This window comes from Quercus robur, chromosome 8 (assembly GCF_932294415.1).
Source record: "Quercus robur chromosome 8, dhQueRobu3.1, whole genome shotgun sequence".
Classification (NCBI taxonomy): domain Eukaryota; kingdom Viridiplantae; phylum Streptophyta; class Magnoliopsida; order Fagales; family Fagaceae; genus Quercus; species Quercus robur.
Genome location: NC_065541.1, coordinates 2145666 through 2217754, shown reverse-complemented (window position 1 = coordinate 2217754; position 72089 = coordinate 2145666). Strand labels below are relative to the sequence as shown.

General features: G+C 33.2%; 3 protein-coding genes and 2 long non-coding RNA genes across 5 annotated transcripts; 4 read left to right on the top strand and 1 right to left on the bottom strand.

Moving 5' to 3' along the window:
- Window positions 1–17282: 17282 nt before the first annotated feature.
- Window positions 17283–17965, top strand: LOC126694045 (heavy metal-associated isoprenylated plant protein 47-like). Its single transcript, XM_050390069.1, has 3 exons — window positions 17283–17288; window positions 17462–17540; window positions 17634–17965. Exons 1-3 carry the CDS (start codon window positions 17283–17285, stop codon window positions 17963–17965), a joined length of 417 nt encoding a protein of 138 aa, XP_050246026.1.
- Window positions 17966–41431: 23466 nt separating this feature from the next.
- On the top strand, window positions 41432–42928 carry LOC126697923 (heavy metal-associated isoprenylated plant protein 47-like). Its single transcript, XM_050395062.1, has 3 exons — window positions 41432–41593; window positions 41753–41831; window positions 41921–42928. The coding sequence occupies exons 1-3, from the start codon at window positions 41588–41590 to the stop codon at window positions 42241–42243; spliced, it is 408 nt and encodes a 135-aa protein (XP_050251019.1). The 5' UTR covers window positions 41432–41587; the 3' UTR covers window positions 42244–42928.
- Window positions 42929–47273: 4345 nt separating this feature from the next.
- Window positions 47274–62074, top strand: LOC126694165 (uncharacterized). The gene is made up of 2 exons (XR_007645618.1): window positions 47274–47587; window positions 61384–62074. It is a non-coding gene; the product is annotated as an uncharacterized LOC126694165 (long non-coding RNA).
- On the bottom strand, window positions 47517–61755 carry LOC126694166 (uncharacterized). Its single transcript, XR_007645619.1, has 3 exons — window positions 61679–61755; window positions 61460–61513; window positions 47517–47663 (listed from the first exon to the last, which is right to left on the bottom strand). It is a non-coding gene; the product is annotated as an uncharacterized LOC126694166 (long non-coding RNA).
- Window positions 62075–69788: 7714 nt separating the features above from the next.
- LOC126694163 (heavy metal-associated isoprenylated plant protein 47-like) lies at window positions 69789–70581 on the top strand. The gene is made up of 3 exons (XM_050390244.1): window positions 69789–69864; window positions 69997–70075; window positions 70175–70581. Exons 1-3 carry the CDS (start codon window positions 69859–69861, stop codon window positions 70504–70506), a joined length of 417 nt encoding a protein of 138 aa, XP_050246201.1. The 5' UTR covers window positions 69789–69858; the 3' UTR covers window positions 70507–70581.
- The last annotated feature ends 1508 nt before the right edge of the window (window positions 70582–72089 follow it).

The window sequence follows — 72089 nt, the reverse complement described above, 5'->3', positions numbered from 1 at the left end:
GTAGCGGGTTTTAGCAAGCGCATTGGGATCACTAGTAGTTTTGCTGCTGAGATGTGGGGGCTGCGTGAGGGGCTTAAACTGTGCTGCAACTTAAACATCCGCAGTCTTGAAGTTGAGATGGATGCCAAGGCCATTGTTGATGTCCTTCAGAATACAGGTTATGTTAATAATGTTATTTCTCCTATTTTAGATGATTGTAGGCATCTAATTTCTCTTTTCCAAAACGTCCGTATTAAGCATTGTTTCCGGCAAGCTAACCAATGTGCAGATGGCTTAGCTAGGATGAGTTTTAGTTTAATTGCTGATTTTCTTATTTTTGATAGTGCGCCTATGGACATTTTAGATGTTTTTGAGGGAGATCTCAGTGGGAGGTCTTTCATCAGGTCTTGTACTGAACCTTGCTTTGGTTTTTAGTTTTGTAATGTTATCGTCTTTCATCAAAAAAAAAAAAAAAGTTTTATGTTCAAACGCCCCATTATCATCAAACAGTTACTACTTACTAGCAGGTACAATTTTATCAGAACTTTGTCCATCCCTATTCTCATGTCCCATATTTATGCAAATTTAAAATTTTAAAAAATAATAATAAAAAATAAAGGACCAATCTTTGCTATGTTAAGATGCAGAGAGGACATGCAAAAGACGTGACTGCTCAAATGAGAATTTAGGGTGAAATGCAATTTGCACCCTCTAAGTTTGATTAAAATTCGTTTTAATATTCTAACTTTCTTTTTGTTTAATTGAGTCCTCTAAATTTCAAATTTATTCAATTTAGGTCTTTTGTCAAAAATTTTCCATTAAAAATTTATTTTTTTTTCACACAAAAAAAGTCTATAAAAATAATAAAAATATTTTATTGATTTTTTATGTGACAATTTGTTTTCAGTTTTTTTTTTTTTTCATTAATTTATTGCATACTTAATGACAAATTTTTAACAAAATTAGAGGAAATTCCTGAATTGAATAAATTTGAAACTTAGAGGATTCAATTGAACGAAAATAAAGTTTTTTTTGGTAAATTGGATAATATTAAAAACGACTAAGCAACAAAGACAAGGCGGGAGCTAGTCACCGCAGAGTTATTAAATACAATAAACTCCCTAGCCACAGCTGGGGTTTCAACAAAAACTACAAAATCTTGATGATCCTGAGTTCTTCCAAGGGAAGCAAAGGCGTCCTCATACTTATTGGCTACCCTAAAAACATGCTAGATTTGATAATTAGGGACTCTAAGCAGTAGAGGCCTGCAATCATCCACTAGAGGAAAAACATAAGGATGAGTATTATAAGAGTTACTCAGGAAGGACACCTCCACCAAAGCAGTTCAATTATAACATGAGGCGGGCCAAGAGAGACCACCAAACTAAGCCCATCTTTCAGGGCCCACAATTCGGCCATAACACTAATGGTTTTTTTTATGTTACGAGCACAGCCACTGATTCAATCTCTCTCAGAAGGTATAACTTGCATTTTAGTCTAGAATTTATGTATTATGACCCTAATCTTGGTTTTTATGGTTTGTGATTTCCTTATTTCTTTATTCAATTTGGTGGTGTCGAATTTATTGGCAAAGATCGGATACGGTTGTTGGTGGATCTCTACTATATGCAAGATCATGATGGTCCTTGAAACAAAGATAGGATTTTTTTTTTTAAATTTAAAATTTTCTTTGTTCAATTATGTATCTTTGAAATGATGGTAACTACGTCGAATTCTGTGTGTCACAGAAACTCCAACAATGTTATTGGTGTGATTCAGTTATTGAATGATGGTGTTTTGAATGATACTTTTTTTTTTTTTTTTTTTCTAAGTTTTGTTTGAGAATTAGTGTTTGTTTGAGAGAATAAGGAATTGGTATCACTTAGAATTTTTATCGAATTAAAAAAGATACCCACCAAACCAAGTCATTAACCCTCAAAGAAATTTTTTCACGTTGTGGAAATAGCGACTCGATTTTCCTTATGGACTCGAATGACAGACAGCCCAGGGATGGAACTAGGTGGCAGCCCAAGGGAGCCCGGGCCCCCTTGTCTTAAGGAAAAAAAAATAATATATACAGGTACTTTTTTACAATTTTATAATTGGCCACTCTTTCAAAAATTTTGGGCCTCTTCCCCTACAATTTTACATTAATTTCATTGTAATAGCATTTGTATCAGTTGTAAAATAGCATAAGGTCCTAAATTTGTCCTATCAATCTCAAAGTACACCTACATCAATCTATGTATCATTGTACAAAAATACATTTATGATATAGTAACTATGTGAATTTACACAATTACTGTAACACAAATGTATTTTTGTAAATTTACACAATTACTATAACATAAATGTATTTTTGTACAATGACACATAGACAGATGTGGGTGTATTTTGGAGTTAATTGGACAAATTTACACAATTACTGTAGCTATGCAAATGAATGTTTTAGAAATTAATTAGATTGAGAACCATGGTTTTTGGTTGAGGAAGAGAGAGATGATTTGAGATAATAATAACAAATTGATAAGGAAATAGAATTTTGATAAAATGTAGTATAAAATAAATAATCTGATGTGAGGTATTTTGAAAAGTGAGTATATAAAACTAGACTTCGCGCTTGCAATAATTTTTTTTTTTTAATTTGTTTTTTTTTTGTTTTATTAAATAAAATAAAATAAAAATCATCGCGCACCCTTAGTGCAATGGTCACTCCACAAGTATAAGTACTTGTAGAGTATGGGGGGCAAGGGTTAGGATTCAAGTCTCTAGGAAGGAGCTCCACACACATATACACTTAGATTAGGCTAGCATAGAAATTCTATCTTATATATATAAGTGATATATAAATAATCGCTTGTATTTTCTTTTTTAAAAGAAAGAGATAAGGTAATATGGAATAATGTTTAAAAATGAGATAGAAATAGTATCCTAACTCGTAAGTTTTAGGTTGAAAAAAAAAAAAAAAAAAAAAAAGCCTAAAACTTAGGAACAATAAATTACTTTTTTAACCAGTTTGTGTTTTTTAATTTAAAATTATTTATCTAAAAGATGAGGGTATTTTAGAGAGTTTAAGAAATTGTGTAAAAGTATTTTAGTATGCAAAGTGTTAAAACTCAAATAAGGAATCTTATTATTAATAGTATAGATAAAGAAAATTAGGTTATTATGCTAAATAGACATAAATTTTTGCATGAACTGCTATAAATGCTCTAATGTAGTAAGAAACAATAGTGTTTTACGTCTTTATCTTCATTAGTAGATGATTGCTTTATAATGTTTTACGAAACAATGATTTTGTGTATTTGTCTTTGTTGATAATTTGTCAATACTAAATAGATGCTTATTTAAAATTTTATAACTTTTTTTTTCTTACTCATACAGCCATACTCCAACCCTCCTAACTTGAAATCCTAGGCCTGTCCCTAAGACAACCCTAAAGATAATGACATATGTCAATTTTGCTATGCCTCCATCTGTGACTCCTATAATTTCCCACATTTAACATTTTCTTCAATTCCCTACACAAATTTTGTATTCACGCATTACTATGATGAGGATCTACTACTGAGGAAGTTTTAAGAAAACTAAAATGGGATAATTGTACTCATCTTTTTTGAGATTTTGAGAAATGATACTTCACTCTAAACTTGAAGGGAAAAAACATTTTTCCCTCTCAACATCCGATTAGCCAAACTTTGTTCAATTAATTTTAAAAACGTTGTTTACTAACTTGCCTTTTACTTCAGGGTAAATTTCCAAAATTATCTTATGTCATGAGGGCATATTTCCAAAATTATCTTATTTCATAATTAAAATTCATTGTTTTAAATTTTTAATTTAAGTGTACTTTAAAATATTAACAATGAATTTTGCTTATTATTATTATTATTATTTTTTCAACGGATTATGAAGAAATTTGCCATTATAGGTGTTTTGGTACTTAATAAATTTTTCATTTTTATTCTAAATTTATGAATTATTTTTTATTAACTATGGTCAAACTCTTGTAATTTGGGAGGAGACTATTAATTTCTTCAAACATCAATGGAGGAGACTATTTTTTCCCTTCAAATTTGGGGTGAAGTATCATTCTCTCAAACCTTAAAAGAGAGGAGTGTAATTACCCCCAATTAAAAATTGGCCTTGATTCTTATACAATATTTAAGGGGAAAATCTTCATTGGTTTTTTGTTTAACTAGAAAGGGAGCACAAGAAGCAGCACAACTCCTCTCTCAAATAGCGGTTAAATTCTATTAACTTATCATGAGGTTTGGTTTAATGCTAAATAGGTTCAAAATGTTTCAAAACCAACCAATTTAGTCCCTAAACTTAACTTAGACCCTAAGAGAAAGAAGAGAAAAATAACTAGCAAGTCTAACAATGTTTAGGAACTAAGTTGGATTTAGGAACCAAATTGGTCAATTTTGAAATGTCTTGGACTTGGTTGATATTAGCCCAAAACTTAATGAAATGTCTTGGATCTAGTCAATTAATGAAATTTACCCAAAACTTAAATTATACATAATTTAATAAAAAGAGAAGTTAAATATATCGACATCACTACAAAAAAGAAAAAGAAAAAAAAAAGAGCACAAATACATAAAGTTTTATAATTTTCTTCTACTAACAAAATGAAAAGGCAAATAAGGACTAATGAGATAGAGTGAGGATTGAGAATACTAAGAACACTATAAGAGTAATAAAGTGAGAGGATTTAAAATGATGAGAGAGATCTAGAGAGAGAAAGAGAGAGAGAGAGAGAGAGAGAGAGAGAGAGAGAGAGAGAGAGCAATGGATGATACCTACTACGATTGAGAGCCCGGCTGCCAAGGAGACCTCACAACCATAGTATCTCTCTTAGTACTGTTTTTTAGGAAAAATGAAATTATTAATTATTTTTATGGAATGGGTTGAACAAATTACAAATTTGAATAATCAGGGGTTTTAATTTTTTGTTTCGAATGGGTTTTTCGTTAAATATTTTGTTCATTTGTTGTTGGTCGACTAAATATTGTTGTTGTTTGGGCTATTTTTTTCTGTTATTTAGACTAATTTTTATTGTAATTGTTTGAACTTTTAATTTATTTTATTTTTGTTAGGAGTTAAGGATTATTTAGGGAGCCAAGAGATGTCGTAATTATGTATATAACTTTTTTTTTTTAACTATAATTTTTCTTTTTTTTGCAAGTCTTGCATATAGAGCCGCCACTGTGTTTATAGTCGGTCTCTCTTGATAACTATAGCTTTAAGATAAAGCTCATTTTTTCTAATCTCTCTCATATGTTTGTGTTTTTCTATTTAGAGTTTATATTGGAAGCGATGAAGGAAAATATCAGTCGCAAAGAAGAGGAGGTGAGAAGAGAAATGCAACAAATTGAAAAAAAGAGAAAAGGTCTGCAAATGTTGTCACTAAGCGGTAAAACGATTGGTCAATACTTAAGATTTTGTGTTTTAATTACAACGGAAAATCTTTCAAAAAAGAAAGAAAACAGGTTCTCACTTTCCATTACAAAAAGATGAAGAGGAGACAAGACTCTCTCTCTTTGAATTCTCCTTTTTCTTTAGTTTGATGATGGAAATAATGGTGTAGTTTTTCTTGCCACTACTTACACTCTAGTACAAATCTTTCTTTTTCAAAATACAACAAAAATAGCACATAAAAATTGACAAAAAGTGCAATTGTATTAATTCCAAATTTGCGTGCTTGGTTAAAAAGGACGTCTAGTAAACAACATGATGATTAAATAAAGATCGATTTGAGTAGAATGGCATAAACAACAAAAATAGCACATAAAAATTGACCAAAATGTGCAATTGTAAGTAAAAGTTAATGACATTAATGTAAAATTTCAAGATCTATTACGACCTTTTAAGACATAAATGTTTGGTAAAAGGCCATCATTGTTACAGATTCATATGGAATTTGAATTGTGGAACCATAATTGCAATTTAGAATATTGACATTGAAACAAACAAAAAGTGAATTTTCTCTTTAGTATCATGTCTATTCTTTTTGAGACCACAAATACTTTAATTTCTTTATTTCACCAACATGAATCTTGGCATCAAAACTCAAAATGAAAAACAAAGGTAATCACCATAAATTCATCTAATCTATCTCTATATATGTGTGTGTGTGAGGAGTGGATAGAGTTTATTTTACTGAAATTGAAAACTGAAAACACTGTAGCAAAATAATTTTTAAATGTGTGAATAGTATTGTGGGGCCTATTTTTAATGAAAAAGTTGATAAAAAATGTAATTTGTGGGATCCGTGAACAGTACATGAGTGCACTGTTCACTGCTGACTTAGTCAAAAGATACGGCTGAAGCCAATAAAAAGAAAAAAAAAAAGAAAAAACGCACAAAGCCCAAAAAATGCAACGCAAAACGTGAGATCCAAACTGCCCCTAAGTTGTTAGCGATGACCACATATACTTGCATATATGCCACTATATCACTCACCAAGTCACAATCACCCTTACCTACTCTCAGGGGCGGAGCCAGGGGGGGGCGAGAGGGGGCAACTGCCCCCCCTGACTCCTCTAAAAAATGCCTTGGTACCTGCTATACTAAGTGTATTTAAGTAGTTTGCTCTCTGTCAGTGAAAAAAATGGAAAAAGCACTCCTACCATTATGAAACAGCCCTGACACCTGAAAGAAAGAAAAGAAAAAAAATGCTCCTCAATTCTCTCCTGCCATCACACTTTCACCTATTTTACTATTCTTAAGCAGTATTTATTTCAAGTAGTCTTGATCTTGTCCCATCCATTCTACTATTTACAGTACTTTTCTTTCCTATTCTAATTTTTCTTTTCTTTTCTTATTATAATTATAATACTATACACATAACATTTTTCACAATAAATTTTACAATTATGAAAATAGTTAACTGTAAATGATGAACAACTTATATTAATAAACCCACTACTTTATTTCCTTCACAAGTCACCGTCCACTATTTTAACAATCGTAAAATTTATTATGAAAAAATTATTTTTGTATGACAATTCAATTAATAGGTTCCCTAGTTAACTTTTGTAGATTGATTTATTTTTTTAATTTATTTTAAGCAATCAAATTATGTCTAAATTTTATGTATTTAAATTAATTTCTCACTTTGATTGTTAGTAATTATGATTGATCATTTTTGTTTCTTTGTTTTAATAATATGAAATATATACTTGTAGTTACAATTCTCTATTTATTTTGTTTTTATTATCTATTAATATTTTTAGATTACTTTTGATTTTAGTATTTTTTTTTTCAATCTTGCCCCCTCTAAACTAAAATCTTGGCTCCGCCACTGCCTACTCTTACCTGAATGTTCTCCTGACATTTACGTGGTATATAATATCAGGTACTCTCAAAGTTGGTATATTCCACATTAAAAAGCAAATAATCTCTAGCATAAAAATATGACATAAGTTCAAAAGGTTAAAAAGTCATGTGAAAAAATGGATTTTAAAGACAAAATTTAGCTACAAAATTGGTTGTAGCCTAAGGCAACAACCTTACTCAATAAAATAAACATTACTACATATTTTGAAAATCTAACCGTTAAATTGTATGTTTTTTACACTCTTAATACACATGTTAAATTTTGTGTCAATCAGATATTATTTACTGTATAATCTATAAGCTTATATTTTATGCACAATTTGAAATTACAAAAACTTGCAGTTTAAATAATTTATTGATGACATAGCTATTAATCTTTAATTTTCTATAAATTTTGTAAGTATGGAGGATATAAGAAGAAGATGTAATTTAATGGTGAATTTGTCAAAAATTCACCTCCAATAAAAAAATATATTAAGGTTGTAGTTTTTATTGGTTTGGAGTGCCACTTCACATGTATTTCAAAAAGAAAATACTTAATAACTAGACAGCAACTCCTGCAATGAAGAGGACATTTCAACAAAATATGATTTGTTTTCTCTTATTTTTTTGGTTTAAATATGAAATTTGATAATGGAGATTTTTTATAATTGTATTTGTATATAAAACTATTTATTCTATCATTTAAAGAAAATATGATATGGCAAGATTTTAATGGAGGGTGTAAATATATATAGAATATAATTTAAACTCAATTAGAAAAAGGAAAATGCTAAAAATACTACAAGTTTTACTACATAAAAATTACAAATTGATGTGGTAATAAATATAATTAGTGGGCTTTAATATTCTCATAACTAAATATTTGAATTGTCTATTTATAATTGATGACATAATTTGTAAGCTCAATGTAATAAAATTTGTAGTACCTTAGAAAATATATATTAGAATAACAAAATTTAAAATCATAAGGCCTCAAAAAACTTACATGACACCTAATATTATAAGATTAGGTGTCACAATCATGTCACAAACTAATGATACTTTCCAACAACAATTTTTTTTTCTTAAATAATTGATCATTACAATAACAAAGCTGGAAGTTTGAACCTTAAATATTTTTATTGAAAATATGAAAGCTGCAGTGGAATTACAAGGTTCTTGCTCAAATGTCAAAAATTGAGCATCGCTTTCAACTATTCTAGGTATTTAACAAACCATTTTAACTATGGTAAATATTATAGATAGACATAATTTCCGGGAAGAGAAAAGAGATCAGTCATGAAGAACCTTGGGAGAGACGCCCACAGCCCTCACTTTCCAAAACTTACTTGTCAACAACCCCACTTATTGAATTCGGAATTCTTTGATGCCAACATTTTCTCTAATCAAAAGTAGGTATGATTCCATCTCACCATCCTCGATCCTTCCTATGTCATTTACTTCCATCACCTTTTGAAATACAGCATAAAGCCATAAAGCTCACTGAGTGTTTGTTTGATTTAGCTTTTCTTTATTTTTTTTTTTTCTTATTTGTAAATGTAATTTTTTTTTTTAAATTACATAGTAAAAGATACATATATTTTAAACCGAAGTGGGAAAAATGCTCTACTACCCCCTTGAACTTTAAGGTAGTTGTCTTAACACGCTCTGAACTTTTCTTTTAGTCAATTTAGTACTTGAACTTTACACATGTATCAAACAGCACTAACAAAAGTGGTAATTTGACACATATAAAATTCATATACTAAGTAGCTAAAATATAAGTTAAGGGGATATCGAAGCACCTCAAAATTTAGGGGTGTTAAGAGATTCTGCCCCGAATAAGTCAAAGAAAATAAGTTAACCCAAACACACAAGTGCATCATTATTGAGCCAAACTGTAGACCAAACTCCTAACTTGCACAAAAGCATGTGCCCAACATGCCATACTGTTAGAATTTATAAGGCAATAGCTATGCAACATTAAATAAGATTGTACCTCATTATATTTTATTATTGGGTGCATATTTTGATACATCTAATGCTGAATTACATTTTACTTTTATACCTCCGATGTTTGCATAATTTTAAGTTGGTCAAAGTTCAATAAATATGTCATCTATCTAGGGATGAAGTCAGAATTTTGAGTTAGGGGATCAAAGTATAAACAAATATATATATATATATATATATATATACACTTTGCCACAATTCGAACGTGACAGTCTATGAGTAGTTACTTATCACTTTTACATAAATCCACTATTTTATTTTATAATTGACAACTAATTATCAACCCATATATATATATAAAGATATATTCAGCAAGGGTGAGTGGGTGACCGATGATAAGAGGAAAGAAAATCAAAACTAAAGAGAAGTTCAGCAATAGAAGGAAAAAAAAAAAAAAAATAAAAAATAAAATAAAAAATAAAAAAGAAAGAAGAAGAGGTAAGAAAAGGTGAGTAAAACGTGGTGTGAGCTTGGATTCCCTACTATAAGCCATTGGGTTTGAGTTTCACCAATAGGTGAAATGGGCAAGCCCAAACCTAGGGTTTAAAACACTGGTTTTTAGTCCACGTCTGAGGACGCCTACACAGTGTTGTACCTAGAAGACATCACCCTCTATCTTTTAAATAAATAAATATTTTAATAAAAACCAAGTTCAGGTTCGCTAACTCAATGATTATATAAAAAAAATATAAATATAAAATTATAGCTCTCTCTAATTTTTACCATCCATCCACGTCACCCTCAAATTGTAGTAGCATTTACTTGGATTAGAGCACCCACAGTAGATGTGGGATATGTGTCAAATGCTAAATATTTGGCACATATCTCACACCAAACCCAATTTGAACCCATTTAGCAGATGTGGGATATGATTTTTTTTTTGCAACATTGAACAATACCGTGACAAATTTGCCACGGTACGGAAGATGTGTGGTATATTATTTATTGTTTGTTTATTGTGTTGATGAGTAGTAAATATTATTTTAATGTGTAGTAAATATTATTTTAATGTATGAAATTGAATTATAAAACATCTGATAAATGAGATGTTGTAAAATGATGTGGTAAAATAATAAAGTAAGCATTTGATGTGGTAAAATGACATAATTTTTGGAACATCTACTACGGATGCTCTAATGTTGTGTGAAAGAGATTACAAGTCAAAAGTCAAGTCTTCCTACTGTGCATCATGTGGCTCATTGGCTTGAATCACGCGGCTCAAAAAACTTGATTAATAAACCGGGCCGGCTCAATAGGTGATGCAATTGATGCAATCGTCTAAGACCCCCAAATAAAAGAAGCCCCCACTTGTAAAAAAAAAAAAATTATATATAAGATATTTATCTATATATTTTAATTAAAAAAAATTTTAAACACTTTTATTGGTCAATAAAATACATTAAAAATGCTCCATTATATCCTAAAATGCAGAAGATTAAAAAGGAAAAAAAAAAAAATCAAACTTCAACTAACAAAATTAAATTTTAGGAGACAAATCCATAAACTCATTCTTGAAATATGCTAAAATCAAAATTAATACCAGACAAATTCATAAATAATACAACGTAATTGTCTTGAAATATGCTAAAATAGAGATTATAAATTTCAAAAACAAAAGAAAAATATCTTATCTCTCTATCTCTTTGTCTCTCCATCTATATTCTTACCTTTCTTTTCTTCATCTTCATCTTGATTCTTGATCTTTTTCCATAAACTTAGTCTAGCTTGAAATTTTTCTTTGTTGATTCCCTTCAATTCACAGCAAATTCAATTGAAAAGGGGAGGTGTACCAGAGGTAATCTTCTTCCCCTCTCTATCTTTCCGAAAATGAAGATGATGAGTCTTCTATTTATTTAACTTAAATTATATATATTTTTAGTTTATTTCACTGCACAATTGATTAATGGGACACGTTTTTAGTCATAGGACAAGCTGGGAAAATATTGATACAAAATTTTGCTATGATAGGACCCTTTTCTGCCCCTCTCTTAATTGGACCCTTTTCTACTATGATAGGACATGTTTTTTGATTTTACACAGCCATAGGAGTACAAGCAGGACATCTCACATCTGCACTGCATAGCAACACAAGCTGCATTGCATAGTGCAGCCCACAGTTATAAGACAACACGTTTTCTCACTTCATTAATAAATATTTAAATATAAAAGGTCTCACTTAAAATTTTCGCCTAAGGCCCCCAAAGTTGTTGAGCCGGCCCTGTTAACAAATGACTAGAAATTATAACAAAGGGTGAGTGGATGACAGTGATTGAAACTAGGCAACAGCAAGGGTGTAGAAAAACTAATATGACAAGATTTTTGTTATCACAACTATGATGTGAGAAATTGTGAGTAGAAAAAATAAATAGTTGGTCAATGTAAAAGTAATAGACAACTATTCAAAGTCTTTCATGTCAAAATTATAACAAAGTTATGAAAAAATAAAAGTTATGGTTCTAAAACCACTATAAGAGGAAGAGAAACACAAAACTAAAGAGAACTTCAGCAATAGAAAGAGAAAAAAGAAAGCTAGAAAAGGTGAGTAAATACAAGATAACCACCAAAGCTAGTCAATGGGGGTGGTATGGGCTTGGATTACGCTTGGATTCGACTCTCACCAATAAGTGGGGTGGGCAGGCCTAAGTTCAAGGTTTAAATCCTTCAACGTTTTTTCTTTCACCAAAAAAATAAACAAGCCAATATGAAATTGGGGTTTGATTTCTTCTAGTTGGAGAATAGCAATGTGTTGAGTAGTGAGCAGAAAACATATTTTTTGGGTTTGATTTCTCTTCAAGAATCAAGAAAAAAGTGTGCTTTTTAGTTTTGTGATGTAGGACACAATTTAATATTTAATTTTTGTAATTATTTAATTTTAGTATTTTTATGTAATTTTTGTTATTTTTGGTTTAGGTTATTTATTTCCTTCTTTTTAGATGCTTTTAATGTTGTTTAGTGAAATTAGGGTTTTATGTGATTTCGTAGCTGCCTTAGGGATTCTAGTTGCCCTAGGTTTTCTTTTACTATTTAAATGCATTATAGCCTCTAAAGGCAATTCAGTTTTCAGAAAATTATTCAGTCAATAAAATTCAGACTTTTGTCTTTCTATTCTCTGGTGGATTCCAGACATTTTCTCCTTGTGGATTCAAGGAACCCTTGTGAATTCAAGGTTATTTTTAGAAGTAAACGTGTTTTGTTTCTTGTTTTCTAGAGGTAGATGTGTTCTGCTTCTTGACGCTTCCACATCTCGCATCAGTTGGTATCAGAGCCTTGACATACCCTAGTCTAATGGCTAACTGGCAAGACGGTAATTGTAACTACCCAAGGAAAAACACTAGTCACATTTATGCTATACCTCAAAAGGACTAGTCACAATTGAGACTCCTTGCAGTTGTTAATAAAACCCAATTCAACCCTGTAAATATCCGATGTGGGATTCATCACACATCTACACATATTACACAATCAATCAAATTGGGGCATCACAATCTCCCCCACTTAAATCCCTAACGTCCTCGTTAAGGCCCACTTTTGTGGGGTAGTGTCTTTGAGCCCACATGGGGTTACCAGGCTGGCTCTGATACCATATGTAATGATCCAAGGAAAAGCGCTAGCCACATCTGCACTATATCTCAAAAGGACTAGTCACAATTGATGCTCCTTGCAGTTGTTAATAAAACTCAGTTCAACCTAGTAAATACCCAATGTAGGACTCGTCACACACCCACACATATCACACAATCAATCAAATTAGGGCATCACAATTATGTAACGATCCAAGGAAAAGCGTTAGCCATATCTGCGCTATACCTCAAAAGAACTAGTCATAATTGAAGCTCCTTGCAGTTGTTAATAAAACCCAGTTCAATCTAGTAAATACCCGATATGGGACTCATCACACACCCACACACATCACATAATCAATCAAATTAAGGCATCATAGTAACCACCACAACAATGATAGCGGTAACGACATCAACAACCTAGTCCTCACTAGGACTGAGTTCCTCGAGTTTCATAAGGAAGCCCGTGATGAGAATCAACAATTTCATGAAAAGAGTTAGCAAATTATAGGCAAAATCAAGCAAATGATTGCTACTCTTCTTGCTAGGAAATCATCTCACAACAACAATGATCAATATATTCAACGACGCACTCCTAACTATAAGAAAATTCCATTCTTTTACGGAGATATGTGTAAGTTGGATTTTATTGACTGGCTTCTTGATTTAGGAGAGTATTTTAATTTTTGGAAGATTTGTGATGAAGAAAAAGTGTGGCTTGCATATAATAAATTGGACGATGAAGCAGATGAATAGTGGGAAGATATTCAAATCGATAGAAAGCAACAAGGTAAGCATCCAATCTGCTTTTGGCAAAGAATGAAAAGGGTATGCCAAAATAAACTAATACTGAAACATTCCGTTCCAATAAACAAAACCGAAATGGTAATCATAACAGTGCTCTAGACACAATGTTGAATTAATAAATGTACTGCCATTTGTTTTTATCATTTACACCTTATTAGATAGGCTTCAACTGTCTTCAAGAGGGTTTTTATTTTATTTTATTTTATTTATCTTGGGAGAAGAAACTGTCTTCAAGAAGTGATTATGCACATAAAGTCTTGATTGAAAATTTCTTAATATTTTTGTAAATATGATGGCTTATTATAAGTAGGGGTGGCAAATGGGCGGGTTGGGTCATAAATGGATTAGGTGTGTAATTACACAATTATCCATTTATGACCAGTTTATATATAAATTAATTATCCATTACCAACCCAACCCATTTAATTAGTAACCCACCCATTTAACCCAATATAATCCAAATACCTCTAAAACTACTTGAATACCTTCTTGACCTCCAAAATTACCAAAATACCCTTAAATACCTAAAATGATGCAAATACCCCCCTACACTTCCAAAATTACCAATATACCCTTGGACATCCAAAATTATCTCCAAAATCTCTAAAATGAGCAAAATACCCATGAAACCTCTAAAATAACCAAAATACCCCCGATATCTCTAAAATTACCAAATATGCTCAAAAACCACTAAAATGACCAAAATATCTAAAATGAGCAAAATACCCATGAAACTTCTAAAATGACGAAAATACCCCCAACATCTCTAAAATCACCAAATATGCTTAAAAACCACTAAAATGACCAAAATACCTCCAAAATCTCTAAAATGACCAAAACACCCCCCAAAACCTAAAAAATGACCAAAACACCCTTAAAACCTAAAAAATGACCAAAATACCCCCAAAACCCAATAAAATTACCAAAATACCCTTGAAATCTAAAAATGACCCAAATACTCCCAAAACCCAAAAAATGACCAAAGTACCCATAAAACCCAAAAAATGACCAAAAAATTACCAAAATACCCCCCAAAACTCAAAAAATTACCAAAATACCCCCGAAACCCAAAAAATGACCAAAATACCATTGAAACCAAAAAATGACCAAAATACCCCCAAAACCTAAAAAATTACCGAAATACCCCAAAACCTTAAAATTACCAAAATACTTCTGAACCCTAGAAATTTACTGAAATAACCAAAAAATCTAAAAATTATAGAAATAACCCTAAAACCTAAAAAATGATAGAAATGCCCTCGTAACCTAAAAAATGACTTAAATACCCTTAGAATCTAAAAAATGATTAAAATAGCCGTAAAACTTAAAAAAAAATTACTAAAATTCCCTCGAAACCTATAAAATGACTGAAATACTCTTTAAACCTTTAATTTGTCGAAAATATCCTCGAAACATCCAAAATACCCTAAACTTCTATTTCGGTAATTTTAGATGTTTTAGGTGTATTTTGGTCATCTTACATGTTTAGGGGTATTTTGGTCATAATTTAGGTTTTAGGGGTTTTTATCGATAATTTTTTTTGGTTTTGGGCTTATTTTGGTCATTTTTTAGGTTTTGGGGTATTTCGATCATTTTATAGGTTTTAGGGCATTTTGGTAATTTTTTAAGGTTTCGGGGGTATTTCAATTATTTTTTAGGTTTTGGAGCTATTTCGGTCATTTTTTAGATTTTGGGAGTATTTTGGTAACTTTTTAGGTTTAGGGTGTATTTTGGTAATTTTTAGGTTTTTGGGGTATTTCGGTCATTTTATTAGGTTTTGGTGGTATTTGGGTCATTTTATTTAGGTTTTGGGGTTATTTTAGTCATTTTTTAGGTCTTGGGTATTTCGATCATTTTTTAACTTTCAAGGTATTTTGGTAATTTTTTAGGTTTCAGAGGTATTTCAGTCATTTTTTAGGTTTTAGGGGTATTTCGGTAATTTTTTAGGTTTAGGGTGCATTTTGATAATTTTTAGGTTTCGGGGGTATTTCAGTCATTTGTTTCGGTTTTGGGGGTATTTTGGTCATTTTATAGGTTTTGGGGGAGGGTATTTTGGTCATTTTTAGGTTTCGGGGGGGGGGGGGTATTTTAGTCATTTTTTAGGTTTTAGGGTATTTCAGGCATTTTTTAAGTTTAGGGGGAATTTTGGTAATTTTTTAGGTTACGAGGTAATTTGGTAATTTTTTTAGGTTTCAGAGGTATTTTAGTCAAGGTATTTTTGGGGTATTTTGGTAATTTTTTGGAAATTTTAGAGGTTTTGGGGGGTATTTTGCTCAATTTAGAGATTTTGGAGGTATTTTGGTCATTTTGTGGGTTTTGGGGGTATTTTGGTCATTTTCTTTGTTTTGGGATTATTTTGGTCATTTTTTGGGTTTTGAGGGTTTTTTGGTCATTTTTAAGTTTTGGGGGTATTTTGGTAAGTTTTTGGGTTTTGGGGGGGTATTTTGGTAATTTTTAGGTTTTAGAGGTATTTTGGTCATTTTTTGGATTTTGGAGGTATTTTGGTCATTTTTTGGGTTTTAGGGGTATTTTGGTCATTTTTTGGTTTTGATGGTATTTTGGTAATTTTTAGATTTTGGGGGGTATTTTAGTCATTTTTTTAGGTTTCGGAGATATTTTGGTCATTTTTTGGTTTTGGGAGTATTTTGATCATTTTTTTTGGGTTTTAGGGGTAATTTGGTCATTTTCTAGAAATTTAGATTTTATGTTGTTTATTTAAATTTTAGATGGGTTTTAGTGGGTATTAGTAGGTTTATCCATTAAGACCCATATAATTAAATAACCTAATGGGTCTTTACCCATTTAACCCAAAATTTTTTAAATGAGTTGGGTTAAGACTTATCCAAATTAGATGGATAATGAGTGGGTTCATGGATATGGATAAAAATTGTCACCCCTAATTATAAGCTGATAAAACCTTCTTCTTTTTTTTTTTTTAACGGGAAAACACATAATTAATTGTAGAAATTACCATTTGTCCTCAGTTCTTCATATTTTCAACAGCAATTTAGAAGCTAATCAAACATGGCGTCTAACATATATATGTAAATAAGTAATTACAAAAATCATAAATGCAATGTACGGAAATATAGTCCTAGATGTACAACAATTATCCTTCACTCAAAAATAAATTCTTTTCTAGCCAGGTCTGCTGCAGCCTTTAGAATATTTGGAAGCTAATTATGGAAGCTTGTTTTGAGTAATTGTAAGTTAGTCTTGTTTTCTCTTTGGCATTCCTTGATGTATCCTTGCATATAGCTGCTGTTTATTTTTGATAGGTGAAGGGAAAGCTCATAGCTAGTACAATTTCTTTGATATTCCTTGATGCTGCCTTGTTCTTGTATAAATTTATTCTTTCATTATATAAAATTCTGCCGGTTATTCTAAAAAATAATAATAATAATAATAAATAAATAAATAAAAAGATAACAATTAATCCTTTTCGGTGTGCTAGATTAGTCAAAGTATACTCCGCTAGCTAGGCTCACGTTTATAAATAGACTTACAATTTATTTCTTTCTCCAAAAGAAACAGGTTAAGCTCATTAGTCATTAAAGCTCTCTCACAAAATCCGCCTGTTATTGCTTCGTCTAAAACATGAAGGTAAATTAAACCTCGTTACACCTTAAACGCAAAACAAGCGAGTTCTGAAACTTGATTTTATTTGTATCTATATAGTCTTTAAGAAACAACAAAAGTTTTTGGTATAATGTGTGTTTGTATGTGTGTGTTATAAATTTAGAACTAAATTCTGTGCTTTTTATCTTATGTTACAGCAAAAAATAGTGATCAAGGTGCAAATGAACTGTGACAAATGCACAAGAAAGGCCATGAAGATTGCCTGCAAAGCAAATGGTTAGCATTAACCACGAGAGAGAGAGAGAGAGAGATTGGCTTTTAAGTAACTATATATGGAGAAGGTACTTACAATGTTCATTAATTTTACAGGTGTGAACTCGGTGGCCATAGAAGGGTCTGATAGAGATCAGTTGGTAGTGATTGGTGAAGGTGTTGACTCTGCTAACTTGACCTGCTCATTAAGGAAGAAGCTTTGCTATGCCGCTTTATGGAGCGTGGACGAAGTGAAGGCAAATAAAAAACCAGAAGAGAAACCAAAACCGGAAGTTCAGAAGCCAAACAAACCCGAAAGTACATCTTCAACATGTTCTTGTGGCTGTCCTCAGTTACCCATCTGCCCTCAATATGCACCATATCCCATGTTATATGAATCGAGAGTCTATGATTATACTCCGAGTCCAAGTTACTGCCCCATCATGTGATATCCAACGTTTTCTGGAACAAGAAGTTTTGGACAACATAATTTTCACATATACTATTAGGGCGTGTTATGATTTATCCATAATAAAAATAGTATCAATAATGGATCCAGATCAGTGATATTATTCTAGTAATTTACAACATTCCAAGTCAGCAATTTTGAAAAATGTTATGTTTCTAGCACTATTGTTACGTTTGGATGTGTTCTATTATGGAAGTTTCTCGTTAGGTTGATCTTTCGACAGTGATGGAGCTACTTGAGGACCGAGGCCCCCCCCCCCCCCCCCAAATTTTTTGAAAAAGATTACGGAAATTTTTTTTTGGAATTATCCTAACTAATTTGAAAATTTTTATGAACCTTATCATCTTGGCTTCCCATACTTAATAATATACATATATATTTAAGAAAGTCTAAAAATCTAATAATTAAAATAAAAGTCTAAAAATAAATAAACTTTCATTTAAATAGAATATAATCCAATTAGTAATAAATATATATGTCAAACAATTACAATAATTCGATATTTACCATTTTTAAAATGAACATTTAGGCATTTTAACAATTACCTCAACAAATAAAAGAAAAAAGAATATACATTTTATACCAACACATCTAGCGCTTACATGTACCACAACAATAGAAAAATTGAAAGGTCAGAGACTTTATTGAATGTTGATTCACCACACTAAGCCACCACAGCTGACTCTCTCTCTCTCTCTCTCTCTCCGTTTGCCTTCTTCTTCTTCTTCTTTTCTTTTCAATTCTTTCCTTTGGGCTTTTTTTTAGGCTGCTATTGATTTGTAATGTAAAAAGTAAAATCTTATAAAGCTTCTATGTGAGTGTGACTGGACAAGACAAGAAAAAGAAAGACAAGCTTGAGCCTTGAGCCTTGAAGCGTCTGTGTATGCCCTCGGAAAAATTTCGTAGGCGCCGGCACATAAAACATGTGTCTCACATGGGCCCCACAGGTACGGTCTTACAGGCCCTCACCCCTGTGCAGCATTGTGCCCCTGACCGGCTGACCACTTTCCCAATTTCCATTATTTCCCAGATACTTTACTTTTTTTGTTTTTCCTTATAATATATTATTTGTTATTATAATAATCAATATATTATATATCACACATTATAAATGTACTTGAGTAAAATTTACTACTATATTAACATGTATTTAGTTGTTGTTTATTACTTTATTATATTAATATGTATTTGGTAGTTGTTTATTATATTTAATACTACTATCTTAATATTTATTTAATTTGTATATTGATTATTAAATTGTATTGTATATTAATCTTTTAGATTTCATACACAAATAAATTTATATATGGTCATCTAAGATAAATTCTTAACTCTGTCAATGTCTTTTGAGCTGCTAGAACGATAAATAAGCAACTGGTATATCCTTGTTAAACATATATTATGCCTTGGATCAAGGGAGGTTTTACGGTGCTTGCTTAATTTCTAAAGAAATGTATCTGTGCATGGCATACTGGTCTTCACAAGCAAGATATATTGGCAATGGCAACAGGACTAACAATTGGGTAATGGATGCTCCGATAAGTGACATCAATGTTCCTAACACTGCAGCATTATGCAAATTAAACGTGGCTGTCTCCTCTTTTTTTTTTTTTTTTTCCTTGTACTTTGTGATTGAAGTATCAAAAAGAAAATGATTGATAGACAAGTTTGATGCTCATGCTTCATCTGCTACAAGGATTTATTATTATTGTTTACCAAGTTGCAATGAGAAGTAGCTTTGTTATCTAAAGTCTAAACAAGGACAGAACCAAGATTTCATCTTTAAGGCCTGAAAGTATTAACAAAAAGATTTTTACCATTCAAGAATAAAAAATTAAAAAAAAAATACAAAAACTCAAAACTAAATTAATATGTGCAAATCCAAACTAGCATCAATATTTTACAAAATATAAACAAAATAAAATGCAAATAATAATTATTTCTTAATTCATTTCAACTCGATCATATATTAAAATGAAACTTGACATTCTTTTCAATTCTGAAATTATTTATGATTTACTTTGTATTAAATTTTGAAATAATTTTCCTATCAATTCGACTCGATCATCTATTGTGAAAATTAGTTTTGACAATATTCATGACTAAAACAGTACAATATTATAATTAATTTTTACAGTATGTTTAATGTTCTTATAACTAACAATTTAATTAGCATTGCCAGGTAACCAAAATAAATAAATTAATTAATTAAATCCAAAAACAAAAACAAAACTTCGAATACTTATCCCCATTCTCTCAACTTTATATTCTATAGTATATCTAAAATTCTTCTAGAATGTTTCCAAGTAAAAAAAAAAGTTTTAAAAGTACTCAAACAAATTGTTTAAATGGAGTCAAATAGAAACACAACAACATTCAAATGTCAAAGTCCAAATTTTTACTTTGTCTCTCAAACATCAAACAGGTAAGTATCCCAAACAAAGACATTTGAATAAGAAAACAAAAGGTTAAACAAAATAAATTGAATTCAAACATGTTGATAGCAATAACAATACTTTTCTGCCACCAGAATGGACTAAATGGGCCATTTTTCCATTTTTTGTGGGGGTCAAGGTTTTTTGTTTTATCCATATGTTAAAATGTTAAATCTCTAAATCTACTATTTTTATAAAGAATATAAAATTTAGTATGGACCATGACCCACTTGACCTATAAAAGATTCAGTCACTAATTCTACATCGGGCCCACGTGCCCCATGCTTATTACTATACACATTTCGGCTAAGCATTCTGAAAGTTCAAAAACGTGTATAAAAACACTTTTGAACGTTTAGACCCCCAAATTACAACTTAACCAATACAAGCAATATGTCAAACAACTAGTGTGCGGAAACTTAACATATGCTATAATATGAAATTGGTTATAAACTATCTAAGCCATAACAAAATAAAATCCACAGCAGATAAATATAAAGGCAAAGATAGAGAGGAAGGAAGATGCAAACACAAAGACAACACGCGATGTGTTATCGAAGAGGAAACCGAAGTACTCGGCGAAAAACCTCTCCGCCGCCCTCCAAGCGGTAATCAATCCACTAGAAAATAAAGTTGGGATACAAGGACAGCAATAGACCCTCCAAGCCTAATCTACCCAGTGCACCTAAGCCCTCCAAGCTTCTTGCTCCAACGAGGTTGCGCCGAACCATTTTCTTTTCTAGCTTCCCGGATTCCGCTACTAGACCATAGCATCAACCAATGAAGATTGGCTCCTTCCTAACTACTTCCCAGAAATTCAAACGACTGTCTCACAGTGATGATAATGGTGAGAACCAGGTTTGGTACAATGCCTCTCAAGGATTTGACAATGGAGAGGAAGAGAGTTGAGGAATTTGAAGAGACTCTAAGGTAGAGATTGTGAGTGAAGCAATCTGGTTTTTCTTTAGGGTTTCTCTCTCAAAATTCTCTCTAGAAGCTCTCTTTCAATCGTGGGTTAAAGGGGTATTTATACTGGAGTGGGAGAGGAATGTGAAACGTCAGGTTTTACAAAACAGGGGTGGCTCGCGGCTTGACCTCGCGGCTTGACCAAGTTGCGAGATCCAGTCGCGAGTTAACCGTATGGCCAGTTGTCCTGTTTTGTCCTGTAGTGCTCCAGCTAGCATGACTGTTCATCTTCCAGCATGCTTGGCACGTGTGCAGCTTCTGGCGGCTTGCAGCCGCGAGTCAACTCACGAGTCCCAGCCGCAAGTCTCTGTTTTCTTGCACATTCTTGAGCAAACTTCACTCTATCTCACTCACTACCCTTACAACAAACCCACCTAAATACAGGGTTACTAAATGCTGAATTACAAGCAAATTTGGCACGGAATAAAGCCAATTAGATGGTTGAATAAATTCAACCTTACAATCTCCCCCTTTGGCTATTCCGTGACAAAACCCTAAAACAGATTCTAGACTTAACATGTGAGTTGGGAACAGTTGAACAAAACTCACTCACACCTAACTCTAGAAGCTGTGAAGCATTTGAATCATATGAATATAATACTCCTGAAACACAACAATACACCATGATCATTGTAAGCAGAAAATTATAAATGCATATGAAACAGGCAAATATGAGATCAAGCAAAGATGGAGTTAATAAACAAACCATGGCTTGATCAACCAAGTGAACACCACAAGGTAGTGATCACAGTGCTCATTCACACTTGGAATGAACACAAGAACATACAAGTTAACAAGCACAAGGCAAGACACTTGTATGCTCAACACTCAACCAATGCATAACACACCAGGCATATGCATCTAGGAACAATCCTACAAGGGCACAAGAGTGACAGTACATAAACCAAAATGCAGAACATTTAGATTAAAGTACTGATTTCAACATAGCATAAAGGCTGCACTAAGCAAGGTATATACCATAAAGCCTACAAACTATGCATAAAACATTAACCCTAAAAGCTTACAAAAGCACATGGGTACAAACCAATAACATCCTGAATAACATCATCAAAATATATTAAAGTTTAAACCAAGAGTATATGAAATGAGTTAGAAACAGCTATACACCAAAAACACAGTGTATCAAAACCATAAAAACACTAAAAATACCCAAATCATAAACATATATAAACAAAGTTTCTGATTTTGGCAACTCCCCCCTCAACTAATTACTCCCCCTTAAGAGCTGCTTTTCTGCTTCTCAATCATCAATGAACTTCTCCCCCTTTTTGACAGGAATGGCCAAAGGGTCACTGGTCATGTTGAGTTGTGAAGCTGTCAAGTTTAGCAGCCAAGACATCAATCTGGTCTTGCATGGCTCTCATCCTGTCAGAGTGCTCAGTTTGGACTGCCCTGATCCCATCAAGCCTTTCCAGAATGATCTGGAAAGCATCTGGAGGTGTATCTGCAGAAGTTGAAGCTCTGTGTCTTTTGCCACTCCTCCTAGGTGTTGAGGTTGATGCATGCCCTGCTGCCTCTGCTTCTGTTTCCATTGGGACAGCCTCTCCTTCATCACCTTCATCTTCTTCTCCTGGAAGCCTAACACTTATCCTTTTACAGGTAAGCTTGTTAATTGCAGAGGGTGTGGACATGAGACTGATGTCTTGAGGGATTGGAACACCCTTCCTTCTAAAAATCCTCATTAGCAAACTGGGAAAGATCAATTTAGGCCTAGAGGTTGTTCTAGTTTCATCCACAATGGTGTCATAAATGTGAGAACTTATGTCTATGAAATTCTTTTCTTTGAGATCCATCAGAAAAACTGCTCTAGCACAATTGATTGTAGTCAATTTCTTAATGGGATAGAGGTTAAACATCATGATTATTGTAAGGCACCTCATGTCCACTGGAAAAGGCAGTGGTATTCAAACATTTCCCTTCTCTCTGCCCACCTATCCTTTGTTGAACTGTTTCAATAGAAACACTCCTATCCTTGTAATTGATAAATTCTTCATCATCTAATCCTTCAAGCCCTAATGCATCATCTATGACATGAGCATCCAAGAAAAATTCTTTACCTCTCACCCAGCAACTTAATTCATTCTCCTTTATCACAGCATTTGAGTAAAATTCCCTAATTAGGGGTTCACACACAACAGGGAAACCACTCAGAAGCTCCATCCTCTTCCTTCAAAACAGCTGGGAATAAAGGTTTGTCTTAAGTCCTCCAAATCTACAAATCTTTCTTGAATGATTCCTGCATTCAAGAAGTTATCCTTGTATCTCTCAAAGTGATGAACTGACCTAAACAGTTTAGAATCCATCTTTAATCTTTTGTCAGCCTTCTTTGCAGTAGATTTCTTCTTCTGAGGTGAGGGAGCCATCTGTGAACAATCAGAAAAGGCCACAACAACATAGAACAATATATGTGCATGACCAGTCAGTACCATGTAATTAACAAAGAGATATCAACCATACAAATGAACTTTGAAAACTTAAACAATAAGCTACTTAGATCAATCACATGGATAACCAAGCCTAGGATAGGAAACACATGAACAACATGGAGAAACTATCCTAAAGGCAGATAAATGACATTGAGACAGATAATGGAAAAATGATATGACACACAAACAGTATTTTGAGCCTAACAGAAGCTCCCAACAGATTAACACAATAAAACATGCAAATTTAGCACAGTAAAACTCACAACCTCAAAATGAACCAATAGAAACAACTCAACAGCTCAAAGTTCAGATTAAAATAAAAGAAACACTTAGCTAAGCACAAGATGAAGAGCAATAAGGATATGACTATCATCAACACAAACTATAGTAACAGCATCCACAAGCTAAGCATGAACAAGGAGCAGAAACCGAAACATAAACCCATTTCAAAATCACAATCATATGCGAAAAATCAAAGGGTAAAAGCACAAAATCAAGTAAAAAAGAGTGTAAAACTGAAAACCCATACCTGTAACTTGACGATTTTGAGCTACAAGAGTGCAACAATAGAGATTGGAAATGGGAGCACGGAGTGTTTGGGAGGGAGAGAGTTTAGAGAGAAGATGAACAGTTACAAAAGTTCGAGGGAAAACTGAAAAAAGTTTAAAAACTACTCCTGTTTTTGCAAAACACGCGATTTTCGCGACTTGATTAAGTCGCCACACAGTCGCCAGCTCAAGCCGCCAAAGCACTCAAGAACAAAATTTTGAAAAATTTTTCTAAGTGTTTTTTGCGACTGGAAGGTCTACCCGCGAGTGAGTCGCGAGCTGAGCGGCGAAAATCTCTGAGTGAACCTCGCGACTGGACCTTCCACTCGCGAACAAGTCGCCAAAAATGACCAGCGAAGATGCGACTGAGGCTAGCGACTTGACATACCCGCGACTGAGCCGCCAAAACAGGGCAAAACTGGATTTTTGAAATTTTCAGATTTTTCAAATAAAATACTTTCCAAAAACACCTAAAACACTCAAAAATCTTTTTGTGCTTGAATTAACAAAGATTGAGCATGTGAAAACACATTTCATCAAGTACAATCACACAAATGAATATGACATTTATTGAACATAAACTTGTGTGTTGTGTGTGGATATCAACAATGAGATAGTCCTTTGTCTAATGTGAAGTTTCAATGATCAATTCAACCAAGGCATACACAATTAGTACTAGATCATGTGACCCATCTCAATTATAGAAATATGTATATATGACCTCCCACACAATTTGATAATCATAACTTGGAGCTTTTCATTTGACTCCACTTTCAATCATAACATTTGATCTTTTTGATCTTTTGAGGCAATCATCTCTCATTGTGAGAGAGATATATAACATTTCTCTTTGAAGAACAGGCCTTTGGCCTTTTTGAATGAACATTCACTTTTAATATAAGGTCGCTTACCCTTTTTCCTAGTCAAATACTAGAATGTGCGACATGCTTTTGCAGCTCAATATCTCTTTTCATTTGGAGATTTATATTTGGTGAGCTCTTTTTAGCAAAACAAAAATAAAAAGTGGGAAGATATAAAGACACAAGTCTATGCATGTCTCAAGATCAACATAACCATTCACTAATCATTCATGACAAGTTTGAAGATCTATTTACAACAATCACATAGATTTCAAGATTTTTCCACAGTGATATGAGTGCATGTAAACAAGCAATGCTCGAAAATGCACAAAGCCATTAGCACAAAGGTACAAGGCAAAACAAGTTTTGAGACAAAACTCAACAAAGTCAATCAAGCTTTTTGATTTTCTAATTTTTATGTGATTTTTGGATTTTTGACACAAGAAACAAAAAGATTGATAAAACAAAATTAAAAATATTCACAAGTAGACAAGCAAACAACCAATATCAAAAACAGCAAGCTTACCAAACAAACATAGTCACAAAGTATAGGAAGTATTAATGCATGGACATGTTGTAATGCTTATGCATGAGTACCCTTTTTCACCCACACGTCACTTGCGTTTGGGGTGATTTCCTTATAGGATTGGGTACGAGAATTAAGGCTTTCAAACCTTCGTGAGAAGCTTTCCAAGCAGTTGGTGAATGCACCAATCATCTTCATCACGTTCATCATTCCGAGATCTCCATTTTGATCTCTAGATTGATCACCTGCCCAAATTCTCCTATCATTTCTGGGTCCTCCTGACCTTTGAGGAGTTGCACTGTTCTTTGCTCTCAGCTTTTGGCAATTTGGTCGAGTATGCCCTTGAAGTCCGCAATAATGGCACACATAAGTTCCTCTAGGACCTCTTTGTGGTCGTGGACGTGACTTGGCACGAGATTCAGACCTGCCCACAGACTGATTATGGGGATTCAGCATCCGTTGGTTCACCACGTTCTTCTTCTCCTCCACCTCGAGCTTCACACCAGTAAGGTCAGCTACAACTGGATCTTTGGCCTTTACAAACTTCACTTCTTTAGTGACATTTCCAGATGAACTACTTCCTCCGGTATATCCCAATCCGGATTTGTCTGAAAAGCTCTTTTGAGATGATATAACATCATCTAGCTTCTTGGTGGTGACCCTCTCTATTTTAACATTCGCTTGCACAACCTCATTCTCAAGAAATCTCACTTTTGTGTAAGCTTCGGACAACTCACCATTCAGTGTTTCTATCTCACATTTGGCCTCCCTATATCGAATTAGGAGACTTTTGTAGTCCTCCTCAGCCTTCTTCATTTTTCTCACAGCAGCCTTGGCCACCCTTGTATATTCACCCGACTTCTCCAAGAGTGAGTTATAATTCTCTTGAAGATTTGCTGTGCTTTCTTCTTCTTCAGCTTCTGATTCTTCAACAATTCCTAGTGACTCATCATCACTATGTTCTCCAAGGTCTCGTACAAGTAGATTTAACTCATCCGAAGACTCAACATGAGCAATAGTCATAAAAGCTGAATAGTTCCCCTCTCCATCACAGCTCTCTTCAGATTCTGAGTCAGACGAGTCTGAGTCACTCAAGGTCGTGGCATACACTTTGCCTTTCGATTTCAAATAATTCGGACATTCCTTCTTAAAGTGTCCATGCCCGTTACATTCAAAACAAGTGACACCTTGTGTGGGTTGGGATTCTTTTCCATCTTTCTTTTTGAAATCCCTCTTCTCCCTTCCAGAACTTTGGAATTTTCTTTTATCATCAAATTTGCCATTATTTTTGAATTTCAAAAACTTTATGAAATTTTTGACAAGATAGGCTACATCTTTGTCAACCACATCTTCTCCCGATGAGTCTTGATCTTCTACCTTTTCATTAATGGTCTTTAGAGCAAGGGATTTACTCTTCCGTTGATTGGGCAGCGACATCTCATAAGTCTGCAGAGAACCAACCAGCTCCTGTACTTTGATGTCGTCAAGATCCTTACTCTCTTCAATGGCTGTCACTTTAGCACGAAAACTTTCCGGCAATGATCGAAGGATCTTCCTTACAATCTTTGAGTCCTCTGTTTTCTCCCCCAAGTTAAACTTACTGACAACCACCTCATTTAGCTTCCCATAAAAAGAGTCAAAAGACTCATCCTCACTCATTTTAAGCTCCTCAAATCGAGTGGTCAGCATTTGTAACTTGGTGTCTTTCACTTTCTTCGTGCCTTCATAAGTGGTTTCCAGAATCTCCCATGCTTCTTTGGCAATGGTAATGTGAGAAATCCTGTGAAATTCATCTGGAGACACACCACAGAAAATAGCATTGAGTGCTTTACTGTTAGCATTAGATGCAGCAAGTGCTGCCTTATCCCATGTGGATTTGGCTGCCTCAGGTTTGGTCCAACCAATCTCAACAGCATCCCAAACGGATTCATCAATAGAACACAGAAAAGCTCTCATACGAACCTTCCAAAAAGCATAATTACTACCATCAAAATATGGAGGTGCATTTAGGGATTGAGACCTATCCATCTCAAAAGGGAGTCAAGAATCACACAATGGTAATGAAACCAACAGCAGTGTACCCGCTCTGATACCAATTGAAAGTTCAAAAACGTGTATAAAAACACTTTTGAACGTTTAGACCCCCAAATTACAACTTAACCAATACAAGCAATATGTCAAACAACTAGTGTGCGGAAACTTAACATATGCTATAATATGAAATTGGTTATAAACTATCTAAGCCATAACAAAATAAAATCCACAACAGATAAATATAAAGGCAAAGATAAAGAGGAAGGAAGATGCAAACACAAAGACAACACGCGATGTGTTATCGAAGAGGAAACCGAAGTCCTCGGCGAAAAACCTCTCCGCCGCCCTCCAAGCGGTAATCAATCCACTAGAAAATAAAGTTGGGATACAAGGACAGCAATAGACCCTCCAAGCCTAATCTACCCAGTGCACCTAAGCCCTCCAAGCTTCTTGCTCCAACGAGGTTGCGCCGAACCTTTTTCTTTTCTAGCTTCCCGGATTCCGCTATTAGACCATAGCATCAACCAATGAAGATTGGCTCCTTCCTAACTGCTTCCCAGAAATCCAAACGACTGTCTCACAGTGATGATAATGGTGAGAACCAGGTTTGGTACAATGCCTCTCAAGGATTTGACAATGGAGAGGAAGAGAGTTGAGGAATTTGAAGAGACTCTAAGGTAGAGATTGTGGGTGAAGCAATCTGGTTTTTCTTTAGGGTTTCTCTCTCAAAATTCTCTCTGGAAGCTCTCTTTCAATCGTGGGTTAAAGAGGTATTTATACTGGAGTGGGAGAGGAATGTGAAACGTCAGGTTTTACAAAACAGGGGTGGCTCGCGGCTTGACCTCGCGGCTTGACCAAGTCGCGAGATCCAGTCGCGAGTTAACCGTATGGCCAGTTGTCCTGTTTTGTCCTGTAGTGCTCCAGCTAGCATGACTGTTCATCTTCCAGCATGCTTGGCACGTGTGCAGCTTCTGGCGGCTTGCAGCCGCGAGTCCCAGCCGTGAGTCTTTGTTTTCTTGCACATTCTTGAGCAAACTTCACTCTATCTCACTCACTACCCTTACAACAAACCCACCTAAATACAGGGTTACTAAATGCTGAATTACAAGCAAATTTGGCACGGAATAAAGCCAATTAGATGGTTGAATAAATTCAACCTTACACATTCATATCAGTTCAAAAATTCATTTCTATTTTAGAATAAAAACTTCCTATATCATGTCACGTATACCATAAGTTTAAAATATTAAGTTATCTAAAAACAAAAAAACAAAACAAAACTTATTTGGGGTTGATTAGGACATTTAAGAAAGGATGTCATTGGTTGATATGTTCGAATGTAGGACTATTTGATTAGGACATTCGCATCAGCTCGTGCAATAAAAATTCTTATTTATTTTAGCATAAAACTTGTTTTTTCTATTTTACATACTCACATTTCAAATCACCTCACATTAGATTTTCTATTATACACTACATTTTATTAAAATGTTCTTTTTTCTTAATTTTTTTTAAATTATTTCTCTTTTTTCACATACAACAAGCTCCATTTTATCATTTGAGCTTGGTTGGCTAAAATGTGACACTTTTTCTATCATATAAGCACTAGTTTCAAGTGTTCTTAGGACTCAACGTGTTTACTAAATCTTGATCTCTACTGTTTTCTCAAAAAAAAAAAAAAAATTATATATCTATATAAAACCGAATTCTTTAACTTTTTGTTAACTTTTCAAAATTGTCACATATCAGCTTTGCAAGCCTCACAATTTCACATCATTTTGTTATTGATTTATTTATTTATTAAAGAGTTACAAACCGAGTACAACCTAGTAAACTAATTTATTTATTAAAGAAACCACAATTTACAATTATATATACACAAGATATAACACATCTGCTCTATTATTTTTACTGCCGTGAGATTCACCGTGATGCAAGAGTTATCAGAGTTAATTTGTTTCAGTTTGATTTAAAAACAATAAAAATAAACAATTATGCAAAGATTTCCCATACATTGTACAGGTTAGCAACTTGTAATAAATAAACAAAAGCAAAATTAATATTAAAAAAAAAAATATTGACTGATTGTGTGTATTGGAAGCTGCCATTAAGTACATATAGCTGTAAAATCAAAAACTAAACTCTTCCATTCAATTCTCTTGTGTTCAATTTATCTTCAGGTTTTTAGTAAAATCAAAAACCAATTGTCTACTAAAATTGGATTCTAGATAAGACTAGTCAAGACTCCTTAGAATTTGCTCCTTTCTTTTGCGTGTTCTCACACACTCTTTCCCTCTCCTAGTTTCTTTGTCTTCCCTTATTTCCTCCACTTGTCCTACTCTCTCCCTATTTTCTCTCTTCATCCATGTTTCTCTCTCTTCCTTACATTGTTAGAATTATAATTAAGTAATTAAATGATCACTATTTTAGGGGCAAGACTTAGGTACTATTCCTTAAGTTCCTCTCTTAAGATTTTGCCAAGTAGATTTTTTCTCATAGGATAAAAGTATATTTTTTAGTTAAGTAGTCACATGACTGAATCTTAAGAGGAGAACTTATTTGAGTGATGTTCGTAATCTTATGTATGAAAATTGGAAAGTAGACCTCTGGAAATGCTAATGTCACACCAAGAACTTAATAGAAAAGCCCATTAAAAATTATTTTCTTCTTGATAATTGATATAGCTCTTATTAACTGTCCTTCCTCTCTCTGAAATTTTGAACCAATATTTTGTTTTACCTTAATCGTTAATCCCATTAAAGATATATGTTCTTTATGAGGATGACAGTTAATGTAAAATAAGTGAAACGGTAAGCTGAACAACTAATCCGAAAATCATTTAAATTAGCAGGAAAAAAATATTAATAACGATAAACAAAAGAAAACAAAAGCCAACAATCGTTTATGTATCTTGGTGAGTTTGAATGTGCCATGTACCCATGGAATTGATTAAATTCAAGGATTCATAACCATTAGATTTGTTGAATCTGTTTATGATTTTCATTCTTAATTTGATGATTAAATGATGAGAAAAGATTGCGCTTTCTCCCCTTATAATCAGATATGTTGAATCACTTTATGATTTTGATTCTTATGTGACAATTAATCTTATATGCACTTAGTAGATTTCAATTAACGAATTCTCTTAATGTTAAATAAAGTATTTGAGTTCGAATTTTCGTTTATATCAAAAATCAATTAGTATCTTGACCCCATAAAAAAAAAAAAAAATTAGTATCTTGACCGGTTAAGAAAAAAAAAAACAATTATCATGACATAAAGTGAACTTCTTAAGATCAAATCCTATTATATCTATCTAAAAAAAAAAAAAAAAAAAATTCTTATTTGAACTTGACAATGGAATTCTTTGCCTTAAGGTATGTTTTCATTCTCAATATACTCTAATATTGTTTACTTTTATTCCTTCTTTTTATATTGATAGATAGATGGTGGGAAGGGGGAGCTAGAGTTCGAATCACAGACATTAGTCACTACAAAGAATGTTAATGATAACAATAAGTTATAACTTGAACCCCTCACATACTAGTTTATAACTTGAATATTATTGGCTCTATTGATTGTTTTTATTATTTAATCTGTTATATGAAGAAAAAAAATGCACTTCCCCTATAATTTTTGGTACAATTACGGTATCACCCTAAATTTCAAAACTAAGCAACGTCTCTCTTAACTATGGTGAAAATTTGAATTTTCATTAAACATGATTTTAGAAAGAAAAAAATATATATATTTCAAAAGTTTATCAAAGATCCTAATGGAAGAGGGTGAAAAAAAACTCTAATCACCATAATAAATCAGTTGAATTTTAAGGAGAACATTATAACTTGCAAATACAACCATTATTAAGGGATTGAAATAGTACAATTAAATCCTTAAATGATTAAAAGGATGGTTGGATGTTGTTTCTTGCTTGATATATTGGATATGTACTGTTTGTTTGCTACAGCCTACAGGTCCACAGGAAATGTACTGTTTTGATGACTTGCCAAATAACTATTGCATGGATATCATTCAGGAAATGTACTGTTTTGAATCTTTTTATGACTCTAGTCTCACCAAAAGCTTGAAAATCCACATTGTTATTATTAATAATCCTTTTTTATACAAGTAAGCAGTGTCTTCGTCTTTGACACAGTTTTTCACTCTTTATTCATAAAACACCCCGAAATCCCTTGGAACATAGGGCCTCTATTTGCATCACTTTTTCAGGTCTACAGAGCGCACCATTCAAGTGTAGCTGAAGGGACACATTGTTAAATTTAAGGTACCACTATCATTGAAATGTAATTCTAAAAATTTTCAAAGTTTTAGAAAGAATAATGTTACATGCACAAAAAGTTTGATAACATTTTTCACACCAATTGAATTGGCAAAATTTCTACTAATTTTTATTTGAATCCATCACTAAAATCTTTTTTCTTTTTTAATCTACCACTAATAATTTGCTACTTAAATTTTTTGTCAAATTTGTTGTATCTGGACTTTCTCTTTTAATAATACAAAGGCTACCTTAAAATTTATTTGGAGTTATATGTTATCACAGTGACAGATCAATAGTTTACAGCCATCATTAATAGTTATACAAGGTGAAATGTCAGGACAGTCGATTTGTCTTTTCTTCTCTTGTAATGCTATTTTCTAATGAAACATCTTTTTTGATTAGTTGTTTGATGAGACACTTAAAATTAACAAAAAGAAGAACTAAAGCTTGGATAATTTCGATATCTTCAAACACTCTCTACATAGATACTGACTTGACTATAATGAAGTTTAAGCAATTTGAATCATTTTAAGTATTCTACTTCATGCTTTACCAATTGCACATTTTTTTTTGTTTTCTTATAAAGTAACCAAAGTTTAGAATGGGAAAAAAAATTCAAACAAATTACAAATGACATATTGTAGGAGGTGGAATATAAAATGAAACACTAAGAGTGTGGGATAAAATATTTTCATTTATATTTTTGTCTAAAATTAAGGCAACACATCATATCTTTAAATAAAATTAAATAAACATGACCAAATGAGGAAGAACAAAATATATCTAGTTTTTTTTTAGCCCAAACACATTTCACACAATAAGTGTCACACAACATTTGCAATGGATGATTTTTAAGGTTGACAAGAGACATCAAATTCACCTTAAAAATTTATGAAACATTAAATCTCAAGTCTTAACCATGAAATCAACCCTCTTTGTTTTAAAGCAAATAGCATGGTCTACCACACCTTCCAAATCTTAAATCTAATCTACTCACATCTCTCTTTTTCTCTTTTTCTTTTCATTAGTGTGATAGGCCCACCCAGTACTTATGCCTCAGTGAAAGGGCTAGAGTTGGGTGGAGCATCTTTTTCTTATGCCTCAGCATCTAAAAGTAAGATCAGCCCAGTGGTCTTCTATCATCTAGCCCACAAACCTCAATTAGCAACTCATATTGAACTAGCCCAATTTTGAAATCAGTCACTTAGTACACCATTTTGGGCCGTACAACAGGCTTTGGAAAACTCCTACGCTAACTTGGCTCAAAAGACCCAACAGGTCACACCATTAATACTTAGAAAATAACGGCTAGACAATTATGTTCAAGTTTGGCATTGTTTGTAAGAAAATCCCATTTTGTTGTAGAATTTTTAGTGATGGAACTTTTGCATATAGTCTCTTGATTGAAAAGCACTTTAGCATTTTAAACAAAATATTTTGGAAACAATTTCAAGAAACTCATGCTCTGTATATGCTGTAGCTGCAGCCCACAACTTGTCCTTAAGTGCTTTCCCCTTGTGGCCTTTATCTCTATAATTGACTATATAACTACAAATAGTTTCTTGGAACTTTATGACAAATAGAGATGTATGACATAGTTCTACTAATATCTGTTACATTTCTTTAGATTATAAATTCCAAACATTACAAAATTGTAGCATTTTGATGTACTACTACTGCATTACAACATACAACTCACATAATACCATCGCATGTCCTTACACATCATAAAATTATGGCAAATACATTCTTTTGTTGGTCCTAATTTGCACAGCTGTACTAAATAAGAAGATGGAAACTAAACATATGTATATAGCACATGCATAGCGACATATATTCCCTTTCTTCATTTGATGCAGTTGCTGCATCTCTGCAATAGATCTTTTTGCTGCACTGTTCTCCTCTTCCAACCTTTTGATTGTCTTCTCTATGTTAGCAATGATGTTATCTTTTATTTTTATCTTGTTCATTTCTTTCAAATACTGATTTTTCGGTGGCACTTCCAAATGCTAGTCATTGTAATGTTTTGTAAAAACTGCAAAGTAGATATTCTATAATTTAAAAAAAAAATATTTTTGTCACAACTTTTTTTTTATCTACAGTTTTTAGTTTCTTTGTTGGTTTTGTTACTTGGATTTACTCCCATGTCAGCTGAATATGACTTAGGAAGCCTTAGTTGATAGTTGCTTTGCTAATTTATGGAGTTTGTCAAACGATTCTGTATATTTTGGAGTGTATCAATAGTTCAGTCCTTCAAATATTTTTTATTCTATAATTTTTTTTTACTTTGATGATTTGTTAAAGTTGAATTGTTATATATTCTATGTAACATAATAAGAATGTTTTGTTAGCAACTGCAATACAGAAAAAATGAGCACCTCATCAAAAAAAAAAAGTACTGTCAAATGTGAAGTTAGTACTGTCCAGTATGACAATAGAACCATCAAATGAGAGAAAAAAATAAGGGAACCATTGAATGTGACAAAAGTACAGTCACATGTAATGTTGGTACTATATAATGTGAGGATGGTATCATCAAATGTGAGAAAAAAATAAAGGAACCACCAAATATGAAAAAAGTACAGTTATGTAATACCTTAAAAAAACAAAAGATTCAAAAGAAGGGATATTTAAGTAAATTTGTTTATGGGGTCAATTTTATAATTAATATTACTAAGGGGATTTTTAGAAAATAAAGTTGAAACCCTAACAATATATAGTCTAATTTAAGTCAGCATATAATGACAAATATTTTAAGAAATGAGATTACTTAAAATACTCAAGTAGAGAAGGTTTGACTGCATAATTGAGGTAAGAGCATAAGAATATCTTTTTTGTCAAATCTAAGTTTTATTTGGAATTAGAATTTTTTTTACATGAGTATTTTAGCTAGAAGTGAAATGATTTAAATACTCAATGAATTTTATGATCCGACTGAAGAAGGGATTAAATTATATTTTTGGTATTTGTACTATTTCAATAATAGTTATTATTTTCCTACGCCACTATTGCGTTAAGAGTAGATTATCTGCAGAAAATTAGGCATGGTCATGGTGGGTCCGGTTTGTAAGTATAGATGAATTTGTAGAAGGTTTGGTATGGTCATTAGGTCCGGTTCTACACAGTTTTTGCCTTAAAAAGTTTTACTTTTAGTGAATAGGAAAGTCGATGCAGCGGCAGTGGCAACGGCAGCATCATCATATTGATGATGTGCTGCATCATCGTATTGATGATGTGAGTGTGTCAGTATAGATGAGGGCAAAAAAACTAGAAACAAAGCAGCCTTCATCTTCTTTTTTTCTTTTTTTTTTTTTTAGAAACTTCATCTTCTTTTTATTATTATATATTTTGTTTATTAGTTTTGGTAGGGGTGAATAGGAAGTCAATGAAGTCTGACAAATCATATATTATAGTGTAAAAGAGAAAAGAAAAGAAAAGGAGTAATGGTTGTTTTTCCGTAAGGCCATGTGCCTAGCTTGGACTTGGAGTTGTTACCATCTCAAAAGAAGATAATGGTGGCAGGTGACACACACAAAAAAAATAAAAATAAAAATAAAATAAAAGAAACAAAGGAACACACGTACTTGAAGATGGCCACGTGTTTACATAGTAATAGGAGTTATGGTCTTATTTTTAGTGCTTTAGTTGTGGCAGGAAAATATATATATATATATATATATAAAGAAAAATATTATGATTAGGTGGAATTTTGGTGTGAGATAACAGTGGATAATTATTGAATATTTTTAGTAGTTTTTCTTTTGGCAAGGTACTATTATAAATTTTTCTTGAATTATTTAGTTATTGAGTAAATGGTTATATAAGGATTTTAGAGAAAGTGTTAGGGAGAAATTCTTTGTGGTGAGTTAGTTGAAGCAAGTAATTTTATCCTAATTGGTTTTATTTTGCGTATTTTAACTATTGTAAATTGTTTACAATTTTTACAATTTTATTTTAATTGTTTTAGTTACATTGATTTAAAGTAAAGAATAAAGAATTATCACAAATATATTTGATTTACTAAATATATGATTTTATGTGTGTATTTAAATGAGGTATATTTTTATTTGAACTATGATTTGATATATATGATTTTTAGACAATCTGACTATGTTTTGACTCTGATACCCAATCAATTGGAGTTATTCATTGATATTGAAACTAGTTCTATTTGAGGCATTACGAGCCTATCGTGTTTCTGAACCCAGCTAACAAGGCATATACATTAGCACGGAACTTAGTTTCATCTGAATCCGATGCCTAGTTACAGAGATATAGCGTGACCATAGTCGTAAAGATTGTTAAGAATATGAATTATGTTTGAATATTTTATTTATTTTAAGTCATTGAAATTGCTTATGTGTTTTTAGAAACTATTGTAAATTATAGTTTTGATATATATGGAAAATAGATTAATTTCTAATTCATCTATGATATATTTGTAAGATTTAAAATATTTGATCTATATACAACTTATTATTTTATAGATTTATTTGCTTGATAGAACTTATTAAGACTTTGATTACTTATTGAATTGTCAACTCACCCCCTCTCTTTCCCTTTTCAGATTCTGACCAGGAAAAGTAGCATATGTTTGGGATTCTGTTGAGCTGTGCACATGAGTGAAGTTTAGGAGATCAATGGAATAAGATTTGAACTTTTATGTTTAAAATTACCATTTGTGTAGACTTTTAGTCTTAAAGGATTTAGTTGATTTTTATTTTGACGTTGGAAGATTGTTATTTGGAGATCTTTTGAGAATTGCATTATTGAAGATATTTTTAAATTTATTGATGAAATTTTCTTTGATGATAATTCTTTAGTTGTTAAGGTCTTTCACACTTGTAGGGTGTAAACTTTATAAGTGTGTGGCTGTTGTCACGTATCTAGCTCTTACTTGGGTTTGGGGCGTCATAGTACAGTCACATGTGATGTTGGTACTGTATAATGTGAGGATGGTACCATTAAATATGAGGGAAAAAAAAAAAAAAAGAACCACTGAATGTGACAAAAATATAGTCACATGTGATGTTGGTATTGCACAATGTGAGAATGATACTATCGAATGTGAGAAAAAATAAGAGAACCACCGAATATGACAAAAGTATAGTACATGTGATGTTAATATTGCACAATGTGAAAATGGTACTATCAAATGTGAGAAAAAAAAAAAAAGAACCACCGAATATGACAAAAGTACAGTCATATGTGAAGTTGGTACCATCAAATGTAAGAAAAAAAATAAGGGAACCACTAAATGTGACAAAAGTATAGTCACATGTGATGCTAGTACTGCACAATGTGAGGATAATATCATCAAATATGAAGAAAAAAAAAAAAAAAAAGAACTACTAAATATGACAAAAAGTGCAGTCACATGTGATGTTAGTACTGTACAATGTGAGGATGGTACCATCAAATGTGTGTTAGGTATTCAGAGACAATAAGATGTGTTGGGTTTTGCCTTTTATTTTGCTATTCCTCGCTTTTTTTTTTTTTTTTTTTTTTTTTTACCAAATGAAAAAGGGGTCTTCAGTGTGGGCTCATCGACCCCACGCCACGTGACGACAATAGATAATATTACGTGTACCACATGAGTTTTGTAGGGCCTATCACTCGAACTGTTTTTTTCTAAGTGTAGAACGAGAACTCCTACCATAAGCCACACGCCGTGGTCATTAGAGAGTTTATTGTGAAGATGATTACAATTGCTCTGTATGTATTTATTCTGATGTTAAGTTTGTCTCGTAATTTCAATTATGAATATGCATTGGTTGAGAAAGCATCTGGACATGATGGGGAACTGTTTTGGCACATATCACTATATGCATTATGTTTCATATATCACATTGAATGTATTGTCAAAAAGCAATAATTGTTAGGTGATGGGTTTCATCAATTACATCTTGAGTTTGACCTGAAGTAGATGTGGCCATGGGGGTATGTGTCGAATGCAAAAAAAGCATTTCATGGGTTTTTGAAGTCCAATTTGTGATATTAAGATGAAATGGTATAATCTTTCGTCAATTCACAAGTAAAACCACTTAACAAATTTAAAAGTTTAAAAAATAATGCAGTCCTACAATTGGAAAAAAATATATATATATATCTACTCATCATTTTACATACTTCACATATTGACCTTATTCAAAATCACTCAAAAATAAAGGTTAGAGCCTCTTATATGTTTCATTAACTTTGTTCTATGTTGTTTAAGATTTTATTTCATTTTAATTTTAGTTTTGTCATAGGAGATTCTGAAATTCACATGCAATATATAGTATATTATTCATATCATCTCTTATTTAAAAGCTTTTTAAGCATTGAATTCAAATAAAATGATATTTTCTTCAAAACTCATAATGTAGCTTTTTGCCTTTTTCTGTGCATACACAAGTTAGCGACTAGTATATATACAAAACCGAAACCTTAACTTTTTGTTGATTCTTCAGAGCTTGTCACATTATTATTATTTAAAAAAAAAAAAAAAGTTAATAAGGAGTGAAACTTTATCTTCTTAACAAATATAACTTAAACTCAAACTTAAACGTTGATAATTTATCTCAAAATTTGCAAGGTTAATCATGAACACTATAAAAATAGTGCAAATCTCAATATATTTTTTTAACCCAACTCTAAAATCAACGACAAAATCACAAAAAAAGAAAAGAAAAGAAATTCTCCCCATCCTCTCTCTTCTCTAATTTTTCCTCCTTCCCCCTTACACAACTTATATGACTTACTTTGGACTGAACTGAAGAAGGGGACAATGTGCAACAATCTTCAAAGCAAAGTAACTTTTCTTTTTATCCTCAAAAAATTACAATATCATGCATCTACAATCAGCTTTACCCATTTGTGACTCTATTCTCAGGTAATTTCTTCCTCTCTTTCTGCGTTCCAACTTCAAACTCACTAATCACCATGTTAAAGTTAAGTTTGATTTACTATTCTTTTTCCCCTTTTCTTTACTCATTAGCTGTTTAAGAAGCAGACAACTTGTCTGCATCGCTCTAATTTCCAAAAGAACGTGCACCACGTGTGTGGTTAAAATTTGATATTTTCATCAATTGAAGTGGTGGCCAGGTATGACTCCTCTTTCTTCTTTATTTCTTATTAAAATAATATATATTATAGTACATAACATTACAATATATATATATATATATATATATAACTATTATTAAACTATTATACATCATACAATATATAAAAGAAATAGAAATATAACATGATTTTTTGGGCTAAGCAAAACAATTGATCATTTTTTTTTTAAAGTAATTGATTATTTGATTATATTTTTCATATATTGAGATTTGTCTACATTCTAGCAAATCTTTAATTTATTATTATTTTTTTATGAATGAATAATTTATTATCCCCTTCTCTTCTTTGTCACCCTAATATTTTCTTCTCCTCTATTTTGTTTTTTTTTTTTTTTTTTATAATTATTTTATGGTTTTTTTTTTTATGTATTTTTGAAATAGTGATTTTTGTACATGAACCACCAAACCTTATGTCTGTGACTGTATATGATTTTGTTTAAAGTTTAGACCTATTAAAGTTTAAAATTTATTGCTTTATGAGTTCGTGTACTTTTTTCTTTTTCTTTTATTTCTCTTTTGAATAGTCATATATATTTTTGAAATGTTTCAATAACTTATTCTTTAATTATATATCTTTCTTAGCATTTTGGAAGTTTTAACATCTAAATTTGTGTTAGTTTTTGCAATATTTGAACATGTTTAGCAGATTTCATGTATTATTCTTTTGAAGGTAATCAATTTTTCTTTCATATTTCTCTAAAGTGTAATCATATACATTTTGTTTTGTTTCAAAAATTTATAGGAAGTAAATCTTATGATTCTTTAATATTTTTTGGTTTTTCAAAAGTTTTAACATTTGAATTATTTTTTTGATGATAACACATCTTTCTCTTATATTTCTTTGTTGTATAATCACACCCCCCCCCCCCCCCCGGCCCCCCCACACACACACACGTATATATATTATCTATAATTTGTAGCCTCTGAATCTTTTGATTCCTTCCAATAGTTATAGTTATGGATTATTCTTTTGAATGTAACCCATCTTTCTCTTATATTTCTCTATTGTTTAATCATATATATTTTGTTTTGTTTTAATAATTTTTAAGCAGTAAATCATTTGATTCTTTAATATTTTTTGTTCTTTAAGAATTTTTAATATTTGAAATTTCATTCTTGAAAATAACAAAATCCATGTAAACATTAAAATAAAAGTTAATGTTTTATAATATTAAAAATTTATAAATTAGAATAGTATTCCTGAATACATATTTACTTTATGTGAGAAAAATTTAGGATTTTTTTTCTCTTAATTTTTAAATGTGCATATTTATACGATATTCTTGAGTAGTTAATATAAATCCGTGCAATATATTAAAATCTCTATGTTATATTACAATTTTTTTGTAAGCCATTACATGTTCAAGCAATGGCTTCTTCATCCAATTGTAAGAGAAATTGAAGTCATACAAGAGTAAATCATACAATTGTGTAGTTTTTTAATCAATTTAGGATTTATAAAATTATTTTAGTCTACCTCACAAATAGGTAGATTCTCATGCATAGCACGGGTTAGTGACTAGTTATAATTATTATTGAACTGATATTTGAGCTTAAAGATTACATATTAGTTGAAATATTTACTTATAACTTTAAAACCCTTAATAATTTATTATATGAGGTTTTTTTTTTTAATTTTTTTTTATTATCACTAATATATATATAGTGGTAACTCCGAAACCGAAACAGTATGCAATAGTATGCAAAAATAGACCAATACCAAAACATTCCATTCCAATAAGCAAAACCAAAATGGTAATCATGACAGTGCTCTAGACACAATGTTGAATTAGTAAATGTACTGCCATTTGTTTTTATCATTTACACCTTATTAGATAGGCTTCAACTGTCTTCAATAAGTTTTTTTTTTTTTTTGAGAAGAAACTGTCTTCAAGAAGTGATTACGCACATAAAGTCTTGATTGAAAATTTCTTAATATTTTTGTATAGTGTGATGGCTTATTATAAGCTGATAAACTTTTTTTTTAAACGGGAAAACACATAATTAATTGTGGAAATTACCATTTGTTGTCAGTTCTACGTATTTTCAACAGTAATTTAGAAGCTAATCAAACATAGCTTCTAACATATATATGGAAATAGGTAATTAGCAAAATCATAAATGCAATGTACGGAAATATAGTCCTAGATGGACAACAATTATCCTTCACTCAAAAAATAAATAAATAAATAAAAAGATAATAATTATACTCTTTTTTTTTTTTTTTGAGAAAGAATAATTATACTTTTTGGTGTGCTAGATTAGTCAAAGTATACTCCCCTAAGCTCACGTTTATAAATAGACTTACAGTTTATTTCTTTCTCCAAAGAAACAGGTTAAGCTCATTAGTCATTAAAGCTCTCTCACAAAATCCGCCTGTTATTGCTTCCTCTAAAACATGAAGGTAAATTAAACCTCGTTACACCTAAAACGCAAAACAAGCGAGTTCTGAAACTTGATTTTACTTTTATCTCTAGTCTTTAAGAAACAGCAAAAGTTTTTGGTATAATGTGTGTGTTATAAATTTAGAACTAAATTCTGTGCTTTTTATCTTATGTTACAGCAAAAAATAGTGATCAAGGTGCGGAATGACTGTGACAAATGCACAAGAAAGGCCATGAAGATTGCCTGCAAAGCAAATGGTTAGCATCAACCGAGAGAGAGAGAGAGAGATTGGCTTTTAAGAAACTATATATGGAGAAGGTACTTACAATGTTCATTAATTTTACAGGTGTGAACTCAGTGGCAATAGAAGGATCTGATAGAGATCAGTTGGTGGTGATTGGTGAAGGTGTTGACTCTGCTAACTTGACCTGCTCGTTAAGGAAGAAGCTTTGCTATGCCGCTTTATGGAGCGTGGAAGAAGTGAAGGCAAAACCAAAACCAAAACCAGAAGAGAAACCAGTTCAGAAGCCAAACAAACACCCATCTTCAACATGTTCTTGTGGCTGTCCTCAGTTACCCATGTGCCCTCAATATCCACCATATCCCATGTTATATGAAGCGAAAGTCTATGATTATACTCCGAATCAAAGTTACTGCCCCATCATGTGATATCCAACGTTTTCTAAAATAAGAAGTTTTGGACAAAACAATTAATTTTCACATGTTCTATTAGGGCATGATATGATTAATGCATAATAAAAATAGTATTAATAATGGTGAATTCAGACCAGTGGTATTGTTCTAATTACATGCCAATTTGGCAGTTTTGAAAAATGTTATGTTCCTAACATTATTGTTAGGTTGAGATGTGTTAAATTATGGATGTTTCTCGCTAGGTTGATCTTTTGAGCAATTGCTAGAACAATAAAGAAGCAACTGGTATATTCTTGTTAAACATATATATATATATATATATATATATGACATGGATCAAGGGAGGTTTTATGGTGCTTTTTTAATTTCTAAAGGAATATAATGTATCTGTGCATCAGTACATGGCATGCTGGTCTTCACAAGCAAGATTGGCAATGGCAACAGGACTAACAATTGGGTACTGGATGCTCTGATAAGTGACATCAATGTTTCTAATAATGCAGCATTATGCATACGTGGCTGTCTCATCCTTTATGAACAAATGGTCTCCCAAACTCTCGGCTCTCATGCTGGTTCCCTTGTTTGCTTTTGTTGCTATGGCTGCTGTAATATTAGTACTTTTGTACCTTCTTTTTTTCTTTTTCTTTTTTCAGTTTCCTTGTACTTTGTGATTGAAGTATCAAAAACAAAATGATTGATAGACGAGTTTGATGCTCATGCTTCATCTGCTACAAGGATTTATTATTATTGTTATTATTATTTACCAACTTGCAATATAGAGAAGTAACTTTGTTGTCTAGAGACTAAACAAGGACAGAACCAAGATTTTATCTTTAAGGGCTGAAAAGTATTAACAAAAAGATTTTCACCGTTCATGAATAAAAAACTAAAAAAAAATACAAAAACTCGAAACTAAATTAATATGTGCAAATCCAAACTAGCATCAATATTAACAAAATATAAACTAAAGACAAATAATAATTATTTCTTAATACATTTCAATTCGATCATATATTAAAATGAAATTTGACGTTCTTTTCAATTTTAAAATTATCTATGATTTATTTTATATTAAATTTTGAAATAATATTCTTATCATTTCGACTCGATCATCTATTGTGAAAATTAGTTTTGACAATATTCATGACTAAAATAAATGTGCACAATTGGTTTTCTTATAACTAAGAATCGCCATGTGCACAATTGGTTTTCTTATAACTAAGAACAGTGACTGGGATGTACATTTGCTCCAAATTTTCAGTATTCAAGGATTTAATTATCATTGTCAATAACCAAAAAAAAAAAAAAAAATTTAAATCCAAACACAAAAACAAAATTTCGAATACTTATCCTCATTCTCTCAACTTTATATTCTATAATATATCTAAAATTCTTCTAAGATGTTTCCAAGTAAAAAAAAAAAAGTTTTAAAAGTACTTAGACAAATTGTTTAAATGGAGTAAAATAGAAACAAAACAACATTAATTCAAATGCCAGAGTTTAAGGGCCCATTTGATAAAAGATTTATAATAACGTTATTTAAGTTTTATGAAAATACGTGTGGATAAAAAAATGTGTAAAAATACATGTTATGAAGTTTAAACAACAATTTTCGTTGTTTAAACTTCGTTACCAAATGGGACCTAAATTTTTACTTTGTACGTATCACAATCATCATCAAACAGGTAAGTGTCCCAAACAAAGACATTTGAATAAGAATACAAAAGGTTAAACACAATAATTTGAATTCAAACATGTTGATAGCAATAACAATACTTTTCTACCACCAAAATGGACTAAATGGGCCCTTTTTCCATCTTTTGTAGGGAGTCAATTTTTTTGTTTTACCCATATGTTAAAATCGTATATCTCTAAATCTACTGTTTTTATAAAGAATATAAAATTTTAGGATGGACCATGACCCACTTGATCTATATAAGATTTGGTCACTAATTCTAAAGACATCGAGCCTAGGTGCACCACGCTTATGACCATACATGTTTCGGTTAAGCATTCACATCAAATTGTCCAAAAATTCATTTCTATTTTAGTATAAGATCTTTTTTTTTTTTTTTTTTTTTTTTAATTTTATTTTACATACTCACTTTTCAGAACACACTATATCAAATTATCTATTTTATACTGCATTTCATTAAAATATCAATTTTTTATGATTTTTAAATTGTTTCTCTAACTCTTCCTTCATCCTTGAGAAATATGTAAACAATAAAGAATAAGAAAAAGAAAAACTTAATGCAAGATGAATAATACCAGTGTAAACTTATACGGTTACTATAGGAATCATGTTTCAATCCTACCTATATCATGTCACAGATGCCATAAGTTCGAAATATTATGTTATCTATAAGAAAATAATTTTAGAAAAAAACTTATTTGGGATTGAGTAGGCCATTTAAGAAAGGATGTCATTGGCTAATATCTTCTAATGTAGGACTATTTGATTAGGACATTCGCATCAGTTTGTTCAATAAAAATTCTTATCTAATTTAGCATAAGACTTATTTTTTCCATTTTATATACTCACATTTCAAATTACCTCACATCAGATTATCTTTTTCACACTAAATTTCATTAAAATATTCTTTTTTCTTAACTTTTTAAAAATTATTTCTCTTTTTTCACACACAACAAATTCCATTTTATCATTTGGGCTTGGTTGGCTAAAATGTGACACTTTTTCTATTATATAAGCACTAGTTTAAGTGTTCTTAGGACTTGAGGTGTTTGCTAAATCTTAATCTCTACTGTTTTCTCCAAAAAAAAAATATATATATATATATATATATATTTATATAAAACCAAAGCCTACCTATTTGTGAGGTAGACTGAAATAATTTTATAAAATCTTAAATTAATCAAGAAATTACACCATTACATGATTTGCTCTTGTATGACTTCAATTTGTGTTACAATTTGATGAAAAAGTCATTGCTTGAACGTGCAATGGCTTACAAAAAACTTACCAGACTATTTTAGATACTGTAAAAAATAACTCAAAAATTCAGATATTAAAACTTTTAAAAGACCAAAAAATATTAAAGAATCAAATGATTTATGGCTTAGAAATTATTGAAACAAAACAAAATATATATTACTAAAAAATAGAAAAATATAAGAAAAAGATTGGGTTACATTCTAAAGAATAATCAATGGCTATAAGTTTGCACCCTATCATAAAATATCATGTTAGTGAAGTAGAGAGATGATAATAATAATAATAATAATAATAATAATAATATCAATGTTTGAGTTTGAGTTTGAGTTTAAGTTGGACTTGTTAGAGAGATAGAGTTTCGCTCCTTGTTAAGTTTGGATTAAACAAAAATAATTTTATTTAAATAAATAAACAATTTTATTTAAATATTGTGCTAACGTGGAAAATTTTGGTTTTATATATATACTAGTTAAAAGCCCATGTGTTGCACGGTTTTATCATAATCTTATATAATCTATACTATATAGAAGAGAATTCTTCTCTTTTAACTGGACTTTTACGTGGTTCAAAAATACCCTCATTAATGAAAGGTAATTTTATTTAAAAATAGGATCATAAATGTTAAATAACAAGTTTCATTTTGAATTTAAAAAGAAAATTCCTAAATTTTATATTTTTTTTCCCTTCACGTTCAAAAAAGAAATTACAATTACTACTTATCTCTAAAGTTTATCCTTTTTATTGTTTGAAAAATAAATAAATAAATATATTTCTAAATTATAATAGATACAAATTATTAACATTTACCTAGGCCCTTTTGTAGATATACTCTAGTTATGTAATATATTATAAACCCGATTAAAAACACTAATATTACTATTTTCGTGTGTGTTCTAATAAGTATTACTGTTTTACTAAAAAAAAAAAAAATTACCCAAAAAAAATAGAAGAGCCATTTAGTATGTACGTGCATGAACGCATGCTCAGAGGCTTGTGTGTGTGTGTATATATTATTTGAAAAACAATAACAAAATAAATTATTATTATAAAGAAATGAATAATGAGTTTTTAATTGCTATGCCATGTGGTCCATGCATGCATCATGAATTGAGCTACTGCTTCATATGTATCAAAATTTATATCTTTGTTTGGAATTTCTACCGATGGTGAAGCGAAATCAAAATATGTGCACAGGGTAATCCTCTTTTTAGAAATTCAATAGTGTACAAAACTACATAGAACTCACAATATATTTTTAATTATTTCTAAATAAAAATATTAATTGTGATAATATGTTTTTAATATAATTACTATAATTAACATGTAATTATGAAAAAATTGTCATTTTGAAATTTGAAGGCTTTTTATTTGATAATATTTAGTTTTTCATCATACCTGTAAGGCTGCATCTCCCAAACTACTGACCTTGTACAATGTCTTTTATCAATTGATCCAATTTTATCTTGAAGACTCTAGTCTTGATCAATATTAGGTATGTCTTCAGGGTTTTTGCGAGGTATTTCATGTCTTTGCAAATTTGCAACAACATTAGCATCTTGGTTTATTGAAGTATTCATTAAGAAGATCAATTTTACTTGGAAACAAATTTATTATAAAATAAATTTCCACAATTGAAGTAGATCGATACAAATTTATTATGTAAAATAAATGTATGACTATATTGATTACCTTCAATTGTTCATTGCTTATATGATCTGTTTGTAAGAATAGTGTTTATTTGTCTTTTGTTGGCTAAACCTATAGATCTTGATAGTCACAAAATACAGCCAATTACAGAGCACCATGTATTGCTGCTAAGTTTTGCTATCACTATTCAGAAGCCAACAGAAATTTGCCAAGTGTCATGTAAGAACCAATCACGCATCAATGCACGTGTAAGCAATGACTCAAGCAGCCTCGCACGTGTAAGCGATGACTCAAGCAGTCCAGCACGTGTAAGCAATGACACAAGCGAACCAATCAGGCTGTGACATGTATCACCAATCAAGTTCCACCGCATGTCGCTCACCCACCCCAAAACTCCTATAAATAGAAGTCTTCTTGAGACATTTAGGAGGACTAGGATTCAGAGGACCAGAATTGAGCAGTGAAAAAGCTCTGCGAAGATCAAGCCTCAAAGCCTTCAAGAACTTCAACCCCAAAATTGGAGAACATTCGAAGCAGAATCATCCAGATCATCTGCCTAGATCCTAAAGTTTGCGGGAATCAAGCTCAAAGGTCCGAAAACATCAACAAATCATAAATCAATGAAGCTCTACAGATTCAAGCCTCCAAAGCCCCGAAGAACTTCCACCACAAATCTTCAAATACAAAGAACATTCGAAGCAGAATCATCCAGATCATCTGCCTAGATCCTAAAGTTTGCGGGAATCAAGCTCAAAGGTCCGAAAACATCAATAAATCATAAATCAGTGAAGCTCTACGGATTCAAGCCTCCAAAGCCCCGAAGAACTTCCACCTCAAATTTTCAAATACAAAGAACATTCGAAGCAAAATCATCCAAACTATCTGCCTAGATCTCAAAATTCATTGGTATCAAACTCAAAAGTCTCCAGAAACCTCAAACAACCACAAATCAGTGAAGCTCCATGGATTCAAGCCTCTAAAACCCCGAAGAACTTCCATAACAAACCCTCAAATACGAAGAACACACGAAGAACACGAAGAATGTGAAGAACAAGGGATTTCCAACAAGCTCATAGCCAAAGATTCATTATAATTCTGTTCCAAAGATCTTCGATCCATTCTTCTGCCAAATTGAAGTACATTCGGTGTTCGAATCAAAATCATATTACTACAAATCTAATCAACAAGTCTTTTAAGGAGATCGAATCAGAGGATAACTCTTTTGTAATCACAGAGAATTGTACCACACAATCATTAATACAAATTCGCATTTGTGAAACTATTTCACTTGTTCGACTTATTTCCAACCGAGAAATTTAGTCGCTTACAAATTCTGGCACGCCCAGTGGGACATCTCTGCCTTCCATCTCATTCTCCTTCAACGAAAGAAATCTTCATCATCTTGCTGCCTACTTCAATGGCCTCTAGCAAGAACATTCAAGCTTCAACAATAGCTGCTTCAACTAAACTTGGTATGGCTACTACCAACAACTGCATTGGTGCAATCAATTGTAGCCAACCTAAAGCAAACAATCAACTTCAATCTCAATCAACCAAGGAAGCCAAGGTCCAGACAATTACAAGACATGATAACAAATACCATCCGAGCACAATATGGAGGTTCTTCTGCAAGTTCTCTCACATATTCAAAACCCTACACAAAGCGCATCGACAACATGAGAATGCCAAATGGGTATCAACCCTCCAAGTTCTTACAGTTTGATGGCAAAGGAAATCCTAAGCAACACATTACTCACTTTGTAGAAACTTGTGAGAACGCAGGGACTCAAGGAAGCCTCCTTGTAAAGCAATTTGTCCGTTCACTCAAGGGAAATGCCTTTGATTGGTATACAGACTTAGAACCTGAGTCAAGTGACAGTTGGGAGCAACTCAAAAGAGAGTTTCTTGACCGATTCTATAGCACACGTCGCACGGTGAGCATGATGGAGCTTACTAATACCAAGCAATGGGAAAATGAGCCAGTGGTCGATTATATCAATCGGTGGCGTTCTTTGAGTCTAGATTGCAAGGATAGACTTTCTGAAATATCTGCTGTAGAGATGTGCATCCAAGGCATGCATTGGGGACTTCTTTACATCTTTCAAGGGATAAAGCCCCGAACATTTGAAGAGTTAGCAACTCATGCCCATGACATGGAGTTGAGCATTGCTAGCCGCGGAAGTACAAACCCTCCCATACTTGAGGAAAGCATAAAGGAAGTAAGGAGGAATGATAGGAATGCAAAAGTCAGCCTCAAAGACACAATGGTTGTTAACACTGCCGTAGTTAAGGCTCTAAGAAGAGGAGCAAATGCAAATGAAAAACAGCTTGAAGGGTGGCAAAAGAATGAAGTGCGTCGCCTGACCTTTAAGGAACGTGAGCAAAAAGTATATCCGTTCCCCAATGAAGATGTGCCAAACATCTTAGAACAACTATTGCAATTGAAGCTAATTGAATTGCCAGAATGCAGGCGACCAGAAGACATGGGGAAAGTTGATGACCCTAACTACTGCAAATATCATCGCATCATTGGCCACCCAATACAAAAATGCTTCGTCTTCAAAGAACAAATTATGAAGCTTGCCAAAGAAAACAAGATTAATCTAAACTTTTATGAAGCTGTTGAGTCAAACCATGTGACTGTTGCTTGTGATGTGCTTCCAACTCTCAGGCAGGGGGCAAACACCATTGGAGCTCACAAGTTGATCAACAATGATGATGGCATAAGGATCGGCCCCATCAATGGGAAGTTCCTTAAACACTTTTACACTTGAAAATCAAGAATTGCTCCTCGGTAAGAGCTTAAACTACCCACTATAACGCTGTAAGGATACATGATGTCTTCCCATTACCTTTGAAAGCGTACAAATAAAGAAAAATTAATCCCCCTTTATGGCACCATTTGTGAGTGTGGCATAGTGATTGGACACCTGTGTCGCCCTTGAGGCCAAGGTCTCGGGTTCGATTAGTGGTGATATCCACTATTGCACAATTGGTACCCATGAAATGCTGTGGGGCGTGGGGCGAGGATTACACACGTGAGCCCTCCTTTTTTTGCCAAAGAAAACAAGATTGATCTAGACTTCAATGAAGTTGTCGGGTCAAACCATGTGACCGTTGCTTATGATGTACTTCCAACTCTCAAGCAGGGGGCAAACACTAACCAAGCTCACAAGTTGATCAGCAATAATGATGCAAGGATCGGCCCCATCAATGGGAAGTTCCTCAAACGCTTTTATGCTTGAAAATCAAGAATTGCTCCTCGGTAAGAGCTTAAACTACCCATTGTAGCGCTGCAAGAGTACATGATGTCTTTCCATTACCCTTGAAAGCGTACCAAAAAAATCATCAAAAAAAAAATCTTTTGAACTACGTGATGACTTGATCCCTTAAACAAGGTACGTAGGCAACTTAGTATTATTTACTAAGTCCAGTCACATGCAAAAAAAAAAAAAAAAAAAAAAAAGGTGGAGGCAGTGGTGGAGAAATTAGATGAACGAGTGATGCTAAGAGAACTGATTTTATTAGCTGGAAAGAAAGACATGAAATTTCCACAACAAAGAAAGCAAAAGGGAGATGCTACAATGATTATTGACTACAAGTACAGGTCAGTATTTCCAATTGTAATTCTCTAACTCATCACGTGCTGTCTCCAGCCCTTGGTTCAACAACTGCAAAGATTCAATGTCTGCATTACTTAAGGAATGAGCAGTCTCTATGAAAGAAATCTCATCTTGAATGTTCGAGATGATAGAGCTTTGATTTGACAGCTTTTCATCATTATTGGGAATCGAAGCTTCAAGATCTTTCTTGTGATTGGATAGATGTTCCAGTTCTTCTTGCAGCTCCACTATCCTAGCTTCAACACTCGCCAATCCATCCCTAAGTGTTTCGCCACATGCTAACAGTTCATTCTTTACAGTTGACTGCTCAGCAAGGCGAAAGTTACAATCTGTCAATTGCTTGTCACGTTGTTCAGACATCACACTTGTAGAAAAGCAAGATTGAAGTGATACAAAACTTCTGGCCTTCTCAAAATAATCAGCAACTAAGCCTTGCAATGGTGATGGATCAATAGCTTTATTAGCTGCTATGCCATCAAAAATCTTTTGAGCTTCTCCAATGAGTGAAGGGGCCTTCTCAAAAGGGATCCTAGCAATCCTTTGCTGAAGACTTTTCCAAAGGTTCGATGCAAGGTCGATGCAATTTTTCAGAATCACATCTTCAGCACGATAAACAGAATCTTCAGGGATATCAAAACTCACGGTCCTCTCCATAAATTTAGTGCTAGGCATCTGAGTTACATTCCCCACTGATATGGTAATAAATCGTGGGCCAGAAATTGAAGTTTCACTATCAATAGAGGTCACCTTATCACTATTGATTGTGTTTAAGGCTTGTCGCCCGGGCTGCAATCAAGAATACGTTATAGAAAAAAAATGTATGTATAAAAAGACTAAAAAAAAAGAAAAGAGTAGAATAATATAAAATACTTGATTTACAGCAACTTCAACATGTTCAAAGGCATAGGAGGTCCCTTCAACGAAATCGGGTTCACTAGGGGTTATCAATTTAAGCTTTTTCTTAGCCCGCCTCCGATGACACTCCTTGTCACTGCTTTCACTCACTTTTTCAAGATATGAGTCCATCTTTTCACTAGATGCCATGCACACTCTTGGAGGCCCTTCAACAAGAAAAGGAGGCATCTTCGGTCTTACTGTGGCATCTTGTGGCTCTACAAATTGAGCCTTGTCAGTCACAGATTTCTAAACAACACGTGTAACGTGATCGTCAGACAATTGAATACCCCTCCATTGACATTCTTATCGTGGTTTGTTTGACCCATCTTCATGCTTGGTAAAGGAGGACATTTGCTTGAAATCAAAGATGCTATACCATCTTCAAGGTATGTCCCATGCGTGCTATTCCACCAACGCTCATAACTTTGAGTAGTGTGGTGCTTTAAGTTTAATGGAGGAGCTGGGAAGAATGCTTGCGACATGGTCTTAGACTTGGTGCATGATCTCCAAAGTTCTAAGACTTCATCCAAAGAAGCATGACGAATGTCTTTCTTTATACCGCCTACAATGCTTTGACAAAGTCCAAATTGACGACTGAATCGGCAAGGGTTGTAGGGTTCTATGATGAAATGACCATCTTGCCGCATAGACAAGTAAGATGACCGAATACTGATAAAGTGTGCCAGTGAAGTACGAGAAAGATTTCCACTGTCTTCAAAAGTTTCATTCGCATTCTTAACAAGCAAATTGGCACCCCACAGCATGCGGTTTCCTTGAATCAACCTTCGGGCTTCATATTCGTCATAAAATCTGACCCCCCCTGCACCAGAAAATCTAACCATCTTTGGCCCGATGACTTCCAATTTGACTCCATGATGGGTATCAAAGTAGTAGCCTAACCACCCATAAATGTAATGCATGGGAAGGCACACCTTTGAACTACCGACAACAGGAGAACAAGCAAGCCTATTTAAACCTCGATAAAGGCTAGTAAGAATAGGTATGGCAAGACTGAAAGGCCTACCAATAGCTAAGGCTTGCAACCTTGAATGTTCCTGGACGGATAGTATTGAGATCTTCACTTGGTAGCACAAATATGCACAGCCAACAAGATAACAGGGCAGCCAAGTAAGTTTCTTCACATAGTCCTTTTTGAACTTCAAGGTCTGTAAAGGCACCTTTCTCTTTTGAAGACCATGCACGGGCCTTACCAAATGAACCTTTAGGATTGTAAGTCTGCTTAGGACGACATGATCTCTTTGGCCTTCGAGGAGGTGGTTTCATGTATCTTAGATCCCCTCTAAACCAAAATTTGATCCAGTCATTTACCGAAACATATGGCTTACCTTTTTTCTCATTATGAAGTTGATAAAAAAGCGGCAAACAGATATTCACAACTCTTTGGAAGGAATCTGCCTTTCTCATCACATCCTGCCATTTCCTTGTAACAAGGGACAACTTCATCATAAAAGCTACCAGTGATGGCAAGCCCACCTAGACGATGTAGGTCCCAAAGAGAGATGGACATCTCACCCAACGGGGTATGAAGGGTATTGGTGTCCGAGCACCATGCTTCACAAAATGCACGTATGATGTCATTATTTCTATCATATGTATATAAAGATGCAAGGACCGCTTCAAAAATCTGGGCCTTGATAAGAGTCTTCTTGCTATGACAGAGTACATCTTCAAGCCATTCCCAATAGTAGGGTGTATATCCAAACTCGCCTGGTTCTGAAAATTGTGCCCCAACGTGTTTCACCAGAAATGATGCGGCGGCCAAGAGTCCTTAAAGGACCTGACTCAGTGGTACTCTTGTGGAGGGAAGTACGTAAGGACCATGCTCTAGAAGGAGAATCAGGATTTTGGGAAGTGTCATACGTCCACTCAACAATGTCATCAAGATCATTCTGCTTTGGTTATGCTGGTGAGAATCGACTAATAACGGGTTTCTCAACGAGCAATGATAATCCTTTCTCAGTTACATCATCTTGATTTTTTGAAATAACAAGATACTTCTTGTCAGACGAGGAAATATCTCTGAAGTACACCATGTCAAGAAGCAAGTTGCTAAAAAAAAAAAAAGGTAAAGTGGAGTCAGTCCAAGTAAAGCATGTCAAAAAAAAAAAAAAAAAAAAAAGGGGCATGGCTTCTCAGCACTCACAAGATTATGTTAGTTACTGAAGGCTACGCTTATGCAAACCATTGTTATTAATACCGTTCCGTTCCAGCCGGAACGACGGAATTTTTCGTGCCGGTATGCAAACCGGTACCGGAAACCCCCCCGTTCCACCTTGGGCCAGATTTCGGAGTGTTTCGGCCCGTTTCGGCCGTTCCGGCCAATTTCGGTTGGTACGAAAATTTCGGCCGGTACGGGATTCTGAGTTAAAAAAAAAAAAAAAAAACAGTAACGTCCAAACGACGCCGTTTTGGACTTGACTAAAAACCTAACTCAGACCCTTTTGTCTTTCATTCTTTCACTCTCACTTTCACTCTCAAAACCTCACTGCCGTCGTTCTCATCCCACTGCCGTCGTGCTCACTGCCGTTGCTCTACTCTCTCAATCACTCGACTCTCTCATACTCAGCTGTCTCTGACTCTCTCACAGTCTCACTCTCTCGGATTGAACAGTCAAGGTATTCTTTCTCTACTTTCACTCTCTCGGATTCAAGCTTCAGTTCAGCTTCAGCCAAATCATTTTTTTTTTCTTATGATTTGCTTTGTGGTTAAGATTTAAGAAGTTACTAAAATATTAGATATGTGATTTGTTTGTTAAGATATGTGATTGAACAAATTGGGGATGAGAAATATTACTCTCACTCTCTCGGATTCAAGCTTCAGTTCAGCCAAATCATTATTTTTTTTTCTTATGATTTGTTTTGTGGTTAAGATTTAAGAACTTACTAAGATATTAGATATGTGATTTGTTTGTCAAGTTATGTGATTGAACAAATTGGGTAAACTGCATAAATTTTACTGTCACTCTCTCGGATTCAAGTTTTAGTCAAACCGTGTTTAGTTTTTTTCTTAACTTGATTTGTTTGTTCATTAACTATATATGGCTGTTCATGCATTTGATTGAATTTCATTTCATTTCATTGAACAATAAATTATGGCTCATCATAGTTCAGGGGATCCCGCATGGGCTCATACCCGTGCAGGTGCTTCCTCTGCTTCTGTGGCCTCTGCCCCTGCAAGATCAGATGAACCCGCTTGGGCTCATACTCGTGCAGTGCCTAATGCAAAAAATAACACTATATGTTTGCATTGTAATAAGTTGATTAAAGGGGGTGGTATTACTAGACTTAAGTATCATCTTGCTGGGATTAGGGGTCAAGTTGAACCATGTAAAAAGGTTTCATCTGATATTAGGTTTCAAATGAAACAAATGATTGAAGACTTGAAAAAATCTAAACAAACTAAAAAGAGGATTCAATTAGAAATTGGGAACCCATATGATATTGATGAGGAGGAGGATGAGGTTAGGGTTGTTGAAAAGAGTCCCCCTCAAACATTAGGTAAACGAAAATCTAGGGGAAAGGATGTTGACAATGATGTGAGTCAAATAAGAGGAAAGAAGAAAATTAAGAGTTATTTTGCTCCTAGAACAACCCCCGGTGCTCAACCCTCTATAAGAAGTGCTTTGGCTACAAAAGCAATGATTGATAATGCAAAAATGAATGTGGCAAGGTGGTGGTATCATTCTAATGTACCCTTTTATGCATCTCAGTCACCTTATTATCAACCTATGATTGATTCCATTGCTGCTATTGGGCCGGGATTTAAGGGGCCTTCTTTTTATGAGTTGAGGGGACCTCTTTTGAAAAATGTTGTCCATGAAGTTAATGATTTTTTGTTAGACATAAAAAATGATTGGAAAGTATATGGTTGTTCACTGATGTTTGATGGGTGGAAAAATCAAAAGCAACAACCAATAATGAATTTTTTGGTGTATTGTCCAAGGGGAGCCATGTTTTTAAAATCTATTGACACTTCAGGCCTTACAAATGCTGAAACTTTGTTTAATATATTTGATTTTGTTGTTCAAGAAATTGGTGTGGAATATATTGTGCAATTGATTACAGATAATGCTTCTGCCTATAAAAAAGCTGGAAAAAAATTACAGCAGAAGTATGGTACTTTGTTTTGGTCTCCTTGTGCAGCTCATTGCAAAGACTTGATGTTGGAGAATATTGCTAATCCTAGGTGGTTCCCTCTTATTGATGAAGCAATTAAGAAGGCAAAAAAGATAACAAAGTTTATTTACAACCATGGAGTTGTTTTAGACTTGATGAGGCAAGATTTTACAAATGGAAGAAAGTTATGTCGTCCTACAATTACAAGGTTTGCCACTAACTTCTTAAGTCTACAAAGCATGCTAAAGTTCAAAAAAGAGCTTAGACAAATGTTCACTTGTGATAAATGGCTTTCATGCCCCCATGCTAAGACTGCCGTTGGGAAGGAGATAAGTAAAATTGTTTTGGAAGATTATGCGTTTTGGTCTCAATGCAAGCACATAGTAAAAGTTAGTGAGCCTTTAGTTAGAGTACTTCGTCTTGTTGATGGGGATGAGAAACCTGCTATGGGGTACTTGTATGAAGCAATGGACAAAGCAAAAGAGGAAATAAAAAGAAGGTTGAAGAACAAAGTTTCTTTGTATGGACATTATGTTAGAGTTATTGATACTAGATGGGACAAACAACTTCATAGTCCTCTGCATGCAGCAGGTTGCTTTCTTAACCCTGCAATATACTTTAGGCCTTCATTTAAAAGGCAAAATGAAGTTCAAAGAGGGTTGCTAAGCACTCTAATGAGGTTGGTTCCCGATCCTGACATTCAAGACAAAATAAGTTCACAACTTGATGAGTACAAAAAATCAATTGGTGACTTTGGTACATCACTAGCAATCCGCCAACGAGAGAGACTAAATCCAGGTAAACATTAATAATTTAATGGTATTTCCTTTCAATATGTCTATTTATCCTTTATAGTTGTTATTGTACGATTACATGAGCAATGCTTATTTTACATTTTTATTTGTTATTGTAGTTTCATGGTGGGAGCAATTTGGACTTGGAGCTCCAGACTTACAATCATTTGCCATTCGTGTGCTAAGTCAATGTTGTAGTGCAACTGGTTGTGAGAGAAATTGGAGCACATTTGAATATGTTCACTCAAAGAAGAGAAATAGATTGGAACACAAATGAGTAAATGATTTGATCTTTGTCCATTATAATTTGAGGCTTCGAGAAAGGTAAATTTATAATCGTTACTCATATGTAAATGAAATGTACTTTCATATAATTATAATTTATAAAATGTTACTAATGTTTAATATTTTCATTGGTAGGAACATTCAAAGGAATAAGTTTGCAATGGATCCTATAAGCTTGGATAACATTGACTTGATGGGAGATTGGGTGGCTGAAGAATCTACACTTCTTAATCCAGATGACATAAATTGGGATTGCCTTAATGAACCAGCAACCCTAGTGAATGTGGAAGAGGATGCTGAACTTGAAACTATTGATGTTGATGACGATGATGATGATGACAACAACAATGAACATGTCTTGACAAATCTTCCAATGGGTGCTAGTAGTTCTTGTGAGAGTTCTTTTGATGATGAATTTGATCCTTTTTTTATGGATGATGATGAGGAGGAGTAGGAATATTATGTTAAATTAATCTTAAATGTTTTTATTGTGTGATGTTATATTGATGTTTAAGACTTAAGACTTAAGACTAAGTGTATGTTGAATTGATGTTTATGTTGAACTGATGTTATGTTGAATTGATGTTTAAGACTTAAGGCTAAGTGTATGTTGAATTGATGTTATGTTGAATTAATGTTATGTTGATGTTTAAGACTTAAGAGTTAAGACTAAATGATTTGTATTATTTGATATTTAGTTATTTATTTATTAGAATTGACAATTTTATGTTCTACAAGAATATATATAAATTATTTTTTAGGAACCCCGAAACACCCTGAAACGGTATGCCGAAATCGGCCGGTACCGAAATATTCCGTTCCACTGGACAAACCAAAATGGGCTCCAAAACGGTATTAATAACTTTGGTGCAAACTCAATGCATGGCTTCTGTGCACTCACAAGATTATGTTAGTTACTGAAGGCTATGCTTGTGCAAACCCAATGGATGGCTCAGGTGGCCTTATATAGGTAAATTTCTGAAACTAGCAGACAAAAGGAAAAACACATGTAAAAAGTTAAAAGTATCATATTTTCAAAGGGTAACGTACCCATTTGAAAAATCAAAAATGTAAAAGCTCATAAATGTATCATGCTGTCAGAAAGAAAAAAGTTACACTAGACCTCAGAAACAACCTATTGGCCTACAAAGAGGAAAAGCTATGGCACTAGACTGTGAATGAGGTTCTAGGCCGGCAAAGAGAAGTTTCTGGTTTTACTGTGTCATCAACTCCTTGAGAAACAGCAGAGACACTTAGTGGTTACCTTGATGCCACTCCTGCCTGGATTGTCAAATGTTGTCAGGATGGATGCCACTCCTACCTGGATTGTCAAATGTTGTCAGGATGGCCACCGCCAAAGAAGACCAAGGTAGCAACACGTCCAACAATGGCTGCGGTCTCCCATTCCAGATTTCTACAATTTCTGACAAGATTTCACAAAAAAATCAACCCACAGAAATCTTCTAAGGACTTTGATGAACAAAACCCAGCAAAATCATCCTCAAAAAGCCCGGCCAGAACACACAGTGACCGACGGAATAGTTTTTCAAAATCTGCGAAAAACCGGCCTTCATTTCACAAAACTAATACCACAAGGCTGTTAAATGGACTTCGATCTACAAAACCCAGAAATTTCAAGTCCAAAAACCCAGGCACGCGCCTCCACGCGCTGCCACAGGCTAGCGACGATCCGCGGCTTAATCCTTCAAATCTGTGCAAATCTGCCCATGATTTTGGAAAACTGACTATACCATCGTGTTCTACGGCCTCCGATCTGCAAAACCTAAAAATTTCAGGCCCAAAAGTCATGCCACACGTTGCCACGCACCTCCAACAAGATCGGCGTTCGCTGTCGCCAGTTCCACGCGCCGATAAGGAAGCCAGAGCTCGCACGTGTGGCGTACCACACGTGCCAACGCGTCCAGAGCAGTGACGTCATCCATGACGTCACCACCCACTACGGTCTGACCCTTTGACCCGGATCGACCCGGTTTGACCCGGATCCAAACCGCCTGAAATTATTAAAAAAAAAAAAAAAGGTTCTTTGATTAAGCGGACCTTTGACCATGACAAAAAAGTCAAAAATTTCAAAATGGACCTGTCCCACTCAATTTTTCGAGTGCATTCCGATTTTGGAACCCATTCCATCATTTGAGACTCGGAAATTACACAATTGGCTCAAATTCCAAGATAGTTGACTTTTATGTTGAAATCAACCTAAAGTCAAAATTTTCAAGCCACACTTGCCTTACTCAATTTTTCGTGTACATTCCGAATTTGGGGTCTATTTCTTCATTTGAGAATCCAAAATTGCTCAAATAGTGTGATTCTATAACTGTTGGCTTTAAAGTGAACTTTGACTAAGAATCAAGACGTTCGAGCAAAGCTTGTCCTATTCGGACTTTCACAAAGATTCTGATTTTGAAATCCACTTATTTGTTTTGGACTTGGTGATCGCCAATCAAACCCACATCTTTGAAGTACTGACGGTGTCCAAAACTTAAGCTCCTGAGATCAAAATTTGAGATTCATCCATTTAATTGGGATCTCCTCAGGGTTATTCTCTAGACTTCATCAAGACTTCCCTTGCAAAGTACAAATGAACTCTCACAAGTGTGTCCTGAAATTACACTGGTTCATTAGTTCAACCTGCTATTCCCGTTCGGCATCTACCAGTCTTCAATCTACCATTCCCACCTATCGTTCCCATCTACCGTTCTCACCAAAAATTCTCAACTACCTATCTACCATTCTTCATCTCTCTACTATAAATAGGAGGGCTGGGTTCACCAAGAACTCATCATCAAAAAAAAAAAAAAAACACAAAAACACTGAATCATGAAATGAAGATTTGCTTCTTTCAAATTTTCGAGTCCTCCTTTTCACAGTCATTTCTCACTATGACCTCATCATTCTTAACACCTAGCAACCAATTTTGCTTCATAATCGGTTTGAGATCAACCCTCCCATGGTTCGGTCGAAACCCTATTAACAACATCATTACAGTTTTGAGATCCAAGCAAATTTTGTTTCCCTCCTTAATGACCGCATTTGCCCATAAAATTACTCATAACAAGGTCAGCATTTCGGTTCCATGTTTCCTCGGACTTGGTTGGCCAAGAAATCCAAGTCTGGCGAACACACCTATTCCTAACCTCAGGGCTCCTGTAGTCTCTTTCCAATTGCTTGGTCTTCCAGCAGAAGCAGTAGTTCGGAACAAACAGCAACTTGGCTGGTTTCTAAGACCAGAATCACAAGTTAGCTCTATCTTTCATTTTTCTGTGCTTTTACAACAAGTGGCAGTAGGTGAAGATGGTAAAAAGTGTTGGGGTATCCTACAAATTGTCTTCCATCCGACACTTAAAACAACCTCCAAGGTGCCAGCTCATCAAAATTCAACCTTTGGTGCCGGTAAATGGTCACCAAACCCTTATTCCATGTCCCCACTATTACGGGACCCAAAGGTCATCGTTGCTGGTATCTCAAAACTCATTTTCTGGAATTACTCCAACTTAAAATCAGCTTGAAGAATTTCAGAAAGTACTCTTCTGAAATTACTTCAACTTAACGTCCGTCGGCATGGTCCCACTACACAGGCACATTCTATGACTCGCTGTCGGACCTCATTCAGCATACAGTCAGTCCCATATTTAAAGGTGTACTTCCCAGAAACATCTACACCAGAAGGGTCCCAGCATACATGGCCAACACCATGGTGACGTATGTTTCACCCATTCACTTTGCTTCATCCCTGTCTTCTTCAACACCAACACCATACCCAGGATCCATAAGCTTCTGAAATTATCTCGACTTAACTTGAGTGATACAATTACGCATGCGCATTCAACCACTTTCCCACATGTCCTCGTCGTAATCCAAAGCATGATCTTCCGAAATAACTTCTCCAGAAGTTCTTAAGAACATGAGGCTAGCTCCATGACTCTGCATGCTGTATCCAGCCACCATTCTCTCATCTTCCCCATCTTCAACATCTTGTGATCGCCGCCAACGATCCAAAATACTCTTTTGAAATTACTTTAACTTCTGCTGAGAATGCTCCATCACGCAAGTACGTTCAAATACTTGCAGACCCCTTTTCAGTCTCATCAAAACCTTTCATATGGGTGGGTCTACTCTTCGGAAATTATCTCATCCTTCTGAAAGCTCCACCACCTTCAACAGCTCCACCACCTTTAACTACTTCACTTAAAGAGTCAAGTACCAAAAATCCATTTTTCGAAACTCATTCCCACACCACACTCCGAGACTGTGTGCGTGAACGAGTCTCGAGGGGGCATTTGTAGAGAGGGAAATTCCCGACCTATCACAAGCTGATACGTCACATTACCAAGTCCACAAAATATAGCCAATTACAGAGCACCATGTATTGCTGCTAGGTTTTGCTATCACTATTCAGAAGCCAACAGAAATTTGCCAAGTGTCATGTAAGAACCAATCACGCATCAGCGCACGTGTAAGCGATGACTCAAGCAGCCTCGCACGTGTAAGCGATGACTCAAGCAGTCCAGCACGTGTAAGCAATGACACAAGCGGACCAATCAGGCTGTGACATGTGTCACCAATCAAGTTCCGCCACGTGTCGCTCACCCACCCCAAAACTCCTATAAATAGAAGCCTTCCTGAGACATTTAGGAGGACCAGGATTCAAAGGACCAGAATTGAGAAGTGAAAAAGCTCTGCGAAGATCAAGCCTCAAAGCCTTCAAGAACTTCAACCCGAAAATCAGAGAACATTCGAAGCAGAATCATCCAAATCATCTGCCTAGATCCTAAAGTTTGCGGGAATCAAGCTCAAAGGTCCGAAAACATCAACAAATCATAAATCAGTGAAGCTCTATGGATTCAAGCCTCCAAAGCCCCGAAGAACTTCCACCACAAATCTTCAAATACAAAGAACATTCGAAGCAGAATCATCCAGATCATCTGCCTAGATCCTAAAGTTTGCGGGAATCAAGCTCAAAGGTCCGAAAACATCAACAAATCATAAATCAGTGAAGCTCTACGGATTCAAGCCTCCAAAGCCCTGAAGAACTTCCACCACAAATCTTCAAATACAAAGAACATTCGAAGCAAAATCATTCAAACTATCTACCTAGATCTCAAAATTCACTGGAATCAAGCTCAAAAGCCTCCAGAAACCTCAAACAACCACAAATCAGTGAAGCTCCATGGATTCAAACCTCTAAAACCCCGAAGAACTTCCATAACAAACCCTCAAATATGAAGAACACACGAAGAACACGAAGAACGTGAAGAACAAGGGATTTCCAACAAGCTCATAGCCAGAGATTCATTGTAATTCTGTTCCCAAGATCTTCGATCCATTCTTCAGCCAAATTGAAGTACATTGGGTGATCGAATCAAAATCACATTACTACAAATCTAATCAACAAGTCTTTTAAGGAGATCGAATCAGAGGATAACTCTTTTGTAATCACAGAGAATTGTACCACACAATCATTAATACAAATTCGCATTTGTGAAACTATTTCACTTGTTCAACTTATTTCCAACCAAGAAATTTAGTCGCTTACAGTAATAATAGGTAACCCAAATTAGGGGGCTTGTCGTTTTCTCACATTTCCCTCAATCATAATTCAAGTACTACTAGGCATCTCAAGAGGGTCTCCCACCTTTTTAAAAAAAAATTAGGATGAAAATTTAAACAAAATGGCCAAACAAATGAACTAGAGGGGAAGATTCCAGTTCACACTCCTTAAAATATTTGAAATTTTGGTCACTACTCACTATCAAACTCTTTTTTTTTTTTTTTTTTTTTTTTGGAGATTAAAAAGGAATCTCAACCATTCTAGATTAGAATTTAGAATCACGACCAAACAACAAAAACAAAACTGGAATTATCAAAGATGGGATATAGTTAATATTCCACTTCAATCCCAACCACTCTTAACAACTAGAACTTTTAGAGGTATAGCGAATTTAGGACTAAAAACCAAAACCAAAAGGATAGCCAAATGTCAAACATTGTACCTAGTTTCTTGCGTGTTTCTGAAGAGTACCAAATTCCACGGGGCAAGAAAATACCAGTTCCACTCCCACATGATGGTCCTTTTCTTGAATCGGACCCACCCATGCAAAACGCCTCGTACCCGACCCGACTTGCTGGTGGTGACTTTGAGCTTGACTACTCCATGGGTTTGTCTGAGCCTGCCTGACCTCTTCCTCCATTACCAAGCCCATTACAAAATCTAGCTTTCTTCTAAAACTGTTGGGGCTGTTCTTTTTGCTCTGAAGCTTTAGCTTGTTGTTATAGTCGTTGTTGAACATCTACGCCGATGAAGGCATGAACAAATCTTGACTGCTGTCGCCGCACCAGTCAGTTTAAAAAAAAATTAAAAAAAAATGATTTGGCTGGTCCTATAGCCATATTTTCCAAACGCAGCAATAGGTCCTAACCAAAAAACGCGACTATAAACACCTATAAATGCGGCTATAGGCATATCCTATAGTATTGTCAATACTTTAAGCCACGTTTACTAAAAATGCAACTATAACCCACGTGTTTTGTAGTGTATTTACTATATAATCTATAAGCATATATTTTATGCACAATTTTAAACTACAAAAACTTGCAATTTAAACAATTTATTGATGACATAGCTATTAATCTTTAATTTTCTATAAATTTTGTAAGCATGGAGGATATAAGAAGAAGATGTAATCCAATGGTGGATTTGTCAAAATTCACCTCCAATAAAAATAGATCAAGTAAGGTTGTAGTCTAAAGTTACAACTAATTTTGTAACTAAATTTTGTTCTTTTTGTATTAGATAACTTGCTTTTATTGGTTTAGAGTGCCACTTCACATGTATTTCAAAAAGAAAATGCTTAGTAACTAGACAGCAACTCCTGCAATGAAGAGGATATTTCATGATTTGTTTTCTCTTTTTTTTTTTTTATTTAAATATGAAATTTGATAATAGAGATTTTTTATAATTGTATTTGTATATGAAACTATTTATTCTACCATTTAAAGAAAATACGATATGGCAAGATTTTAATGGATGGTTTAAATATATATATAGAATAGAATTTAAACTCAATTAGAAAAGGAAAACGCTAAAAATACTAAAAATTTTACTACATAAAACTTACAAATTGATAGGGTAATGAATATAATTAGTGGGTTTCAACATTCTTATAACTAAATATTTGAATTGTTTATTTATAATTGACGACATAATTTGTAAGCTTAATGTAGTAAAATTCGTAGTACCTCAAAAAATATATATTAGAATAATAACATTTAAAATCATGAGTCCTCAAAAAGCTTACATGACAAAATATTATAAGATTAACCAAAAGTCAAACTTTATATATATATATATATATATATATTCATCAAGCGAATCCTCATTAGTATTAGGTGTCACAATCATGTCACAAACTAAGAATAATGCTAGAGATACAAATTATTTTATAAAAAAAACTTTACAAACTACTAATGTGGTAAATGATTATTAGTAAATGAAAAAGTGATATTAATGATAGGCCTAGATGAAAACCAATAAGAGATTGGCCGTATCAACTTTTTGTAAAAATGTTGTAAAATAACTTGTGGCTGTAACATTACTCCACAAACTAATGATACTTTCTTACATCATTTTTTTTTTCTTAAATATTTGATCATTACAATAACGAAAGATGGAAGTTTGGACCCTAAATATATTTTTATTGAAAATATCAAAAGGTGCAATTGAACTACAAGGTTCTTGCTCAAAAGTCAAAAATTGAGCATCACTTTCAACTATTCTAGGTATTCAACAAATCATTTTGACTATGGTAAGTATTATAGACAGACTTAAGATTCATTTGTTACTATTGTTTAGATAACAAATTTTAGCATTTAAACAATATTACACATATTTTTACATATTTTTTCACCCACATATATTTCTAAAAAATACAAGCAACATTACTAAAAATTATAAAGTTGTGATTTACAATTATGTTTTATGTTGGTTTTATTCCATGACAAAAAGTGTTGTAATTATTTTAATTTTATTCCTTGTATTTTGTGGGATTTTATTGTATTAAGTTTAGTATTAAGTTGGTGAAGACTCAAGCTTAATTGAAAATCAGTGCATTTCGCTGCTAGCTCATGAGAAGAGTTCTCGCGAAAAAGGCATGTGAGAAGCACATGACTGGAAGCTAAACAGTTGTGCCAAGCTGTCAATTTCGCGAGTATTTCGTGGATAAGGGCTTTCTGCGAGATACCTGCGAGACTCTCTGCCTGGAGGATTTTTAAGAGTGACTTTCTTACCATTCACCCATACTATATATACCCTCGTTACCCACAAATGTAAAAGAGGTCATTCAAAGAGAAAAACTCTAGATAGGTTTTCTACAATACACACACCCATCTTTTAGAGAGAGAGCTACTCATCCTTAGTGAGAAATCATTGTAGCCTCTTCTCCTTCCCTTTCCCATTGCCATACCTTAAAAGGAGATTTGTACCCAAACACAACCCACACCTCTTTAGAGCGTAGAGTGTTTTGGAGCTTGGGAAGCTTTGGGGAATTGCCAAAAGAAGCTAGTGAGGCTTAGCGGATGCAATCGAGCGTATTGTGGGATCCAGAAAGCTAGACAAGACACGGTTCCGAGAAGCCTTGTTAGAGTAGGAGCTTGAAGGGTTTAGATATATTGGGTAAATTAGGCTTGGAGGGTCTCTTGCTAATCCATGTATCTTAAATGGACCCATAATTTTCAGGAAGAGAAAAGAGATAAGTCGTGAAGAACCTTGGGAGAGACGCACATAGGCCTCACTTTCCAAAACTTGCTTGTCAACAGCCGCACTTATTGAATTTGGAATTCTTTGATGCCAACGTTTTCTCTAATCAAAAGGAGGTATGATTACACCTCACCATCCTCGATCCTTCCTATGTAATTTACTTCCATCACCTTTTGAAAAACAACATAAAGCTCACCGAGTGTTTGTTTGATTTAGCTTTTCTTTTCTTTTCTTTTTTCTTTGTTCTTTTTTGGGTTAATTTATTTAGCTTTTCTTTTTTGTAAATGTAATTTTTTTTTAAAAAAAAAATTATGTAGTACAGGTTACTTATATTTTAATCCGAAGTGGGAAAAATGCTTTAACACCCCCCTTAAATTTTAAGGTGGTTGCCTTGACACCTTCTGAACTTTAATATTAATCAACTTACAAGTGCATTATTATTGAGCCAAACTGTGCATTATTATTGAGCCAAACTGTAGACCAAATTCCTAACTTGCACAAAAGTATGTGACTGACATGCCACACCGTTAGAATTTATAATGCAACAGTTATGCAACTTTAAATAAGATTGTATCACATAATATTTTATTATTGGGTACATATTTTGATAAATCTATTGCTAAATTACTTTTTTTTTATACCTTTAATGTTTCCATAATTTTAAGTTGATCAAACTTCAATAAATATATCAACTATTTAGGGACAAAGCTAGAATTTCGAGTTAGGGGGATTGAAGTATAAACAAATATATATATATATATATATTGCGTAAGAGAAAATACTAAGAGCACAAGTCGATGACTGAAAAAAAAAAAAAAAAAAAACAATGAATAGTACATATTGAACAAACCAAAAGTACTATAACTTTTACACATTCACCCAATAATTTGTCACAACATTTTCACAAAATATTTATTTTCAATTGTGGTTGGTCATAGTTTCATATTTTATTATTTTATTTTGATTTATAAGAAATTGACATCTCAATAATGGTGAAATTTGTTGTGTCAGTATAATAATATATATACAAGTTCTTATAAATATTTAAAAGAAAAAAAAAGTACAAATGGAAGACCAAAAAAAAAAAAAATGTAGCTACTATACCTACAATGCCACTTGAACAAACCAAAGTGGTACTGTAGCAACTGTTCAAAACTTAGGGAGAAAAAATGGCTCACTACACCAAAATGGGCACTATAGAGGCAATACCTGTTTTTTTTTATATAGTTAGTAGAAAAAAAAGTACAAATTGATGACTAAAAAAAGAAAAGTACATATTGAACAAACTAAAAATACGGTAACTTTTACGCATTCACTTAACAAGTATCACAACATTTTCACAAAATGTTTATTTTCAGTCGTGGTTGGTCATAATTTCATATTTCATTATTTTATTTTAATTTATAAGAAATTGACATTTTAATAATTGTGAAAATATTATGAAATTTATTGTGTTGGTATAACAATATATATAAAAGGAAAAAAAAAAGTACAAACGAGAGATGAGAAAAAAAAAAATGTAGCTACTGTAGCTACAGTATCACCTGGTACTATAATACTGTTCAAAACTTAAAAAAAAAAAAAAAAAAACCCTAAAATGATACTGTAGAGGAATTGCCTCTTTTTATATATAGTTAATAGAAATAGATATATGAAATTATAGCTCTCTCTAAATTTTACCATCCACGTCACCCTAAAATTGTAGCAGCATTTACTTGACTAATCTAATGTGAAAGCGATGACAAGTCAAGAGTGAAGTCTTCCTACTGTGCATCGCGTGTCCTTGATACTTGGAATTCTCCCTCAACGTCGGCGAGAAATTACTGTGCATCACGTGGATCGTTGGCTTGAATGATACGTCTAGAAATAGAATTCAAAAACCAAAAGACTTGATTGACAAATGACTAGAAAGTGTAACAAGGGGTGAGTGGATGACAGTGATTGAAACTTGGCAACAGCAAGGGTCTAGAAAAACTAATATTACAACATTTTTTTTTTATCACAGTTATAATGTGACAAATTGTGACGTAGGAAGAAAAATAGTTGGTCAATGTAAATTCATACTATAATTGCCTTATATGTGTGAAACAATAGGATTACATAATTAGGGGATTAATATTATACATGCTTAAGAGAATAGTCAAGCATATATTTCTCTCTCTCTCTCTCTCTCTTGAATAGTGTTATCTATTTTGCATTTGTATGGTTATGCATATCCTAATGAGAATGCTCAAGACACAATGTTGAATTAATAAATTTACTGCCATTTGTTTTACCATTTACACCTTAATCAATAAGCTTCAACCAAGGGCGGAGCCAGGGGGTTAAGAAAAAAAAAATTAGGAAAATAATAATCACCAGCTCCGCACCCTTTGAGATTTTTGACAAAATACACATATAGCAATTTCAATTCTAAAAAGCCCAGCCCATTCTTTGGCCCATACACAATTTTGCACCAACCAAAAAAAAAAAAAAAAAGAAGCTCAAATGCCTTATAAATTAGGACTCCAAAATCCGAATAAATACACAAAAACAACACAAACTTCCGACCCTCAAAGATTCAAACTTCAGATGTCACTACCGTTTATATATATATATATATATATATATATATATATATATATAAAGAATTGCTCTTACGCCACCAGCTTCAACCGAGCAAGTGGCAACAACAGCCACCAACAAATTAGCCCCACTCAACATTTATTCCACCTCCACAACTCCGCCTCCACCACCTCGAGCAATCTTTGGTGTGGTATAAATTTCCCATTCTCTCTATCTATGTTCTGTTGTCTACAACTTTAAAGGCACGTTTAGTAATGTTGTTTTAATAACGTTCTTTAAGTGTTGTAAAAATATGTACTGTATTATTTAAACAACGAAAATTGTTGTTTAAACAACACTAATAAACAAGCCCTAAATGTATTGTTTTTAGCCTAAGAAAAAGACTAAGAGTATAGTAGTCTTTTGGAAATAACACATTGATAATACAATTAATTTTTGTAGGGTCTGTTTGGGATCTATTTATTTGTTGAAACTAAATTTTTTTTTGTTAAAAGTGCTGTAGATAAAGGTAAAAGTTAATTGAAATAGTACAGTAAAACTTATAAATAGTACCAAAAATAAACTGAATAGTAAAATAAGTTAGTAAAAATAATTTTTGTCAAAGGAATAGATTCTCTTAAGTTTGAAAAGTCAAGAGACCACCACCAATGACACTTGATTGCCCAACATAATAACACTTTAATGGTTTCCAGCTAAGCAAAAATCTTAAGTTTGGAAAGTCAAGAGACCACCACCAATGACACTTGATTGCCCAACATAATAATACTTTAATGGTTTCCAGCTAAGCAAAAATCTGATTCAAACCAAAAATTAAATAATAAAAAACCTAAAACAACCATAGGTATGATAGATTGTCTCGTACTGTAGCCTACTTCAGCACTTAAATTGAATTTATTATAATTTGATAAAAGTAAAATTTTTAACTATTTGTTTAATTGATAGTAGTGGCTTGGATAACTTAATTAAATTATTGTTTATAGCCTTGTTAAGATGAAGCTTCATGACAAGTGGGACAATGAGTTCTTGAGTGAGTGATTCCTAAAGAATTTAGTTCAAAATTAATGATAAATAATTTTAATGCCATGAACTAGTGTCTGACACATCTTTATTAAGTTATAGTTAATTTGTCAAATAAAAAATGTTTTCAATCATTATTTTTTGTTAATAATTAAAAATTTTATTGTGTTTACCTTTGTGGATAAAAAATGTTTTAAATCATTTTTTTAAATGTTAATACTTAAAAATTTTATTATGTTTACCTTATCTCTCCTAGAATAAATTCTTGGCTCCACCGCTGACTTCAACTGTCTTCATGAAGGGATTACAAACATTAAGTCTTGATTGAAAATTTCTTAATATTTTTGTATAATATGATGGTTTATACAGTTATAACAATAATACTTTTTTTTTTTTTTTGAAAACGGGAAAACATATAATTAATTGTGTTGAAGGCTCCACCTTGACAAACCCAACACAGATCTAACCACTTTTATTACCCCACTTGGTAACAAGCCTATGTCTCTAGGCTCAACACATATAATTAATTGTGGAAATTTCCATTTGTTGTCAATTCTTCGTATATATGCAATGTACGGAAATATGGTCCTAGATGGGCAACAATTATCCTTCACTCAAAAATAAATAATAAAAAGATAACAATTGTACTTTTTGGTGTGCTAGAGCTTAGAGCCTGCTTGGTAAATATACTTAAATACATGTTTTTAGTTTTTAAACAACACTATACATATTTTCACACACCTTTTCACTCACACGTATATAAAAAAAATACAAACAACATTATTCAAACTCCTCTACGAAAGTATCCTCCTCTAAGCTCACGTTTATAAATAGACTAACAATTTATTTCTTTCTCCAAAGAAACAAGTTAAGCTCATTACTCATTAGTCATTAGAGCTCTCTCACAAAATCCGCCTGCTATTGCTTCCTCTAAAACATGAAGGTAAACCTCGTCACACCTAAAACGCAAAACAAGCGAGTTCTAACAAACAGCAAAAGCTTTTGTTATAATGTGTGTTTGTATGTGTGTTAGAAATTTAGAACTAAATTCTGTGCGTTTTATCTTATGTAACAGCAAAAAATAGTGATCAAGGTGCAAATGAACTGTGACAAATGCACAAGAATGGCCATGAAGATTGCCTGCAGAGCAAGTGGTTAGCATCAACCACGAGAGAGAGAGAGAGAGAGAGAGAGATTGGATTTTAAGAAACTATACATGGAGAAGGTACTTACAATGTTCATTAATTTTACAGGTGTGAACTCGGTGGCAATAGAAGGGTCTGATAGAGATCAGTTGGTGGTGATTGGTGAAGGTGTTGACTCTGCTAACTTGACCTGCTCGTTAAGGAAGAAGCTTTGCTATGCCGCTTTATGGAGCGTGGAAGAAGTGAAGGCAAAACCAAAACCAGACAAGAAACCAAAACCGGAAGTTCCGAAGCCAAGCAAATCCGAAAGCACATCTTCAACATGTTCTTGTGGCTGTCCTCAGTTACCCATCTGCCCTCAATACGCACCATATCCCATGTTATATGAAGTGAGAGTCTATGATCATACTTCGAGTCCAAGTTACTGCCCCATCATGTAATATCCAACGTTTTCTAAAATAAGTTTTGGACAAAACAATTAATTTTCACATGTACTATTAGGGCATGATATGATTAATGCATAATAAAAATAGTATCAATTAATAATGGTGAATTCAGACCAGTGATATTGTTTTAATTACAACATGCTAATTTGGCAGTTTTGAAAAATGTTGTGTTCCTAAAATTATTGTTAGGGTGGGATGTGTTTGATTATGGATGTTTCTCGCTAGGTTGATCTTTTGAGCAATTGCTAGAACAATAAAGAAGCAACTGGTATATTCTTGTTAAATATATTTATATATATATATATGACATGGATCAAGGGAGGTTTTATGGTGCTTTTTTTAATTTCTAAAGGAATATAATGTATCTGTGCATCAGTACATGGCATACTGGTCTTCACAAGCAAGATTGGCAATGGCCACAGGACTAACAATTGGGTAATGGATGCTTTGATATTAGTACTTTTGTATCCTTTTTTTTTTTAGTTTCCTTGTACTCTGTGATTGAAGTATCAAAAACAAAATGGTTGATAGACAAGTTTGATGCTCATGCTTCATCTGCTACAAAAAGACAAATACAAAAACTAAAGACTAAATTAATATGTGCAAATCCAAATTAGCATCAATATTAACAAATATAAACTAAAGACAAATAATAATTATTTCTTAATTCATTTAAATTTGATCATATATTAAAATGAAACTTGACATTCTTTTCAATTTTAAAATTATCTATGATTTATTTTGTATTAAATTGTGAAATAATTTTCTTATCATTTCAACTCGATCATCTATTGTGAAAATTAGTTTTGACAATATTCATGACTAAAACAGTACAATATTATAATTAATTTTTACATTATGTTTAATGCTCTTATAACTAAGAATTTAATTAGCGTCGCTAGTAACAAAAAAATAAATTAAATTAAATTAAATCCAAACACAAAAACAAAACTTGGAATACTTATCCTCATTCTCTCAACTTTATATTCTATAATACATCTAAAATTCTTCTAAAATGTCTCCGAGTAAAAAAAAAAAAGTTTTAAAAGTACTCAAACGGATTGTTTAAATGGAGTCAAATAGAAACAAAACAACATTCAAATGCTAGTTTAAATTTTTACTTTGTACGTATCTCAAACATCAAACAGGTAAGTGTCCCAAACAAAGACATTTGAATAAGAAAACAAAAGGTTAATGTAGTGGCAGTTTCAGAAACTTTGTTTTGGGGGGTCAATAAAACAATTTTGAATATATCGAGTTATCAAAAAAAAATTTAGACATGAAATTTTACGATTTTCTTCTACAAGTTTTCAAATTTTGAATTGTTATACAATAGTTCATTATGAGTATTAGCCTATGACCATTTTATTTTGTTAAACTTATCTAACATATTTATTTTTATACAGTTGTTATTATCTATTTGTTATTGTTTTTATAAAAATATTTTAAACTAAACTTATTAGTTTTGTATTAATTATTGACATACACAACCACACTCATTCATACATAAAAGTATACACTATGTGTCTACTTAACCAATCAAATGCTTGGACAATCACTAAATTTACCCTTTTTTT

Bases quoted from the DNA above. Each gene is read 5' to 3' on its own strand.
- LOC126694045 (XM_050390069.1), top strand. The intron at 17,541-17,633 runs GTTAGCATTAAC...TTAATTTTACAG, and splicing joins GATTGCCTGCAAAGCAAATG to GTGTGAACTCGGTGGCCATA.
- LOC126697923 (XM_050395062.1), top strand. The intron at 41,832-41,920 runs GTTAGCATCAAC...TTAATTTTACAG, and splicing joins GATTGCCTGCAAAGCAAATG to GTGTGAACTCAGTGGCAATA.
- LOC126694163 (XM_050390244.1), top strand. The intron at 70,076-70,174 runs GTTAGCATCAAC...TTAATTTTACAG, and splicing joins GATTGCCTGCAGAGCAAGTG to GTGTGAACTCGGTGGCAATA.